The sequence below is a fragment of the Papilio xuthus genome, unplaced genomic scaffold, assembly GCF_000836235.2.
Source record: "Papilio xuthus unplaced genomic scaffold, Pxut_1.1 DF827542.1, whole genome shotgun sequence".
NCBI lineage: Eukaryota > Metazoa > Arthropoda > Insecta > Lepidoptera > Papilionidae > Papilio > Papilio xuthus.
In genome coordinates, this window is record NW_013531107.1 from 523,021 (window position 1) to 595,109 (window position 72,089).

General features: G+C 31.8%; 2 protein-coding genes across 5 annotated transcripts; both read right to left on the bottom strand.

The window, feature by feature from the left end:
* Positions 1-6,491: 6,491 nt before the first annotated feature.
* Positions 6,492-17,952, bottom strand: ema (C-type lectin domain containing ema). 4 transcript variants are annotated; one of them, XM_013314011.1, is made up of 16 exons: positions 17,530-17,952; positions 17,043-17,182; positions 16,656-16,804; positions 15,325-15,467; positions 14,720-14,806; positions 13,575-14,641; positions 12,871-13,074; positions 11,479-11,665; positions 10,959-11,085; positions 10,431-10,569; positions 10,078-10,238; positions 9,434-9,589; positions 8,706-8,847; positions 8,029-8,128; positions 7,438-7,564; positions 6,492-6,819 (listed from the first exon to the last, which is right to left on the bottom strand). In XM_013314011.1, exons 1-16 carry the CDS (start codon positions 17,730-17,732, stop codon positions 6,700-6,702), a joined length of 3,252 nt encoding a protein of 1,083 aa, XP_013169465.1. In that variant the 5' UTR covers positions 17,733-17,952; the 3' UTR covers positions 6,492-6,699. The 4 variants fall into 4 exon arrangements, with proteins under 4 accessions (XP_013169465.1, XP_013169464.1, XP_013169463.1 ...); XM_013314010.1 differs by having other exon boundaries at positions 7,438-7,579; XM_013314009.1 differs by having other exon boundaries at positions 13,575-14,659.
* Positions 17,953-19,846: 1,894 nt separating this feature from the next.
* On the bottom strand, positions 19,847-32,607 carry LOC106118875 (uncharacterized). The gene is made up of 2 exons (XM_013313637.1): positions 32,550-32,607; positions 19,847-21,056 (listed from the first exon to the last, which is right to left on the bottom strand). Exon 2 carries the CDS (start codon positions 21,044-21,046, stop codon positions 20,159-20,161), a length of 888 nt encoding a protein of 295 aa, XP_013169091.1. The 5' UTR covers positions 21,047-21,056; positions 32,550-32,607; the 3' UTR covers positions 19,847-20,158.
* Between the last annotated feature and the right edge of the window lie 39,482 nt (positions 32,608-72,089).

Below are 72,089 nucleotides of genomic sequence, written 5' to 3' on the forward strand. Positions count from 1 at the left end.
TGTGTAGTTCAATCGTCGTGTTTGTAGACTGAACTTATTTAATCTTCTTAATTAATTAATTATTTTTAAATGTTTAGTTCTTATTAGTGTCATGTCAATCAACCCGTACTAATGCAGCTTGGTTGTTTATGGCCTAGTTATCCCTAACTTAACGAAGGATACTCTCAGTGGAGATGTATCCCATTAACAAAACTTTTTGATTTTGTAGCATTGGAAACTCTCTTTTCAAATATTTTTTTGAACTGCTTCCTGTTTCCTTTTTAATCTGTAATTTTCATTTTATATTGACCGAGGCTTCTTTATTACATTAGTAAATATAATTAATAGGCAATATTTTATTTGTTATTTATTTAAAAAGTGACAAACACGACGTGTGAACTACGAAACAAATGTACACCAAAATTGTACTATATGAAGTTAGCTGATAAAATTAATATTGATGTATAGTGAATGATACTGTTTAACAGTAATGTTTTTATGTGTAAGAAATTATGGTAAATAACATTAAATACATATGTGTTATGCGTGCATTGTATATTGCACATTAGAGTACATTTTATGATATATATATATTTTAGAAATATTTGCACCTTTCGTAGTGAAATCATATTATGTAATATACGCAGAATTTAGCTACGATGTATTTATGAGTGGACTCACTTGAAAGCGAAGTGAAATAAGTTTTAAAATTTCTATGTAACGTGACCGGAATATATGTAAATTATAAAAGTTTTTGATTAGTTTTTTGTCAATTATCTCTATCTTTGTAATCAGATTGTAAAAGAGTAGTTGTTTTTGAATTATTTAAATGTAAGGATGGTCAATTAATTAATTATTTTTTATTATAAGATTTGTATTATTTTGGCTTTGTTTGAACGATGTAAGCTAAGCGTTGCATGCTTTTACAGAACGCTTAATATTTTAAATTGAGCCACAGTTTCATGTATTTATTTGATTATATAAACAACGTCCCATGTTTATGAAACCCGATACATTACTGAATTATTTCACTTTGTGATATAACTAAAAACAAATGACTAAAGCAAATTTAATTTTAACTTATGGCTTTATTTTGGGTAAAAATAAACAATTGAATCCTAAACCCGTATTAACTGCATCCGTAAGTTTCTCTATTAAAAATACCTATTGGAAATATTCATATTTCGCGAATGCCGTATTCTTGTACAGGTGTATCGTCAGTGAAAACTCTACATATACGAGTTTTTTTTAATTTCGCACGATATGAACCCACATAAATAGATGTTAAGGAAAAATGAGCTTCATTTAGATTAACTGGTTGCTTGAGTAAAGTGTTGTGTATGTACGACATATTTTTTTTTACTTTCAATCACAAGGAGACCGAAAAGCTGGCAGCAACCTCAGACAAAGAATTAGTATAGCTATTCAAAGAGAGAACGCTGCCAGTATCTTCGGAATCTTGCCTAAAGGGACTCCTTTTTAATCATATATTTTAGTTAACTATTCGTTTATAATCTTTTATTTAATATAGATTGTATAATCTTAAATAGACACAATATAAACTTTGTCAAACAAAAAAAGACCATGAGAATAGAGAATATTATATTCAAGAAGATAATATTCAATTTTGAAAGGTTCAGGTAATTTCTGATTTTGTTACTTTCAATTTTGACAATACGATATTTTTTAATCTGTGTAATCCCATCGATTTTTTTTTTAGATTTTATAAGCTTAAACAAAATGTAATTTTTTATATGAAATTTTAAATAGAGTGTCATCTGCCATTGATAACCCACTTTCAAACGCACATAATTGGTGACAGGGTTCATATTTTATATTTGTCTAAAAATCAGATTTTATTCATTTACCATTTTACAAACTTCCCAACGTAAATACAATTTCCCCGACAAAATATTTTTTACAAAAGAAAATCTACTCTCGCTAAAATAAATCATTTGTAGAAAGATATTTATCTATAACGTTTTAAATCCTCACATTAAGATTTTAACTGAAAAACTTAGTCACAAAAGGCAATCTTAAAAAATATAATTTTATAATAAAATATTACATATGTATTTCTATCAACTAATGCTTCCTAAATATTTATTTCGTACCATAAAAAAGAACTTTAAAGCACAGTCCCGGCTCGCCCGGTGAAATACCACGACCACACAGAAGACAGGCGTCGAGTGGAAGCAATTCCGCGTACAGTCTGATGAGTGTGCGTCCCGGAGACCTAATTTAGTCCTCTTTCCCTTCCCACCCTTTTCCTTATAAGGAAAGGATGAGAAGTGGAAGTGGACTTTCCGGATGAGAGGATGCATGGGAAGGGAAAATATTTTCTTTCTGTGCATCCTCGTCTCCGACGATTAAAGGTAGGCAAGGCATATGCAATTGTGTATGTCTATGGGCAACGGTCACTTCACTATTTCAGCGATTTCAGGTGGCCGCTCGGTCGTTTGCCACCTTATGATATAAAAAAAAACTTTTAATAATGTATAAAAGTTGATTTTATAAAGTCACAAAAATATGGCAGCTTCATTATTACTGATTAAATTTTAATTTATATTCTAATTTATTTTAAATACACGTATAATAAGCTAATAAATATAAAGAATAAATATTTTAATTTACTCGTATGTGCTTTGCATGTGGTTATATAGATTTTTGTTGGTCTGTACGTACGTCTTATATGTGTGCTTCCAAACTATGCTTGTTAGTTTACGAACTATGCAGTGGGTCCTAGGAATCGTTGCTAATAATATAGCTAATGTAATAAATTTCTAAGCTATTTTACGGCCTAAGTTATAGCTACGTTTTGATGCCTCACTAAAAAATATTCTAGTTTTTTCGTATGTAGACCTTTATTACTATGTTACCGTAAAAATACATCGAAAAACCTTAATCAATACTTTGACTATTGTCTTATTTTTGGACTGTTTTATGTTAGAAGTATATAGTTATTATTGTTTTGTAAAGAATCAAAAAAAAATGAGATTTAAAGGGCTTAAAGCTTAAACGAGTTTCGAAGTATGTATTATGTCGAAGTATTTTCAATTTATTTTATTTTTACTTAGAAAAGTATGAGGTTTCACACCGTAGCTATCCAATTATATTTAATTCGTCAATATTTCTAAACGTATATGTTTTGTATATAATAAAAATACTTGTAACTGCAATAGAAATAGGATTTAAATGGCATAATGTTAATCAAGCGATAGTTTACAATTTTGATATAAAGAAAACTAATTTAAAAGCTTTCTACGAACTGTCTTTTATTATTAAGTTGCGCTGACCAATATGTGAAAATCGTTCAAATAATTATAAGTTAATTAAGATATAGTTTGATCTGTAAAAATCGTTCCTTTACATTAATCACTAATTTAGACTTGGAAAAGACTAATTATTTATACATCTATCATATTTCTTTTTTTATTCATTTGCTCGTTTATAACAAATAATTGAAAATGCACGAATTCAAAGACTGTATTCGCAAGTTTTTTATACTTTAACTGCCACACCAGATTCGTTAAATGGCTAATGAGGGCTTGTTTAGTATTTATACTAAATCTACCCTAATGCTTAAGCGATTCTGAGTATGGAAATCTGCCTTTTAGTTACTTTGAATTAAGTCATAATTATTTCATAATATATTTAGTATGTCACCAGGAAAGACATAAACAAAACGATTGTAAATGTAAACTGTTTTTGTGGGATAAAAGCATTAATTATTCTACGTTCAAAAACTTTTAAGTGTTGAATTTGATTGATATTAAGATCCATAACGAAAAGAGTTATATGTCTTAAGTCACTTAAGACATACAACTATTTTCCTCAGATGGGTCTATATTATATTTTGAATCATAATTCAAGTTATAAGCAATGTAAGTGTAAGTTTAAGACATTGTTTCGTGTTATGTAAATAGTTGTTTTTTTTTAATTGTATTCGAGTCATGAACATTGTTTGTATAATTTAAAAACATTGGTGCATATCATGTGTATAGAACAGATGATTAATCAAATAAATTAGAATGGAAATATAGTTGACTAAGAATGTTTTATTTTCTTCCATTTATGCAACAATTGAATTGTTATAACTCTCGCGGCTATGGCAGTAAAGAAACAAGAAATACATAAGTATTGTTAGGAAGAAAAACCGACAATGCCAGTGTACTGGCACAACACTAGCCTTACTAAAATGTCGACGTTTATGTCCCCACACTAATTCTGACACTTGACTTTGTAATGAATGTGCGCCATTCGCGCCAAAAGATACTAATTAATGTCTAAAAGTAGATATTTTTAAATTATTATATTTTTTATTAGTAAACAAATAATCTTAATATAGACATACAAAGATATTTGACCCGGTGTGCTTGTCAAATTAAATTATGATAGCTCACTAGCGCCCCTGTCGGTTAAACATTAACGGCAAACATAAGACAAGGAGGAAAGATATAAATTTCAAGGTAAGAATAAAACAACTGTATAATATAACATGTTAAATATATATTTCATTTCAACGCTACAACATTTTATTTGTAAACATAAATGTACAACAATTATTGTAAAGTTTAAATAAAATCACAACATAAACCAATGGTGTTCATAAACCATGCTATATATTGAATATCTATAATGATTGTCAGCGTGGATACCTTTCATACATACTTTCCGGATGAGAGGATGCATGGAAAGGGAAAATATTTTATTTCTGTGCATCCTCTCCTCCGTCGATGAAAGGTAGGCAACGCATATGCAATTGCGTATGTCTATGGGCAACGGTCACTTCACTATTTCAGCGATTTCATGTGGCCCCTCGCTCGTTTGCCATCTTATGATATAAAAAAAATGTTATTTTTTATTTTGTTCAATAACTATTTTCGTCAAAAGGAATATAATTTGACAGTTTCCAAATCATACTGTTTTACCGACATCTGTCAGTTTCCTGAATGATTCTTGTCGTTGCTTATTCTTTGACAAAAACTGTAATTGGACCAAAAATAAATTGCACTGACGTCATATATAAATAAATATTCATTTCTAGTTAAAACTAGTTTTTTTTTAAACTATTTGACACACCTTTTTACATATTATTGTAGATGGAAGTTCGGAATGATACTTTTAAAAGTTTTTTTTTATTAATATTTAGAATGTATGAAAAAAAATGTGATTAAAAAATTTACAATGCAAACATTAATCTAAGATAGCAAATGTTCTTATTTTAATCGGATCAATCCGATATCTAAAAACTTAAGGACGGTGATAAGAAAATGGACAAAAACCTTGATTATTAAAAAAAAGATAGGAAAATGTGTTATATTGGCCTATTATTTTCATAAATTAAAGATTTTTACAAAAAAATATAAAAATAACTATTAAAAAGAATTTTACTAAAAAATATCACATTAGGAACTTAACAAAAAAAATTGGTGTTTGATAAAAAATTTCATAAAATGTTTCCATTGTCAAAAAAACAAGTATACGATTTTTACGTCAATATTATGCAGACAAGAAAAAAAAAGTAGAGCTATGTTTTCATACGGTAATAAAAAAGTTATGGACGTAACCACAGCTTTTTTGATGAATTTAATTTTTTTATGTGATTGATTTTTAACGATATGTTTAAATGGACCAATTAAATTTGAACTTTAAGTTTCATACTATACGTTTTTTTTTAATTATTTACCATTTCAATGATTGAGTTATACTTTTGAAACTTTTTAATAACCCAAAAATGACTATTAAAGTAGGACAAATTTCTTCAATGTCCGATTTCAAGAGCACAACACAAAAAAAAATAAAAAAAGTATAAAAACAAAATTATTTAAACATTTTACATACTAATAATGATCTAGAGTAACCTAAAAAATGTGTATAGTGCGTCAAACTTATTTGTCCTGGCGCCATGATAACAAGGCCACTCACCGGGTCAAAAACGTTTGTAGGACTATTAGAACTATTTTATTAAATTGTTGATATCATATTAGCTTTTGAATGGTCTGAAAATAACATAAAATACATAGAGTTGCATAGAATTTGATGCATTTTAGATATGTCAATGTGACGTCATCAGGCCAATGTCATGTTATGGTCGAGTTTTTATTTTTTATTTTTAACACAATTTGAAAATAAATTGAATTGTACAGTAGAAACACGATCAACGGAACTAATTGTCGTAAGGCATTCGAATAATCGAATATATGAAGAAAAGTTTTTTTTTGCGTACTGTAATAAAGTTTATTAAGAATTTTGCGACATTTTTTTTTAAATACGATATATATTATTTGTGTACATATGTAAATTTTTTGTTACATTACGTTGTACAAATTCTGCAAACTAAATCATAGAATAACTAATATTTAGCTTGTGTAATAAATAATTTGTTAACTATTTATTTATTTATTACTAACTCTGAATGCTATTATAAAAAAAAATATATTTAGTAATCATGAAATATAAATAGGTCGCTCTTGACAGTTCATATATCGAGGTTCTACTGTTTTTTTTTTGAAAAAAAATAATCTTCGTTTTTTAAGTATCCTGTAATCCAACACATAAAACCTCAAGACATAACTTTGATAACCAAACACCTTAACCAGTTCCATACTTCGAGACATTCTACAATCTATTACATAGATTTTTTTACAATATGAAGAATCAAGTGCTGTCTAAAACATTTGAATTCATACCTTATTGTCTTGATAATAAAGGCTAATATCATATAGTTTCAACGATTCCTTTTCTCTTGTATCGAGGAACTTCTCCAGATATGAAGGAAGTTTCCTCAGACGACGTTGTGACTACTTTCAAAGCTTCTCTCGATGTACTTGGTTGGCTCTGAAATATAAAAAAAAATATAATTAGAAATTAATGTGAGGTTTTTAAGAATAATTGGATCAAATGTATAGTTGTTTCTTAATTTTTTTTATTTTAATACTAAAATCAAATTTAATTTTAGCGTGAATTTTCATCGTGGAAACTGAACAATTTATTTTTTTGCTTAATAACTGTGTAAGTAACAAATAATACATTTAACGCGATCTTTATTACGCGAAATATATAGCAAAAAATCCTTCCTAGCAAAAAAAAAACTGGCAATAGAGTTCGAGATGCACACATTTGAATGCCGTGTAAATATAAGATTTTGGAGTTATATAAGTTTACATCGGGGCCGTCAATATCTGTTCTTCAAACATAACACGTTAACGGTTACTTATTCCTTAAAACCAATTTACAATTTTTAGACATTATTATAATAGTTAGAATCATTTGTCGCGAATGACGCGATTTCGTTACAAAGTCTAGTGTCAGAATGACTAGTGAGGGGAAATAAACGTCGATATTTAAATAAGGCTAGTGTTGCGCCAGTACACCGGCACTGCCGGATTTTCTTCCTAACACAATCAAAAATCTTTTCTGTTTCTAAATGTGTTCATTCTAGAAGATTAGACAAACCTGTGTTGTGACAGGCGTGACTGCGGCGGCCATGTTTCTTCTTATATCTTCTAAAGGTATGTCTTCTGAGCGAGGACGAGGAGAACCTTCTCGTGATCCCTGCGTACTGCTGCTTCTCGATATACTACTGCAGTACATAAAACTATTTTATATCAGTTATGTATTAACAGAAAAAAAAATCTAATTTGGAATATATATAAAATCTTAAATGTGTAATCATTATTTAACTATTATATAGATACTAAACTAGCTCTCGCCCGCGACTCCGTCCGCAAGGAATAAAAACTTAGTCAGTAGCCTATGCGTTCTTTCCGACTGTGTACATCTATGTCAAATTTCAGATTTATGCAGCCGTTCTGGAGATACCTTCAAACAAACAATCATCCATCTATCCAAACATTCTTATTTATGATATATTTATTAATTGGAAATTGAAAAAATAATCAACGGCTACTGAAACTGTTATTTTTGTGTCACAATAATATTTATTGCAATTGACCAATATTTTTAAGGATAATTTATCGATTTTTTTTATATAGTTGGTTATTTAAGAATGAAAACAGCATAACGAGGCTTAAGCTATAAAGTTACCTCTCTCTGCTGGTCCTCTCGCGGTAGACAACGATGCCGTCCTTAAGCACGTGTCCGCTCGGTCTGCGCAGGCGACGCTCACACTCCTCACCGTCACCACCTTCAACGTAATAAACTTAAGGATACTGCAATTTCTCACTAGATGGAGCTTTTCTAAATAATTAATTCCACTAGTTGTCCTGCTCTATTCAAGATCTTACTAATATTATAAATGCAAATGTTTGGATGGATGGATTTATTTGAACGCATCTCCAGAACGGCAGAACAGATCTTGATGAAATTTGGCATACATATAGAACATAGTCTAGAACACATATGTATTTTTTTAAATTCCGCGCGAAGAGTCGCGGGTGACAGCTAGTATTAGAATAAAGTCAAATACATATTATGCATTGTTATTTGTGGTCGATAAATTATTTTCAAGTCAATCGAAACTAAAAATAGTGTGTAAAAGAGATAGCGCTCTACGAAGCCGAAATTAATGCTGGTCTAGCGAGGACTGTATAGACTAACTGGCGCTAGTGAGTGTTTATGTCATGCCAGCGCTGATTTTAAGCGCTACTGTCCTACTGTACTGGCATAATGTAAACCAGACATTATGTTTTTTTACAACAAATATCTCATTCTCTTTAAGAGAGAAAAAAAGCTATATTAGTGGAATTTCTTGGTGTTTTTACCTGAAGATCTTCTGACGGCAGAAAGACCGGGCCTTGTGAAGAGCGGGCGATGTCTTGTGGCGAAGGCGGGCGCGGAGATGCCCGACACCTCCAGCAGCCGCCCGATCTGCTGCATCTTCTTCTGACGGGCTTTCGTACGACCCTATACAAAAATAACACAAATTATTGTTTATGGCAAAGGCTCTTTATATATTATATTTTTTTGTATAAAATGCTATTCGGTAGCATTGAATGTGTTAACAGCTGTGTTGAGTTTTTACCCGGTTTTTTCTGCTTGGTTCTCTAATAGTAGCGATTCTAAATATTAAATCTTATTTAGTACTAGCGATCGCACGCGACTTTGTCAGAGCGTTTTTTTTAAGTTGCCTAAAATAAGTCCGCGTGTATCATCATCCTCCGATTGAAATGAAGATTGCACGGAACGAAACAATACAATATTTATTGGTAATTAAATTACAGGTCAAAGAGCGATTTACGAAAAAAGAAAAATTCACTGAAAAAATTCTTCATTCTAATACAGAGCTATCTCGACAAGCACTGATTTGTCAATGACGCGGCCTTGTAGACAGAAAACATAAATGCCCATAGTCAGACAAACAGAATTGAACTTTATAAGCAACGCAAAATACACCATGCTCAAGAATGAATTCTTTTTTCGATATAACAGACGGACACTCCAATTTTATTAATTGTGTATATGAGAAATAAAAACTAAGAGGGGTAGTGACCTTGGTAAGGCGTTGTTTGGCGGCCATGCTACGGATGTGGTCGTCAAACTTGAACTTAGCCCGCAGCAGCACGGTGCGGGGAGGCGCGCCCGCACCCACACGCGGCTTATGCACCGTCAGCTGCAGGCAACGAGGGTCCTCCTTGTCTCCTTGGATCTGTCGCATACGAATAACTACTATAGCATTCAAATATCTTAGCGGATGTTAACATAGCGCGAATCTGCGCAGAACATAAGACGTGTAGGGGGGAGGGCATTGACCTTGAGCCTTTAAGATGTATGAAATGTATGTTACTTGCATCCTTTCTGGAGGTACCTTCATACATCCATCCATTCATCTATATAAGTATTCGTATTTATAATATTAGTAAAAAGATTAAAGTTTATTTTGTTGTAGAATTTATAAGGGTACTAGCTGTCGCCTGCGGATCCGTCCGCATGTTTTTAAAAAAAAACTTAGTAAGTAGCCTATGTATTCTTCTAGACCATGTTCTACATCTATGCCAAATTTCAGAGAGATTCGTTGAGCCGTTCTGGAGATACCTTCAAACAAACATCCATCCATCCATACATGTAAACATTCGCATTTATAATATTAATAATAAGAAGATAAGATTAATAAATTTAAAAATCTTGTATTCTTACTTCTAGATCCTGCAAACTACCGACAAGCTTGGCCACGCCCCAGCCCATTTTCTGCTTGTCGGGCTCCACCAGGATGATCTGAAAGTGGTCCACCGCCAGGAACCTGTGGTGCCAAGTGCCGTCCTTCTGTATTATATCACACGAGATCAGATCTGAATCGTCTGGAAAGGAAAAAGTGCACGAATTAAAAACAATACGGTGAAGTTAATGACCCATTTCAAAATATTGCTTATCGTAGGTTTCTGAGACAAAAATCTCTGTATATATCGTCGAGATTGCAATATGTATTTTTACAATTTTGGTCTCAGAAACCAACAATAACTGAGGTAATGTATGCAGATGTGTATACTGACTGAGGTCAAGGACGTCGCCGACCTGCACGAAGTGTCCGGGGTTGGCGAGCGGCAGCTGAGTGTCGGCGCGCTCAGTCAACTTCAGATGCAAATCTCGGATGAGGAAGAACGTTCGTATCGCGCGACGAGCTCGCTCCATCTACGTATATCAAAATTTATATCACTCTTTTGAACTGAAACTTCATTATAAACTTAAGGGGGATTACATCTTAGAAATTTTTAATTTACAAAAACGCGTATAGACCGCGTGGAAAGGTTTTTTGGTTCTTATTCGTAATTTGGCTCCTGATTCGACGATTTTGATGTTTTTTTTTCATTCGACAAGCACTAGTGATAAGGACATGTTTTTTTTTAAGTTACAAACTAACAAGTATTTTTAATTATAGTAGGAGGCAAACACGTCTTATATCCTTAAAATTGAAGTCACCTTTGAAAAATTTTTTTGGTCTTTAAATTTCTTAACTTCCTCTCTCCGAATAGTCTATATACGACAAAAGAATTTAAAAATTGAATTGCATTAGGACTGACCTCTCCGCTGGGAAGTCGTTTCGCGAACGCAATCCCGGACATGGGCGTGCGTGTGGGCGGTAACAAGATGGCGGCGTCCATACACAGCCATTCTACGTTTAATGGACGTTTGCTCATTTCACAATATCTGCATAAATATAAACAACTGATTGTAGACGTACTTTACTTATTAAAAAAAATTAAAACTATTATTATAATTATTGCTCTATTAAATATTTTTGTTAATTTAATAGAGCAACAACTAAGCTCTATGCTTGTGCTAGGACATGGTTTACGACAATAGTAGACTGCTGGGATTCGAATCCCCGACCCCGTGATCGGAAATCCGTACCGTTAACCATTAGGCTATTGACACTTCAAATGGGCAAATCTTTAAATGGTTGAATCAAGTGTCTTAAATTTAATAAGTTTAATTTGAAAGTTGCACAAATATCTGTCATTTTAAAATTAATGTATCCATTATAAAAGAAATTAGCTATTGTTTAGAAACGCTAGTTTAAGTATATAAATAAATACTAACTCATCTTCGAACATATCTAGAAAGATATCATCACATTTGTAGAAATTCCTAGCTAACGCTGCGGCGCGGGCACGTAACGACTCCGCTGCGGCGATGTGCTGCGGGCTGGGCACCCCGCGCGTGCCTTGCAGCGCCACGCGCAACAAACACACACTCAGCTCACAAGTCACCAATCTCACTTTCGATGCTATAGGAAAAATATTATTTATTAGCTAACCAAACAAAAAAAACCGATAAAAAAGGCCACTTATAACCAACTATTGTTTACCGTTGGTTTTTGAGACCAAAATCTTTTCTATATAATAACGAGAGCATCGGTGGCTCATGGCGGATCCCATGTACCAAATATGTTTTTCGATTTACAAACTACATATGTACATTTATCCGACGTTCTTACGTTGAAGGAAAACATCGTGATGCAACCTGCACATATCTGAGAAGAAATTCAAAGATATGTGTGAAGTCAACCCGCACTTGGCCAGCGTGGTTGACTATGGCCTAATTACCGTGATCTTAGGATAGGCTCCGAGCCCTTCGATGGGGACGTATAGTGAGCTGATGATGAAAGCAACGTCGTTTTATTATCTTTGACAAAACAGAGATACCAATAAGTTTTACACACAGATTTTGGTCTCGGAAGCCCACGGTTAGTCGTTTAGTATACAGTTGGTCACAACGAAATTTACATGCAAATCTGAATCGAACTAGGATCAATGAGACATTGTCCAATTTGTCGCTAGAAAAAAGCGAGAAACTCGGTTCAGTGAGAAACCGCTGTAGCGAGAAAGATATCGCTGTCCTATAGACTCTGGCTTATCCAGGTTCGATTTTATTTATGTAAAACACAACACAATACCCCCTTGAGGCAGTTGGATAACCAACAATTATTTTACTAAAGCAATTCCGCGTTTCATGTGATGAGTGTGCGTCCCGGAGGCCTAATTTAGTCCTCTTTCCCTTCCCACCTTTTTTCTTATAAGGAAAGGATGGGAAGTGGAAGTGGACTCTCCGGATGAGAGGATGCATGGAAAGGGAAAATATTTTAAATATTTTCTTTTTGTGCATCCTCTCCTCCGTAGACAACGCGTATACAATTGCGTATGTCTATGGGCAACGGTCACTTCGCTATTTCAGCGATTTCAGGTGGCCGCTCGCTCGTTTGCCACCTTATGTGTCAAACGCTATGTCAATTAAGTTTACATTATTATATCAATAGATGGCGGAACATATTACTAGATCACGATATAGATTTATTTGGTATGTTTATCGACTTGCCGATCGCATTTAAATAAAGTTGACTCGCACCAAGATATAACCAGTGTTTCATTGTGACTACTCGATACTTCTCCAGTGAGAGGGAGACCTTTTTGAGACTGCTCTGAAAAATCTTACCTGGTTTACAACTAAGGTTAGCGATAGCCATTAGCTTATTAATTAGAAACGCATTGAAACTCTGTAGAGGTCGCTTCGATCGCACTGGAGTATCTCTTTGCCCACTAGCGACATCTGTTCCTTCCTGAATACTTGTGGTTGAATTCCTTGATGTGGTATCTTCTTCAGGACATAGCAAAGTATCCAATAACTCAGTATTCACTCCTAGAAATGTTATAGTTTTTAATATTGAAGAAAATATTAATATATTTCAATAACGGATGAAATTCTTACCGACTAATACCAAAGGAAAGCGAAAAAAAAGAAATCGATTAGTTTACATCATAAAACAGAACATCTTACTAATATTATAAATTCGAATGTTTAGATGGATGTTTGTTTGAAGGTATCTCCAGAACAGCTGAATGGATCATGATGAAATTTGGCATACATATAAAGCATAGTCTAGAAGAACACTTAGGCTACTAGTTATTTTTTTAATTCCGTGCGTACTGAGTCGCAGGCGACAGCTAGTAATGTTATAAATTCGAATGTTTAGATGGATGGATGTTTGTTTAAATGTATTTCCAGACCCGCTTAATGGATCTTGATGAAAGTTTAAATACAAAATGAACATAGTCAGGAAGAACACATAGGCTACTATTTTTTTTTAAATCTGCGCAGACGGAGCCACGGGCGAGAGATAGTTCTTGTATAATTCTTACCTTTATTATTTATCAAAGCAAATAATAGACATAAAGCGAATAACGCTTTATAATCATTTTCACTGCAATCCAAAGATTCTAGAACTGTCTTTAAGAATGGTCTCTTATCAATTTCCTTTGATTCTTTATCTAAAATATTTTCTATACTCATATTCTTTTCAGCTGACGTACTGGGTAATACAGCTAGTAATTTCTGTTTCTCTTCATCGGTGATATTATTTAAATCTGACAATGTTTTAGACGAGCTAGAATCAATACCGGAATCCGGTAATGGTGAATCTGGCATATTTTGTGCTGCAACTATCGATTTTATACTATGTATTTGCGTTACTAAATCTTCAGTGGAATCATTAGCTATACTGGATGTTTCACTTATATGTGACGTAGATGGTAGGGAAGTGGACACAAGTTCTGGATCAAGGTCACAACTAGAATGATCTGTGTCATAACCAAAAGCTTTAGCACCACTGTACTCCGGTGTTGTGTAATCTCTTTCTTGTCCGGATGTTTCTAGAGCTTTCTCTAAACTTAATTGTGGTTTTGAGAATTCCAATTTGACATTAGTTTTTGCTTTACTTAAATACATTTCTAATATTTTAGTTGCACCTTCTTCGAATACTGATAAATCTGATTGCAATATAATCCAGGCTAAAGCATGAACTATTGGACCGTGAGTTATTATTAAGAAAACTTGTGATAATAAGAATAATGCCACAACACAAGATACTGAAGGTTTAGTTTCCTCTTCTGATTCTATTCTTTGTATTGGATAGTTCATTCTCGTTGGTGTTTCAGTGTTTTTGCCTTTTAAAATAGCCTCCAAGTTTCTCGTAATAACTTCTATACTCTGAATATGATCTCTATTATATGGGGAGGAAGTGACAGGTCTTTTTGTCGGTTCAGAAGTCAAAGAATATATGTATAGAGGGATGAGCAGTTTGTGTAACAAATGTTCTGTAAGAACATCATTCAGATCGGGAATGTTCAGACATAAAATATCATTTATATAATGTAAATGGTCCAAATGTTCCGCAACCAAGTCGTCCAATTTTTGTTGAGATTGATGGCTAAAAAGATATAATTTGCTAATTTAAAATATAAATAATAATGAAATTATAAATATAATTATAAAATATAATACATACTCAGCATCATTCCTGACGCATGCATCTAGTTCCAATATATGTTTTCCGATAAACCAAACTAAGTTACTAAAATAAGGCGCTGCAGTCCTGCAAATAATTAACCTTATGATATCTTACTTATATTATTATAAATGCGAATGTTTAAATGGATGGATGTTGACATAGTCTGGAAGAACACAGAGGCCACTTATTAAGTTTGTTTTTAATTTAGCGGGGACGGAGTCGCGGGCGTCAGCTAGTATACATATAAATATGTATATAATAGAAAATAGTAATAGTAATTGATTAAAAATAGATGTTGGCCGATTCTCAGACCTACTCAACATGCTCACAAAATTTCATGAGAATCGGTCAAGCCGTTTCGGAGGAGTATGGGAACGAAATTTGTCACACGAGAATTTTATATATAAGATTAATCTTACTAATAATATAATTGCGAGCTATGGATTCTTGAATGGATGAGCAAATTTTAGTTAGAAGGTATCACCAGAATGGCTGCATGGATGATGAACATAGTCTACAGAAACACATAGGCTACTAATTTAATTTTAAATTGTGCGCACACAGAATCGCTGGGGACAGATGGTAATTGAATAAAATCTTACCGATCTCTTATAAATCGAAGCATACTGGCATCTTGCACCCTGTATACATTCAAGGTAAGAGTGCGCACCGCAATCCGAACCATTGATTCAGGATGATTGAAAAACTTTATTGCCTCGGTGTACAGCGGGAAATCTTTTGTATGCTGAAACACAGTCAACAAAAGATATAAACATTCTTCATTTTTTATCATAATATATGTCGTCGTTTAAAGCGTCAATGTCTTGGGGTTAAGCACTTGACTTGTAATATACCGATACAAGGTATCCTGCCATGCAACAATGTTTTTAAATTTTTTGATATACTACATTTATCCCATGTGCATATGGTGAAGGAAAACATTGTGATGCAATCTGCACATCTCAGATATGTAGTCAACCGACAGGAACTGGGCCAGCATGGTTGACTATGGCTTAGCTCCCTAACTTAGGGAGGACTCCAAGCCCTTCAGTGGGGTTCAGTACTTTTAAGGAGTATATTACAATAAAATGTAAGTAGAAGAGTCAGTATAGTTGTGAATAAAAAAATTCAATACTTTGGATATATTAAGGATAAGTATATTTTTCCTTTATTTTATTAAATATCTATCAAATTCTGGACACCATATTACATAAAACAGTAAAGTGTTTATTAAAAAAACAAAATTAATTACATAGATATATCATAATATTAATTAAATTGTTATCATTTAGTTTTACATGCAGAGGAATTCAAGAAACATTTTTTTTAATTAAGATAATATCTTATCACAAAAGTCGTATGAGTATTCAACATCAAGTTTTTAATTAATTCTTATGTATGTAATAAAAATAATTTGATAAAGTCTTGCAAATACTTTTTAAAGGAAAAAAAAAACATATTCTTAGCAAGTTATATTACATGTTATGGTGCAAAGAATATTGTTAGAACTTGAATTGGTTGTTGTTCACAACACATTCAAACAATTGCAAACAATTTCAAACAAATGCCAAAATATTCAAACAATTTATTATCACTCTTTACTACTTTTCTACAATTACTATTTTCTTTCTTATTAATTTTATCTAAGGGTCTATGTTTATATATAATTCCACATGGATTAAAAGTCATGGGCAACTGGTGTTTTTTGTGAATGGAGATGTATTATATGCAGGTGGGCGAGACAAAGTGCATCCGCTTCCAAGTGATTCTATAATGAATTTTAAAAAAGTATGAAATTGGCGTGCAACAGTCAAATGACTTATCAAAAGTTATTATCTGTTTTATGCATTTTTGAAGTTTGCTATAATCGCCTCGAAGCTAATGCATTTTGTCTAACCCTTCTGTTGTGTTAGTAGTTATTTTAATTTCTTACCTCATTATAAAAGAAGTGTATGGTGTGATTATTTAATTTCAGACTTAGAGTCTTCAAGAATGAAATATAATATGCCATTACCTCTTCATCAGATATATCAAACTTGTGAACTATTATTGAGTTAACATGGTTGTTACTTAGTAAATAATCTGAAAACAAAGAAATTATAAAACTGTGAAGGTACTGTTCACTCCCCAAGTAAGATTATAATGTACTTTGTAAGTGAAAATAGTTTAATAAACATTTGTTGAGAAAATTATTAATTTCTTACTTTCCCTATTCTTTACCAAACAAAGAACTTTTTAATATTTTAAATTCTGTTAATTATTAGGCATCCACTTCTTTATAAAATGTGAAATGTTACTTTACAAGTTTAGATGTACTTACATAAAGATGTTTCATTCCTAATATTCTCAAATAATATGTTTAATGTCTGCAATAACTGAACACATACATAAGACGATCCTCCACATTTTTGTCTCATTATCTTAAGGAAATAAGAGAGCATGTTCTTCTCTAGAAAGAAACTGGAAAGAGCAGAGAACTTTTAATCTTTTATAACACCCTGTAAATATGCATATCATAAATGTAGAATTCCAATGTGTAGTAAAACTTTAGTAATTTAAATGACTTTGGCAATTAAATAAAGATGAAGGTGTTTTATGAGTCACTAATAAATCAGCATGCTAATAAATTAAGCTAAAAACTAATGGAAAATTTTATCAATATATGTGTAGTTATTTCATAATTACACATAAATTACACAAAAGGGAACATAATACATGAAACTGCATATATACAACATAAAGTGCAACAATTTATTACAATGACTCAGTATTGATATAAATTTCCATTTGTAAATAAGGTCACTTACTCAAACACAGAGCTGTCATTCTGGTCACCCCATATCAGGATTTCTGCAATACACCTTAAAGATTCCACGAGGGTACCACGGTTACTCTCTGATACAGTTGTGTTTTTAGACAGAATGTTATGTAGATATTTTAACCTCTCCAAAGAATGGGGATTTTTAGGCCTTCCCCAAGATGCACCAAACCAACTTCGACTCCGAAACATTGTGTACAATTATATTAAATAACAAAATAAAATACACTGGTCATTCTACTCTTTTTGTTATTTAATAAACGTCACTTCAATTAACACACATGTTCGCGAATTATTATTTAAAGTTATGTCAATAAGGAAATAGATATGCTACATAAATTGTCGCTAGTTTTACTATTTTTATTGTTTTAGTTTTGTTTATATTTTAATTGAGTTTCGTGTTATTTTAACATTTCCTGCTCTTACGTGCTAAAATAATTTTGACAGTTTGATACGTTCGAAAACTATCAAGGAGTGATTTGACAAATGCATATTTTTATTTTATTAAAAATTTGTTTTTAAATATTTAATGAGATGTTATTAGATAGTTTAAAAAGAAAAAATAAGTGAAATACAAAAAAAAATTATTTATGATGTGTAACACGACTTTCCCTTTACCGAACTGGCAACATATTTTAAAATCTTTGACGGGCAACACTAAAACCCAATTCTCGTTACAGACGTTCCTCCACAGCGGGAAAATTCAATATTATTATTCGCTCGTGTAGTCTTTTTACGTATTAGGCAATGAAAACTGCTTTTATTTTATTGACAAGACTTCAAGTTGATAAAACGGCTATACTTTATGTTTTTAACAGGTAGGTTGTGAATTTGCCAAAATGCCACAGCTATTGTTGCTTGCTTTGCAACTTTTTGCTAGACAGTAGGAATTTGCTAGACATTTATCAAAACAATTTTTGCTTGTTATCTTTTCTTAATTTTCATCGGATTTGGCGTAAGGTAGAAAAATAAAATGAACAGACTAGTTAAAATTGTATTTATTTCTCACTCGTTTTAGGTTATAACATACTTTGTGTATTTGTTACATAAAAAATATTCAAATTTTCTAAATATGTATAGACGACATAATTATAAGACATTTATGGAGTTACTGACAAAAAATATACTTATTCAAAAACACCCTATTTATATCTACGTTAAGTTTATTATTATTGCAAATTGTCAGCTGTCTCTGATATTAAAAACAATTGCCACATTTTACACGTGTAGTTTTTTGTATCATAATTAATTTCTTTTTAGCCAAAAAAAAACAACTAAATAAGATCTTGGTTATTTTGTTTTACAATTTCAGTATTATTACAGCAAATATTTATAGCTATGTATTTTATAGCAATATAATACTTATTTTAAGTGATGATATCACAATGATCATTTGTGAGAATATTAACATACCACGCTATGATATTATTTTATTTTTTTCAAAAAATTATTGCATTGAAATTCTACCAAATTTTTCATTTTTTTTAAATTCTTCTTCTTGAGGTGCCTCTCCGACTAGCGAAGGTTGGCGATCAGTTTTCCTTTGTTTCTTGCGAGGCGAAAAAAGGCCTAAAGGCGAGTTTTTTTTTAATTACCACCTTTCATTTATTTCGCATGCGCAATATGTTTCTTATGTCATCTTTACATTTAAATTATCCTTCAAAATATTGTAAAACATGAATAAAACTACATTCAGGACGTAAACAATTTGATCCAACCGTATTTTCTCTGTAATTTACGGTGATTATGATAATTAGGGGAAATCGGAACACAATGTATTATTAAATTTTTATTACAGGTTTTTGAGAAATCGGATCAAAACTCTGCACTCATGTTTCAAACATACCCTGTTCAACTTTGAGTAAGTACCATATTATATTAGTCGTACTCGAAAGCAGTTTTCTATCAAAACATAATTTTTTCGAACGAATTGTTGGTTTTCGTAATCTCTCTACGTATCTCGCTTAAATACAATTCACGAGAGACTAGGAGGTGGCTTACATCTTAAATCTATATAACCTATGAAATTATTAAGTTTTACTTATTTACTAAAGGAATAACTAAGTTGATATAAAAAATAAGCACTGAGTTATACAATGCAAGTATTATAAAAGTATTATGTAATTAAAAATATTAATTATTTTTAAACAATACAAAACTAATTACAATTAATTATGTAATGTATGTATTACTAATGGATGGATTAATACATTGCAGTTTTTGTACTTACTTATCTAAAATAATTTATAATATTAAATAATCTCTACGTTTTTAAAAGAATAAATTAAATTAGAAACTTCTATCTTTATAGTTAAGGAAAAATTACTAATTAATTACTTAAATTAATTATATTAATCAATCAATCATCTCACGGCCTTAGTGGAGGAAACAAGTTTAAAGTTTGTTGTGATATTTTAACAAATCTCGTTGAATTCTTTTCCTTGAAGAAATATTCGGTCCGTTAAATTCAAAAATAAGATACAGTCCATATGTTAAAAAATTAAAAATATAAGGTCAATAAATTGATTGCACCATTGAAAATAATCAAAATTGTTTTTCTAAAAAACATAGGCTCGATACGAGCCATCAAATTATAACCTATTATCTCCAATTACATTTTAAGGATAGAAATTTTGAAGAGCATCTGAGTATATAGAATTGTAAGTGTCCCTTAGTACATAGACGTTATCGGCTGGCTTTCCATTGAATACATATGGGCCTTTAAGATTGGTGACCTTAGAATTGCTTGGCGTCGGTTTCGGTTTGGGATATGCTGGAGGGTTGTAGGTCGGTCTCGGTGCGGGTATGATAGGTTGCGGTGCACCATAGCCAAAGGGATCCACGGATCCCATTTGAGGAACCTGGGGATAGCCAGCGCCGCTCCACTGGTACACGCCAGTTGGTTTCCCATTTGATACGAAGTCTAGAGGCAGATTGATAAACGGATCAGCTACTTGAGGAACACCTTGAGGCATAAGTGGGGACATAGGGGGACCAAGAGAAGGTGGTTGCGATACATAACCCAAACCAGGAACAAACATGTAAGGTGTAGGGGGTAATCTAATATAGAAAATGGGTGAATTATCGTATTGTAGAGAGTTCAAATTATCATTTTGGTAGAGGTTTCCATTGCCATTTTTCTTCTTGTTTTGCTGTCTTCGTGTAGACGGTATGGTTCTAGATAAATCTTCACCGCTAAAGTTATCATCGTTTACTGCGAAGGTGACGTCATCATCATCATCGTCCGCGTAATCAAGGCCAGAAGACATGTAAGGAGGGAAGTAGCCAAATAAGTTTAGTGCTTTATTCCTTCTATGCGTTGATTCTGGGGCGCTAGTTGTGATTTCTTCTTTGTATTTCTCTTCAAGCTTGCTCTGACGGATGGGTGCTTCAGTTGTCTCTTCCGTAGGGAGGGCAGCAGCACGAGATCTTCTTCTCGGAGCGGTTTGGCCAGGGCATACCACCGCCAGGACTACTAGACCAAATAGGAAACTGGACTTCACCATTTTGTTGGATCTGAAAAGAGAAAACGATATCATATTACAATGCTATCTATTCAATAGTAAAATTTAATCATGCTTAAGTAAATACATCGAATAACGACTGATACAAAAATAGTAGACGGATAATAGTAAAAGATTATGGAACCTTTTTTATTTAAAAAAATTGTTTTATTTGTTTCTTAATCTTTGCCTAATGATTTTAAAAAAAGGATACAGTCTCTTAAAACATAATGATTATTTTCATAGACTTCCGACACTAATAAACCGGTCACTCATCTATAACAGATCCAGCGTTCATTTACTTCATAACAAACGAAGCGTTCTTAATTATAAAGATAAAAAATTAAAGAGGTAATGTTATAAAATACTTCATGGAGATGCTCGAATTAATTAACATAGAGAACAATTAATTATCATAGCGCCAATCTCCTGGTATATAATTATTTATGTTATTATAATTAAAATTGTTTTGCTACCGTTTTAGAGACATTGATATTATTTAACAATGGTATTTTGGGTATTGTAATGTATTTTATTATCATATTGGTTTCGACTTTACTGACTCTATTATTGAATCATATTGTTATCTCTCTCATTGTCTTAAAAAAATCGGAGACAACAATATGTGATAATGCAGTCGAAACCTACAGTTATGTGAACGAAGCATTGGTTTTACAAACTCAATACTTTTTCTTTTGTTTCTTTATTCTAATTTAGTGTTTACTAATTGTCGTCTGCGTGGAATAAGAAAAAACTTTATTAGTAGCCAGTATTTTTCAGACTACATTCTACATCTATGCCAAAATCCAGCCAGATCCATGCAACCGGTCTGGAGATACCTTCTAACAAACATCTATCTATCCATCCATCCAAACATTCGCATTTATAATATAGGTAAGAAGTAAGATTTGTCTCACAGTGTCGTTAAAAATACAAAAAAAATGCGATGGGGTCATTGCAATGGTAACCGTCACGTAAACATTTATTACGGCAGTAACTAGTAAAGATAATGTACTATTATTATCTCATAGAAGTATCGAATTATTCGATCATAACACATTAAGATAATAAGAAATTAAAGATCACGATCCATTGCATCGATTGGGGCCTTATTAATTATGATCTGTTTTAAAAAGCAATAAAATCAAAGCTCGTTTATTAACTGGTCGTGTTAAGTAACGTTATACGAGTTACCGCATATCATTATCTTTAGGCTGGCTACACACGGTCATGGGAATTAGAGTTGAGTCATAAAAATTGTTTCTAATAAAAATGTGTTCACAATAATATTAAATACTTTTGCAGTATAATTTATAGTGTAATTCGATGTTTTATTTTTATATTTACGTGATTTATTATTTTTTTACGTATATTTTAAAGGTTAAAAAATATAAGTATTTGTTTTTTTAACGAAATTTAAATGATAGATGTGTATTCTACCTATTAGAATATTTTTTTTAAAAAACTTCGAAAAAGGTTTATGCTGTCCACTTTTGTGTTCCTGCCTTACAATGGCCAGTTATTTATTTCCTTGATTTTATAATATTGTTCATAAACAAAAAAAAAAAGCACTTCCAATCATTACTGTTCATAATTTGATCATGATAGTAGTTACGTTGACCGCAATTTGTAATATTCATATCGTGTAATTTTCGAATTATTTAAATTTAAATGTGGCTTGCATTAGACAGTTAAGAAGGTAATTGTAACCTTAAACGGTAACTTTACTGACTTAAAAAAAACATAATCATCTTTTAAACTACACAGAGCCAGTAAACTGTTTTATTAGAGGCAGCAAACGTTTTTAACACTTATGTCTAAAATTATGAATAAAATACAATTTATTGATTTATAATGATAATAGGGAGCGTCGGTGGCTCAGGGGTCAAGCACTTGACTTGCAATTTGCAGGTCTTGGGTTCGAATCCCACTATGTACCAATGTGTTTTTCGATTTCCGATTGTCACATGTACATTTATCCGACGTTCTTACGGTGAAAGAAAACATCGTGATGTAACCTGCACATGTCTGAGAAGAAATTCAAAGATATGTGTGACGTCAACCAACCCGCACTTGGTCAGCGTGGTTGACTATGACCTAATCACCCTTAACTTAGGATAGGCTCCGAGCCCCTCGGTGGGGACGTATAGTGAGCTGATGATGATGATGATGACGATTATTGATATAAACCCAGTGAGTATATTCTTAAGAGAAATGCCACAAAAAGTATTTAAAGTAATAGTATGAAAAAGCTTTATTATTTTTTATTTTTAGTGAACTAAACCAGCTTCTGTAATAAATTTATGCATAATTGATTGACTTACCATCCCTGTCTGACATATTTATCAATACGCAAAGTTTACTGGCTGATGACAAAAAGTTGTATGAATAAAAAAAGGTAAACGAAGAGTTAATGTCCTCTTGAAATAAAACGCCAAGCAAAGTGAGCCGTATTTCCGACCTCAATTATGCTTTTTGTGAAATCTTTCGCATTGCATTAATGATCTCAACAGATTCATATGTCATTTTTTGTAACCATTATTGAAATATTTATCGTAGATTATGTACGAAAATTGACCGAGTCAGAAATATCTTTGTACGTTTTTTTATCTGTGCAAATTAAAGTTTTATATTTATTCTGTACGATCTTTTGTAAATATTTGGGTCGAGTTATCTTAAGTTTGGTAAAATTAATACGAGATATTTGTTCCGTTTTTTAAGTAAATTAAGTTCATTTAATATAATTATTTTAGCTTATGACACTGTAATTAAAAAAATATTATAGCGAAAATATAGTTTATTCCTTAATATAAGTCTTATATCTGATCCTTATAATTGATATAAAGATTATTATAATATGTTTGTCGGGTATACAATAACGGTTTGATTACCCTATTACCGATTTTAGTTTTGGCTATTATTCTGTTTGGAATGCTTAAGCTAAAATACGTGACTTATAAACGGCATCAAAAAAGTGTATTATAATTCTGAGTAATAGTTTATCAATGGTTTAACATCATAAATCTTTTTGCCAACAGCTGTAGCTAACCGTTTGCTATAGAAGGCGACAACGCATTACGGTGCATTGCCAGCAATTTGTCCACACGGAGAAAGTCTCGGCCACACACGTTCATAAAACTATACATTTGTATTTATTATTTATGCATGTTTCGTTTCACGTAATCTGTAAATTGAAGTATTTCTCTCTATTCATATTTTCCAGTTTCACTGTACGTAACCATAAGATAAATGGATATATATAATATTACTGTATGGGTACCAAATTAAGGTCTAAACTTACCTACTTACACGAAAAAATACTAAAAACATATAATAATTTTTCGTTGTGGTTATTACGATAGAATTTTGTTTTAATATTAAAAAGAAATCATCTTATATATATTAATTGATTAGAAGGCATTAATAAGCACAATTCAACTTCCAGGCGCATAAATCATTAATTTTTGAGCTGTCAAAAGTCAAGTGCATTGTTGTATAAAAAATAATAAATAAAAAACATTATCGCATCACTATTTTTATATATATATCAATGTCATCAAAATGTATTTTTTTGACGACCGTAAGTCTGATGTCTTGATAAATACACTTAAGAACACATTTAAGGGTCAGAAAAAGACAGTTATTACTCATAGTATTTATAGGTAAATAACGAGGATAATCTTACTATCTTACTTTGGATGGATGGATGTATGTTTGTTTGAAGGTATCTCCGGAACGGCTGAATGGATTTTCGTAAAATTTGGCACAGATGTAGAACATAGTCTGAAAGGACATAGGTTACTAAGACTTTTTTTTAGATCCGCGCGGACGGTGTCACGGGCGACAGCTAGTGTGAAATCATTTATAGGCAAAGACAGTGTTTCTATCGAGTAATATTTTTCTCTTATTATGCTGTTAATTTTTACGATATTAGCTGCAATAAAGTAAATGATTACTTATCTTCCCTTAGTTAAGAATCGTCAGAATTTTGTTAGTGACCAATTAACAATGTAGATTAGAAATATATATTCTCAATAGATAACATACGTATCATAAACATCCATAATATTTTTTGGAACTTAGTGTACCACTAAATTTGTCTTCAAGTGTAACTATTGACTGGTTTGATTGACACTGGTTCTTGTTGTAAATAGTGGTGGTCGTTTAATGAACTTGCCATAATCGGATCGGATCTACTTAGTAAATGCGAATAAAAACATGTTTGACAACACATGTAGAGCAACTTTTAGACCGATATGGAAGCATACTTCAATTCAAGAATATGATATAAATTATATAAGAAACGTGTTAATTTATGTATTACATGTAATAATTAATGTCCATTTATTGGATTATTAAATATATATATTGAAAGAATGAATTAGTATTAATAATATAAACTCAAATGTTAGAAGGATGTTTGTCAGAAGGTATCTCTAGAACTGCTCAACGGAATGTATTTTGAAAACAGGCTACTTATTAAGTTTTTTTTTAATTCCGTGCATACGAAGTAAGTGGCAAAAGCTAGTTTAACAATAATCCTTGGTCACAAATATCATTGAAATAATATTTGTGACCATGAATTTACCGCAAATTAAGGAAATCACTAACAGCAGTTGTAACGACGGAATGAATTTAAAGTTAATCGACCATAGAACATTTTTGAAACTCGTTTTTTGTTCAGTTTTTTTAACTTAATTAATTAACTTTAGAAGAACTTTTTGGCCATAAAAACTTATTAACAATTTAGCTTAAACATAATCAAGCCTTTTATCACACCCTGTTATTAGACGTTACCAGAAATCATAATTAATTAAATATTATGCTTAGGTTTCCGAAAAGCAATCTTGAAAAATAAATACCAAAGTACTTTTAGACATTTTTAAATGAACCTTTTGGCGCGAATTGCGCGCTTTCATTACCAAGTCAAGTGTCACAATCGAATAATGAGGGGGCATAAACGTCGACATTATAGTAAAGCTAGTGTTGCGCCAGTATACCGGAATAGTATCGAATTTTCTTCCTAACAGTACTTATATCGGAAGAAGTTTTGGTGTTACATATTTAAGAAAAAACATATTCTTTTATAACCATTGATATAATAATCAATGGCGGTCAAAGGGTTAAAACACGTGTTTAACTAAACAGTGTCTAACTGTACTTTTTGAGTCAGTTGCTAAGTAATTAGTATTGAAATGTTCTGGTATTTCGCTTACAAATAGAGATCTGCGCGCTTGCATTTCTTGAGGCAATTCTATGTCGTCGACCTGAGTGCAGTTAAAACGCGTTAAATTTTCACTGCACTGCTAAAAAGCCTAACCGATTTCCCAACTACGTGAGAAACTCTCTTTTACATGTTACATTCAAGTTAAAATGTACCAAAAGTAAATAAAACAAATTTAATAAGTTATATGTTTTTCAATTAATAAAAAAACTCATAGATTTATATTTTTTGAATGGATAAGACACTATTAAGAATTAATGGAGCTTAGAAACTTGTCTATGGATTGTAATCGCTTGAGCAATTGCAAAAACAAATCCAAGAAACTCATTTTATTAATATTTTAACTCCAATCCAGTGAAAGATAACAAAATGTAAAGCGATCGTCCATAATACTGCGTCCTGTTAATAGGAATTCAAAGGATTTAAATCTAAGCTCTTGACATTAGTTAATACTTTTATTTTAATCAATGCATATAACTCTATACAGGATGTTCCATTGAGTCTTTAAGTTAAAGAGTTAATATGAGAGATGAGATAACATTTCCTTTTACAGATAACGTAATGTTTGTAAGGAATGTGAATGACATTTTTTAATCTACTTTCACTACGGTTCGTGGACATGAAAGGAAAAGATCCTACGTAATGACGTCATCAAGACACCGACAATCGAACCGCAGTCGGACCTCGTTAAGTTTCTTATAAGATACAAGCATCGCAAGTGAATTATATCACTAATGATTGTTATTTATGTTTTATGACAAAATCGACGATTACTTGAAATGATCATTGAAGTATTCTCTTTGAGACGAGAAATGGATTGCATTCCAATATTCATAAATGTGAAATGTATGTACAATGATGAAAAAAAAAACGTCGTGGCAATTTAAAACATGCTGTATAGTTAGATTAATAATAACACAGAGAACTGAGTAGATATATTTTTAATGTCATCGAAAATTGTGCTATTACACCAATTTATATTAGCAAGATTAAAAGCACTGTTACAATGTTGCTTCTATAAACGTCAATATACACGAAAAGTTCAAGCGTAGCTTTGCTCTTTCTTTATTTAATTGAGCCATTTGATGAACACTTTGCTATTTAAATACTAAGGCGATATTTTGCACACAAGCACCTAATAATCTTTTAATAAAATGTTAGCAGATTTTTTTGTAAATTTACTAATATTTCTCTAACCTTTCCAATTAAGCTCTAGGCTTGTGCTAGGATATGGTTTACGACAATAGTCGAATGGCGGGATTGGAACCCCCGACCTCGTGGTCTATTTAGGCTATTGACGCTTCAAACTTGTTTCTTAATAGAAAATAATATGTATCACCGTTTTACTAAGCATTGCATGATAAAGACACTTTCTCTCATAATTCAGGCAATGCCTGACAGATACTGGGTTTAGCATTCAAAGGAAATAGCATTTTCCAAGCGTCTATTTTCCAATCAATAGTTATGACCTAGAAATAATCACATTGTATCTAACATGCCAGAATTGATGAATAGTGAGCGTGAAATCTTACTAATAAATACGAATGTTTAGATGGATGAATGGATATTTGGACCTCGCTGAAATTTGGCATAGATGGAGTACTAGCTGGAGTTTTATTTTTTTTAATTTCGCGTGGACGGAGTCGCGGGAGATAGCTGTTTATTTATTTTTAAAAAAATGAGAAAATGAATTTTTATGGTTATAATAATGTTTTGCGAGTCGAATCTTGAAGTATAAAAAACTAAATATAGAAAGTTTAAAAATGAACCTAAATCTATGACCTGTACGGCATTCTCTGTGGTTGGCGTTCCATAAACAAGTAGGCATCATATTTCTCGACCGCAAATTATTATCCATTTATATAGTCAAAGGCTCTCCCTCTGACTGACCATTGACCACCAAACTATTAGTATGTGGTTCGGTCAAATTTCGCCAAAGACAATAACACTTTAGACTTTTTAGTTACACTTGGAAATTATAAAGTGTACAGTTGGTTCCGTTTGCAGTAACTCAGTTTTAGAAAAAAAATCATAAAAAAATACAAGGGTGTATAAAAAAAAATTAGGATACAAACGATGTTTTCATAAAAAAACCACTGACATTTTCTTGTACTGTACTCTTATTATTGTTTAACATTTCAAGGTATAAGAGACGAACCAACGATTATTGCTTTATGGAATACCGCCATTGAACGCGACTGTACTTTTACAGTGTTTGTGTCCTCTATTATAATAATGCATAAGACATCCTGTGGGAACTTTGCCTTGTTAAACAAGTCTAACAAGCGGCGCTTTCCGATAGATTTTCTACAAAAAATAAAAGTTGAATATCATGATTTAGAATCTGTAGCAATACACATTCAAGATTGTTAACTTAACTCGTAAAGTTGATAAAGAGCTTATTATTTAATCCTTTTCTATAATACAATAAATAGTACTTCAACGTTAAGTTTTATTCTTATAATATTAACAGATTAAAAACTAAATAAAAAAGCTAACACTATCGTATACTTTCGCACTCTTCGAGGGCCCTTATTCATAGTGAGTCGGACAATTAGTTGATTTAGCATAATTTACTAAATTTAACCATCTCAACTAAGCTTGTGTTTCCTTTTGAATTTGAACCTATGACCTTGTGATTGGTAATCCGTGTCATCAACCATTTGGGTATTGCAGCTTTATATTTCAATCATCAATATTTGCGTCTTAACTTTACCGTTAATAGATTGATAAAATTCAATATGGATAATTATTGGTAATTTGTTTCTGGCCTAGTTTTCAGTCAATTGGTTTGTTTATAATCCATTGCGACATTAACACATGAATTGAAAAGCAGACCGCATACCATACGGTCATTGGATTATGTGCTAATTTGTTTATTTGGTGTCAAAATATCTTGTTACATCAATAACTTTATTCAATACTAGCTGTCGCCCGCGACTCTGTTCGCGTGAAATTAAAAAAACTTAATTAATCCCGGCAATTATTCGAATATTTCTCGCCGTAAAAACCCATCTTTGAACTTTAACGAACATTTTAAAAAAAGAATTGGCCAAATTGGTCCAGTCGTTGTTGAGTTATGCGCTTACCAACACATTTTGCGATTCATTTTTATATTATAGATCAACGTACCTAATTATTTCATTAATTGTAATATAAGACTCCTTTGCAATATGCAGTAGTGTAAATAGCTTCATTACTGCTAAGATTCTATTTTAATTTGTAAAGTTACAGCGTAACGATCTGATTGTCTACTAGTACTCGTTCAATGTATAGTTGGAAGGTCCTTCATAAATTACGTGATTAATAACATTAAAATATGAATTCTACTATAGATAGAACTACTATATACGGAGCGTCGTGGCGCAGTTGTTAGTCGCTTGACCGGATAGGACAAAAATCTGTATGTCCAGCCCGATACCTGTATTAATGTTGGCTTCATTTTACGAAGTTCTAATGTACGTTAATCAGAAGGTTCTAACCGTCAAAAAAAATATTGTGATGCAACCTGAACAGAATGCTGTCACCGTAACTTTCCTTGAGCTTACAACGAATATCGATATAAAATAGACATTTTTTATATTATAACAAAAGAGAAATGATAACTTTGCAAGCAATGCTACAACTTCCTTAAGGGCCGGTAACGCATCTGCGGTTCCTCTGGCGTTGAGGATGTCCATGGGCGTCGGATCAAATAATTTTAGGCCATTTGTTGCTCATTTGTCCCCTTCTCCTATAAAAAAATGCTTTGCAATATTACAGTATTGTTATTATATAGCGTATTATTGAAAACTAGTCATAATAATGTACGTAAAAGTTTTATGTAACATATTTCCATTGTATTCAATGTAACAAACACCTGAACATAAGGAAGTCAACGAACTGAACATTAAACCTATCTCCTTTGTTTTAAAACGATAGACGTAATTTAGTGCCAACTAATAGCTTGCAATTAGCATTAGTACTGATAGGTTAGGGCTGTGCAAAAGCATAACAAAGATAATAATGATTAATATTGTGAGGCAACCCTAATTGTATATTTAATGATACATTCGAACAGTGCGTTTGTTACAATAATTGAAATTAATTGTAGTGCAAATTACACGTCTTTATTAATTGCAACTTGTATTTATCATAAGTAATTTTTACGTAACATAATGTAATTATAGCGTGTTAATAAAAACTAATAAAACATATTATTAGCATTTAGATGAATGCATTCTTGCGTCATTTAATGTCATTGTATTGTATAATTTTATTACTATATCAATGTTACAATAAAGCAACATTAGCCGTAATTTAATGAAGATAACCTTATATAAACTAACAAAGAATTTAATGAATAGTCTTAAATCTATGATATAAAATAAAATATTAAAAAACGAATAATTTACTAAAATATATTATTAAAAGGAATCCCTTTAGGCAAGGTCCCGAAGATATTGGCAGTTTTCCCCCTTTGGACAGCTAAACTAATTCTTTGTCCGAGGTAGCTGCCAGCTCTTCGGTCCCCTGTGATGTCGATTAATTTTTTGGATATGTCCTTCAAAAGTCTTAAAGCGCTAGGACCCCACCACGGACCAAGGGTCTACTATTACTTTTATACCACATATTAAGATGAAAGAAATACAAAAGTGATTGATATTTGTTATTCCTAATTTCCATATGAAGAAAAAACAAACAAACGACTTATTTTACATTAATGTTCAAGTAGAGATGGACTATAAAGGTTCGCGTCCATTGGCCCGCGTCGTACGCAAAGCACGCACGGCCCGCGACGGATTTTCGTTAACTTGTATGTTTTTACATAACAAAGTAAATCCGTTTAATTGGTGCGTACAGCGCGTCCTAATGGACGCATACCTTAAAAATAGTGCAACTGTATCTTTTTTCAAGACAAAAGAAAGAAATAATCGAACGAAGAGAAATAAATATCCTGAACTAACTAAACCATAAAAAGACAAGCTGAACATATCAATGCTCTAACCCAGTCTTTCCCAAAGTGGGCAATAACGCCTCCTTGTGTGCGCTGTAGGTTTCAAGTTGCGGGTTATAGTAAAAGTTTCGTTTAGAATTTTTCATTAATATACATATATAGGTCACAATAATTAATTTAATTTGAAGTTATAGTGGTTTTTAAATATGTGAAAATATGGGGGCGCTAAAAAAATATTTATTCTCAAATTGGACAGTAGACAAAATAAGTTTGGGAACCACTGCTCTAACCTAAATCACACGCTTCAGTGGTTACGTAACCACCACTCTGTTAAGGAATCCTAACTAATTATGTTGTATTGCAAATTAATAGATTCCGTATTAGACGTATATTATCATTGCACGTAGTACGCAGTGGAAATGCGAGCTAGATTGCTATTGACCCGGGACTTACAATTATCAATAAATACTGTTGTAGAAAACGTTCAATTGATATTCAAGCGCTAAAGAACAAGCGAAAGGCTGGATTTATATTATTGGTACATTGAATTAGATTTTATATTAAATCTAGTTTATGTATAGTATGGTAAAAGTCGTCCACTGAAAAATATTCTTAGACTAGCTATCGCCCGCGACTTCACTTCACTAAAAAATAGTATCCTACAATATATTCCGCATGCATCGGCTCAGCTATCTTCACGTCAAAATCACGTAATAATCAATCCTGCCGTTCTAGAGATTACCCGGGTCAAATAGACAGACAAAAATTTATAAATTAGTTTTTCCAGAATCAGCAACACAAACAAATATATTATGAATGATTTCTTTTTTTTTGGGTATTACATACAGACACTTCAAATGTAATTTGTATAGATTTAGTTTGATGAAATATTGTTTAACTCAGCAGATGTTGTTAACTAAATAATCCCATGTCATGAAATACGATAGAAATAATATAAATATGTAAATTTTAGTACTATAATATATCGAATAGCTAAAAAAATATAAACCCACACGAGATATTACCGTAATAAATTTAAATAAAGGATCATAAAGTCAATAGATTAAACATCGTTTGAGGATTTACTAATAAAATAATATTTGAATATTAAACATGCTTTATCGAATTTGTGTTGAACAATATTATACTTTTTTTGGGTTCCGCAAACACATTTTAAAACTATTCATAGCAACAATAACTATTAAACCTTACTTTTAGAGAATCGCATAACGACATTTATACATGAGTTAGATTTAGATATTCCTAGTAAAAGTTGTTTATACCAAGTTCTATAATACATACCCTATTATAGAAAAGAAAAAAAAGATAATATATTTTCTACTTACGTCTTAATTTAATAGATATATCAACAACTCGGGACTATGGATTTGTTCTGCAATGTACCTGTAAAAAACAAAGCCGTTAGTGTTTAGTTCGCACAGGAAATACCAGACGTGGCTTTGATAGTCCGCATAGTGTTTAGAAAACGCAACCAGTGGTACAATACTAATTGTTTTAGCTGTACAAGGGAAACCTAAGCTTTTCATTGACACAATATCACAATAATAAGTCCAAATCGAAGTAGGTAATGTAAAAAAAAGATTATAGTTACACAATGAATTAATAAAATAAAAGCACACTTTTAATATGTTCTTGTTAATTAATAGAACTAAGACTAAGACTAACTCAATGAAAAAAGTCTCAAATTCTTTAAAAATATGTATAGCTTATTATGACATAAAATAATCACATGTTCTTGTGTCATCTAAGATTAAGCTACCTTACTTAACTGATGCTTAGTGAGTAATGGCCGAGGTGAATGACCGAGTCTTTTAGCGTTTAACCAAAATAATAATCGCAAACAGTTATTCAGTGTTTATTCGCGGGTTATTGATTAGTTACATTTATTAGTCGACGCAGCGCAAAAAGAGAATTCAAATGTCTCGACTATGATGAATAAGAGTGATTATTCAAACACTATCTGAAATTTAAATTAATATGATATATGTATTTCTAAACGCTTTATTTATTTTACGACTTGTTGACAGTATTCCGTATTATGAAGTTCATGAACCGTGTAACATGTAAATGTGATAGTTTATGACAATTTAACAAATACTTGTTACTTTTAAGATGTTGCAAAGATTTCTATTTCATTATAGAGCTTTTCATCACAGTTTTCTGTGAGATCCAGTAAAGACAGCTCATTTCAGTTATAATTTTTTTTTGTAAAAGGTTTTTTTTTTGTAGTAACAAAGGAGCAAGCGGCCATCAAAATTTGCCAAAATAGCGATTGACTGTTGCTCACAGATATCTTTATTTGCATATGTGCTGCAAAGTAATTAACAAAGAAGGGGACGCATAGAAAGAAGAAATTTTCCCTAATCATGCGTCCTCACCCCCGCCAAATGCGCAGTAATTTTTATTTGGTCGAATACTTCGTAGTTTAGTTTTCTAAAGCAAGCGATCTTTTCATTTTTATTAAGCATTTGCGTTTATCATTAAATTACTAATTATTTTGCAAGAATCCTATACATTTATAAGCATTAATTATTTTAATAATAATAACGAGAGTGTCTCGTAAATTGCGTACAAAAAATATTGTCCAGTTAGAAATTCCGCGAGAATAAATTTAAATTCCACAGTGGCAAATAAATTAGCGCTATTAGTATGAATAATTGGTATTGTCTGCGCACGCGTCGGTATTTTTGGGTGCGTATCGAGACACCGTAAGTTTCGTATTTGCATAACAATAATACACCTATAATAAATTTGATTCGCTTTTACTGTAAACAAACATTATAAAATTAGCCACACGACATTCACTTATTTTAATTGACGATAGATTGTACATTTTTCAATATCATGAAAGCCATATGCATTTAAAAATTTTCATTTTTTTAAAAATCAGAGTTTTTCCTGGCGTTTCGGCATAAGAAGAAGTTATTTTCGTTACACAAAATAGAACATACTATATCTATACAACTCTAAACTTTCGAAGTTATTACTAACACGTTTAGAACTTTGTTGATATGTTGAGAGCTCAATCTGGTTAATCGTGATATTAATCCCGTATCTTACGAATATTATTGATGATTGTTATTCTGTTTAGTTTCTTATTAACCTACTTCGAATAAAATACCAGTGTAATTTCGGCGAAGCTTTTTTCCATCGTTAATTTATTCGGTAACTATACGCTGTAACAAATTAAATGAAAGAACTCATTATGCTACTTCTGTCGAGTTCCGCGATCTTTTACAAAAGTAACCACTTAATTAACAGCTGCTCGTTACTGATCATTGATAAAGAATAATTGCCCCTCCATGGTGTTAATGACAGTTAAAGCTTAGCCTCGTTGTCAGATTAAAATCAATTAGAACTGACGTAGGTTTTTGCTCCGCGTGCTTGACGGAATTCTAATTTAAAACACCCTGTAATTAATTATTTTTTCCAGCAAAATTATTGAAATGATAATCAGTTTATATAACTAATTCTTACTAATATTATGAATGCGAATGTTTGGATGGATGGATGTTTATTTGGATGTATCTATAGAACGGCTGTATCTCGCTGAAATTTGACATAGATGTAAAACATAGACTGAAAAAACACATAGGCTACTAATTAAGTTTCTTAAATACTGCAAGGACGGAGTTACGGGCGACAGCTAGTCATTAAATGAATATTTAAAGAACGAATAATCCAATAGTTTAATAGTTAACTTTTTTATGTAAAGTTATCTTAAAGCTTAACTTTTTCTATCTTAGAATTGTTAATCGGAAATAATACAGTTTAAATAAGTAATAGATAAAAAAATCTAAATTGGTATCCTTGTCGTTTAAACTCCGAGTTGTTTGAAGTATTTATAGTCAGGTTATATAAGGTAGGTTTCAAGATAAGCTATAACTGAAGGTCTGAAGGCAATCTATGAGGATATAATAGAAATAAATCTCACACAATCGGAAACCGAATCCCATTAGTGGTTGCTACGAGGTACAATGGTGGGTTGATCTGCCATTAAACAGAAACCGCATAATATTTAACTGTGCTCCTCCACAAATCAACTGTAACAATGGTGGATCAATTGGAAGCAGTCTTTTATTAAAGCAGTACATTAGTGTTGTAAATGCATTCCATCATTATGAAACGCTGTTTAGAATTTACAGATGCAAGCATATTTAGGCATCATAATAGCAAAATAGAGATAAAATATAGGTAATTTACTCCTTGTTTCTATTTTTTTGCGAGCGTCGGTGTCTCAGGGGTTTAAGCACTTGACTTGTAATCTGCAGGACCTGGGTTCGAATCCCGCTATTTACCAATGTGTTTTTCGATTTTCGATATACATATGTACATTTATCCGACATTTTTACGGTGAAGGAAAACATCGTAATGCAACCTGCACATATCTGAGAAGAAATTCGAAGGTATGTGTCAAGTCCACCAACCCGCACTTGGCCAGCATGGTTGACTATGGCCTAGTCACCCGTAACACAGGATAGGCTCCGAGCCCCTCGGTGGGGACGTATAACAAGCTGATAATGTTATATTTTTTAAAGGTAAAAATTAAATACGTTGATTTAAAAATCTTGTTAAGTTAATCTTCTATTTTTTCTCACGGGTTTAAGGATATAAGGGTTGTTTTAAAGTATATTATGTATATTTAAAGTATATATTAATGTAGCTCTCTCTTATCTTTATATGTTAATTTGTATCCGATAACTGTAGTTAATAAACATAATTATAAACGTTACTCTCGTGACGAGGATGTTGAAAGCGGGTCTTTCTTCCTGCGTACGAACACTAAAAATTTACTTGTAATGATAGGTTATTAATAATCTATATATCAAATACAACATAAAAAATCGATCTGAATAAAAGTTGAATATCCACTAATCCATAATAATAATCTAGGAATGAAAAACAACTGAACAATGTTCTTAAAAAAAAATAATTTGAATTTTCTGTATTTTTACGGTCACATTTTATCTCGAAAATGACTGTTTCTGTCTTTGTAGTTAATATTGTCTGTTAAAATTATAGCTTAGTCTTATAGATTTGATTTAATTTGATCTTTATTTTATTTTCTTTACTTAGATAAAAAAATCTTCGTTTTTAAAATTAGCTGTCGCCCACGACTCCATTCGCGCGGGATTAAAATTAAAATTCCTAAAGGGTTTTCCCGCAAAATGTTCGAATTTTTATCACCTTTTAAACCTTCCCTAGACCTTTAAGAACATTTCAAGACCAAGATAAGATAAATCTGTTAAACCGTTTTTAGCGAGACTAACGAACAGCAATTGTTTTTTTTTATATATAGATATATTCGGTCTAACATAACATATCCTTTCAGATAAGTTAACGGTAGCACTTAATCTTTGTCGAAATAGGTGATTTTATTAACATTTGTATTGAGTACAGTTCTATTGTGAGTCTGAGTCGATAGTAACAGGACTGAGCACGCGACGTGGGATTTAATGCGGTTGATACTTTGACGTGACGATCTACGAACACGACAACTGAACATGCAATGAGATGTAACACTGTAATGCTGTTTATTTGACGAAATATTTCACTTTATCGTGACTTTGAGACGCTAGATGTGTCTATTTACTATTGGAAAGCAAATGCAAAATTACATTATTATCAATACTACTTCTAAAAAGGGTCTTGAAAGACAGACGAACGGGCAACAAAGTGATCCGATCCTATAAGGGTTCCGTTTTTTCCGTTCGAGGTACTGAACCCTTAAAACTGGAACTACCAATGTTAGCGGAACAATTTGTCTCATTATCAGCTCACTAGATATCCACTGAGGTACTCGGAGCAGACCCTAAGTTAGGGGTGACTAGGCCATAGTCAACCACACTGGAACACTGCGGGTTGGTTGACTTCACACATATCTTCGTAGATACGCGCAGGTTGCATCACAATGTTTTGCCTAATTAAAGATAATTAATTACCTTACTACTAAGATACAATACGTAAATGGCAATTCCATGAAATACTACCCGCCAACGATCCTGTCATTCCTAAGACTAGGAGTTGAGAGTTGGATTAATATCTATTCGACTCATAATAATACATAATTCAAACACTTGTAGGGTAATTTGATTCTAGATTATAGTTCGTTTTATTAGACAGTGCGATAGTGTCCGCAACTCATTACTTCTATCGCGATACTTATGTTAGAACTAGTTTCCATTGCTCATTGAACTGCTATTCACTCTTAAAGATTATAAATAGTTTAATGTTAGATTATAGTAGTTTAATGTTAACCAGAACTTGTATGTTACTTTTTCTTATTTTACTAATTAAATGCGATAGCTTAGATTGGTGGATAAATGTTTATTAGAAAGCCATGTTGGATGACCAGAACGGCTCAAAGCATCACGATGATGTTTGACACAGATTTAAAACACAGTTTGAAATAATACATAGGCTTTTTTTTTGTCATTCCGTGAACAGAGTCGCGGGCAAAAGCTAGTAAAAAAACAACCTAAAAAAATTGAGTGCTTTTGTTCAATTCGCTATTTGCTTTGAATGGTATGTGAAAAATGACTTTCTGTGAATCTTAGGTTTAATGCCACTGTCGAAATATTTGTATATAAACATACAGTTGTCGTTATATTTTGTTAAGAGAAAGAATGGGATAGTGCGTGTTTTCAGTGAAAACGTTCCCAAAATCAGATAATAAAACAAAAATAGTTACAATATCTATGATGTTACGAACAAAGCGTAACATTACGCAATTTTCTTCGGCTTCCTTAATTCAAACGTGACTGAGAGCGATTCGAAGATCTTGTACCGGATGAAGAACTCAGAGTTATAATGCATTTTACTTACACAAAATACTTACTTGTTATTGTTTCGATTTGTGGAACATGATGTATAATTTTTTAGATTACATTCGAATTTGGATAAGCGAGAGTCCATAGACCGCGATATATTTCTTGCATAAAGAGGTTTCTCTCTTATCCGAGTTTGTGGCTTATGGAGGTCTTCTGTCGAAACCTTACAATGACCCTCGCTTATATAGGTTTCAGTTTGCGGTTATCCATGGTTGACTGTATCTATTTTTACAACATATTTAATATAGGATTCTTCTCTTCTGAATCTATTGGGAAAGATAGGAGAGATTGGGATGAAGAATCGACAGAGATGTATAGAAAATGGAAACGTTAATCGTTTGTCCACTCATTTATCTTATAAAGGTAGATTCTGACCCTTTTTTTTTGTTACAGATAGGCTTTAGGTTTAGGCAAGCTCATTAGTTACCTAAAAAAAACTAATTAACATGCCTTTAAGTGTATAGTCAAATGATTAAATACTTTATATTTAAATAGGTAAATATGTTAACTACATAATAAGTATTTACAAACGAGTATTTTAATATTAATATAATATTAAAATATTAATATTAACATGTACTCAAATTTCCTAATCGGACATTAATACTATCATCTTCGTCCAACTTGAAGTTGTTTTATATCCTTTTTAATACTCATCGATTGAGCCTTTTTATATCTAATTATCATGATTTTATAATAAATATAACCGCATTTTCTCCAAAGTATAGATATAACATGTGTTAGTGTCGCATTTTATAGCTATACAAGTATTTTATAGGTTATAAAGGCTATTTTAGTTGTGCTATTAGTGTAACTAAACGGTTTAGTACAAAACATTATCATATTATTAGTTTGCAAGGCGCCTAAGCTTGGAAAATTATAAGGTTACATCTAGATATCATCGCTTTTGACTTGGTATACTTTTTATAAAAATACAAGAATAGAAAGGCTACTTATGAGTAGAATCGTTTATCATGTAAAATACTGATGCATGAATACTTCGAATATTATAAATGCGAATGTTTGAATAGATGGATGGATGTTAGAAGGTATCTCCAGAACGGCTGCATGGATCTTGCTGTAATTCGGCACAGATGTAAAACATAGTCTGGAAGAACACATACTATTTTTTTTTATTCCGCGCGGACGGATTCGCGGGCAACAGCTATTTATTATACTTCAAATTACATTAGCTTTTAAAGTATTACATAAAACACGAACATACAGACATACAAACACATCAACAAAAGATTAAGCGTCAAGCAATAACTTCTATTTCCCGTTGATATCGAAGCGAATATTTCCACCGACACCGGCTACGATTTACATATGACTACAACAAACTTTATTAGCTTGTTTTAGTATAACATTTAAACGAACACTTACAAGCTAATATATCCTTAATGTCCATATTAGTAAAGTATATTTTCGTGTGAAAATGTCTACCATGTCATTGGATGCAGTAAACAATTGGTGTCGATTGTACTACCATTTCAGTGAATTGAAATATTTATCGCATATATCCGGGAACCCATAATTCTGTCTTTACATTCACGGTAGCAATCTTTTATTTATTATACTTTTAAGTACATTACGTATCTTGTTTCATGGAAGGAAGTGCTTATGTAAATATACACACATCATTGTTTGAAAGCCAACTATCCACAAAAAATCGGACAGTCGCTTAAACTTATATTTGTTCTTGGCTTAAGTATAAAAAGTGCAATTTAGCAAAAAAAAATCACACGCGATATATAAGTTTACCATTCTAACCTGACTATGCCTTAAGTGGCTTCATAAATATTCCAGTGTTCGTGTTCCCTTCACGATTAATTTTCTTGTCGACGGGAGATACTTTTTTCCCTTGTTAAAATATCGTTATAGATTGAGACTAACATCAAGTTGACAAACCAGCTTCACCGATTATAAAACTTCGATCGACTCAATGCTGGGAAAGTGTTTACGTGTATGGATGTCACCTATATTGAGTTAAGTCGGTAAACGATCATTCTTGGGCAAATAATTTTTATAGTAGTTATTATTGTATTATAACGTTTGATAAATATTGCATCCAACAAATTCGACAAATATTAGATCCTTGACCAGGAACTTGACAGGAATCTGTATAAAACTATGTAAACGCTAGTTTATAAATGCGAGTAATTTAAAATAAATTGCAGTATCATTATTCAATCGGTGTCAAATATTTAAAACAATTTAACTTGTGTTATTAAATTACAATAAATCAAAATATTTGCTTTCAACGTTCTTTTTTTAAAAAGAAAAAGAAAATAAACATTAGTTCATGTGGCCAGTGTTAAATTAAAGATAGCATTTAAATATTTTTGAATTTATTCTCTTGCTGTGTAGTGATGACAATATCTAGACAGATTATAAAAACTGGGAGGGGTAATGAAACGGCTCGGTGCGTCTTGTAATTAATCTGATATAGTAACCGCGGCTAGACTCTATGAAAACCATTTTTATCGGTCTGATTAAGACAATGTTGTTTTTCTAATATAAAAAGCAGAGAGCATGTCTGCTGCTAACAATTACTAATTCGCAATTTGTATTGTTTTCTTTTGCGTTTATAATTTCTATATCAAATAGCTTCAGTATTAAAAAAAAATCCCACGACTATAATATATTTATAATTACAATAGCACCTATTTGTTTAACTAACAATTATAGTGAAGAATTAAATTATATTACTTCTTACTAAAATTGAATTTATCATAGAATCGAAGTTAAAAGTTTAAGAACAGTTTGTTACACGAAAGAGAAGAAAAATATAAGATGGTGACATGAGAGAAAGAGATGTACTATACCTTTATGAATATTTTGGAAATATTCTCCGTATGTCTTAGCGTTGGTTTCTGTGACCAAAATATGTGTATCAAAACATATCGTCATCCCTGTCAGGACCGTTGTCAAAACAGAGATAACAATATTTTAAACGGAGATTTTGGTCTCAGAAATCCACGATAACACTCAAACATTTGTAACTCTACACTTAGGAGACTAAAATATTGCGTTAGTAAAAATGAAATCATGTTCACTAAACAGCTATTGTATCAAATCTCGACATCTCACAAGGTTAGTAAACTATATAATAATTTTGTAGCATATCGAATTGTAATGGATTTCGAAAGCGCCCTAAACGTGTACAATTGATAATCATTACCTGAAATTATTTCACTTCAACGGATACCTTTACAGAGGTACAGTCGTATAGAACAAGTTTCAAGTAAAAATTTAAATTTAATATTATTTTTTACAATGTTTATATTATTTTTAATATTAAAATTAAGTTAGAAAGAAAATAATCTATATGATTTTATATAGATTTATTACTTTTAAATGTTCTTGAATCGAAGAAACTTTTGTACTTTCTATACTAATATATAATAAAAAATTTCATAAAAGAAGCAAAATGTAACTTGTCTATGCGCATTTCTTTATTTAATTTGTAATTTAAAGGACATTAAAATATAATAGTTCATTTAAAGATCTGGTATTAATTTTAAATTATCTCATATTTTAATAAAGTTCGAATGTTATATTGTTTGCGAGTGTACTCATCGACTTATGCACGCCTCAAAGATCTCAATCCTTTTCAAGAAAATCACGATCCTCTTTCCATCATAATCACTTTAAGATCTACGACTTTATTGTTTCAAATAAGTATGAAACGACTAACAATTCAACTTAGTACCAAGTTATGTTTATACTAGTAATATAGAGTTGACTAGATTCAAACACTTTCTAATCTATACATATTAATGATATTGGAGTTTGTATGTAATATCGAAAAAAAAAACATTTCGTACTCATAATGTTCTTGCGTTGCTTATCTGTGTTTATTTCCCTATAATATTTGAAATGGCTGTCTCCATTTTGAAAGGTCTTTAACTAGATTTTTGCCTCTCACGTGAACAATGTCACGGCAACACGACTGTATGAAGTATGAAATATTACATTACACGTTCATTTGTAAAAGATACATCATGATAGAATAAATAACAGAGGTCAACGGTCCAAAGATTTGCATATCAACAAACATTTGATACATTGACCCCAGTCAGACAATCTTTTATTTGCCAAATATGACAAATTAGTAAACGGCTACGAGTCATTATGTGACATTAATCATATTATATACACATAGGATAGAATAGGATGTAATTCATTTATATTTTGCATTATCATTTCTTGGTCAGACTTAATTAATTTCGTCGTGGTAACTTCTGTTTTATACCGATTTATCTGTTAAGATGTTACACTAACCACTTCACTTTTAAAATATAATTTCTTCGTTAAAAACGTATTTACGCTATACCGCGTGGAATTAATAACTTAATTAGTAGCCTATGTGTCCTTCCAGACTATGTTCTATATTCATCGCAAATTTTATCGAGATCTGATCAGCTGTTTAGGAGTTATCTTCAAACATCCATCCATCCATCTATCTAAACATTCGCATTTATAATAGTAAGATTTGTAAGATTGATCGAATTATTCTTCGATTGTTTGGTCTCATATAGTGGGATAAAAACGACCTCTATTTTCTTGACAACTGATGCTAATTGTTGAGCATTTATGTAGTTCTGGTAATAATTTAATAATGGTTTAAAAATACATTGCAGTAAAAACACGTAATTATGATAAATTCGCAACTACATTTTATATTCACTTAACATTTACGTAAACGGATTAATTGTCTACAATTACGCCTTTGTTTGATTTTAAAATATTTACGTCTTTAAAATTGCAGTATAGATTGACGTCTAAGTTATAAACGTTATCATTACGATGCGTTTACTAACAAAATAATTGAATAAGAGACATTTTAATTATACGAAAAACCTATATGTAATTTTACTTATTAACATGCCATTCAAGAAAATTTTATTTTTATACTAGCTATCGCCCGCGACTCCGTCTGCGCGGATTTAAAAGAAAACATATTATGTGTTCTCCTAGACTATGTTTTTTACACATCTGCCAAATTTCAGCGAGATCTGTGCAGCCGTTCTGAAAATACCTTCACACAAACATACATCCATCCATTCAAACATTCGAATATATAATATTAGTAAGAAGTAAGATTACAAATATAAATAAGGGAGTAACAAACTTACAATATATTTTTATACATGTGTTTTCACAATGTAAACACACAGTTATAATTTAACGTACTGCCATATTGATTAAGAATATCTCTTCATATGATTGTCTTTTGTTTCTACGGTCTATTGATACGATCGCATAGTGCAACATAAATTCCGTCTTATCTCTAATCGGTTAATGAAGCAGACAAACAAATCACAAATCGGGTGATGATATCTTTAATATAATGCAGGTCACATACGCTAGGTTTTACGTAACGATTTTGACCGTGATAAAACTCTAAAGTTATATGTACTATGAAACTCTACAGAAACCGTCATCTTAAACCTAACTTGTGTGGCCTATATTATATTCGAATAAATTAATCGATATTACATCAATTTGACGGCGACAACTGGTAGCCATCAAGTCAATAAGACGAAGTGAAGGTGCACAGCACGAATGGTAGAAGCATCATTCAATCAATGGCATAGATTAAACATATTTAGAGGCGGCAGTAAATTATAAATATATATTTGTATCATACTCTAGCTCTATATTTCTTTGATTTGAGAATCATATCATACTATGTAAGCTAAAAAAAAACGACATCTGAAGTGTATTCTATTTAATAAAATTAATAAGTTTTGTCTTCTGTAATTTACGAGTAGAACGTTGAAAATTATCACTTATTTCAAAACCATAAGAAATTTCGCTAGTTAAATGTGGAATACTTTCGTTATTAATTTTTGTTTGTATTTCTTAATTGATTTAAGCGAGAACTTTAAAGATGAAATTAACAGGTACGCCTTCGTCTCTGTCAATATCTGGTCTGTGCGTGATCGGACGAGTTGCCGACACAATATAAATAGCGCGGTCAGCGACCGGCCTCTGCACGGCCTTCACTTGCTGCCACTGTCACTGATTAGGGCTGCCCTTTGCCATAAATCATTTTTATTTTGTACAACTCAACGACTTACCTTCACTCAAAATTATAAAGAAAAGATGAACAAGTCAAATTATAAAACTAATCTAAAATTTAAGTCATGGATTAATAAGAGTGTAGACTAAATGTGGGGACAGCCCTGGCCACAAGTACAGATAACATTTTGCTAGCGATTTGAAGTAAAAAAACTCACAATCTTCACGCTAATGTTTCCAAGAGAAGTTATAAACACAACAGAGTCTCAATCCCATATCTATGTTAAGAAATATTGGGTTCTTAAACTTTGTTTAAGTGTGGTAAAAAATATTAGTTAAAAATTTATTTCAGTGTAGGTAAGTTTCCTAAACGCAGGATTCCTAATTAAGTTGAATAGTTCCCTAGGAATCGTATCCATGTCTCTATTACTTATAAACGGAAGAAATTCATAGCTGTAATTATTTCCATTCGTGATGTGTCAAAATAGAAATGACGGAAGAAAATCAAGTGAGCCCTCTATTATTAATTAGGTAAAACCTGTTACTGGCATCGTAAGTATGCCGCCTTTAGCCACAAGGATACGTTATTATGTTAATTGGCAGGTCTAAGCGACTCATCAAATCGACAGGATCGTCTTGTAAGAGGAACGTAAGGCATTTGAAAAGAAAATAATCCTCAACAGTCGCGATGCAATCATGCCACGCTGGATTGGTAATAAGTAGACATACAATAAATTAGATGTTTTTATATTTTTCCAACTTAAAGAAGTGAACAACTGCCACCGTCCGATTTCACGTATGTATATGTTATGTACTGTTTTATTGTAATAGCAAATCTCAATAATAAACTTGATTTTAACAGGTTAAGCCGTTGTCTTTAAAACAGCTATTTGAATTGACTAACCGTGGGTTTCTAAATCCAAAGGCTATATATAAAACATATCGTCATCCCTATCTTATCTTTGACAACACATAGATGATAATACGTTTTAAAAGAAGATATTGGACTCAGAAACCCACGGTAAATATAATTTTAGTGCTGCGTGTATTAAAGTTCCTTTTACACATAAAATACGAATGTCTGAAATACAAATTAATTACAAAATTATATCATAACGACCTAAAGACATGCATGAAAATTGCAAGCATTTATCAACAGAAAAACAAGTTCAAACAACGTTTAAGAATCATTTGTACCATCTTTATAATGCTACCGACACATGGAGAGATAATAAGGGAAGAGGTTCGATGTTGTACACAGTGTGAGTTAATGAGAGAAATCTTTCAAACCCGCTCTGGGCTGCAGCCGACTATTATGTATGCAAAGCCTGGAGCAATCCTTAACGTAACATGGTAACCCTATCTATAGAACGATAGTAGGTATATTGTGTTATTTTTCACGTCTATGATATTTAAAAGCGAAAGGTGTATTGCTGAATATATTAATCACCTTCGAAAATCATTTAAAAAAACTTAAAAGCCCAGTTAACCAAGACGGTACTTAACTTTTTAAACATAAAAAAAACACTAATCAAATGACGTACTCCATTACAGTACAAAGATAATTAACCATTACTTAACACAGTCTGTAAATACTTCTATCCGTCCTATTGAAGTACAAATTTGCACGCTCTTACGCTAGCATTTAAAACTGAAGGTATTTTAATTGACATACGATTCCTACAATTGGATACCGCAATCTAAGGAATCGCAACTTTGTAGGAAGCGCCTTATTTCTACAACAAAGTAACTCAATCGTGACCACAGCCTACATTCATACCACCCAATTGACAGCCAATGTTTATTCATTACATACACAACCGAGCACACAATGCCCTATGGATTGTTGTTTGGGGGTCTTGACCCCCCAAAGAGTAAATTAATAAAATAGACACTGGAAACCTACTAAATATTGTTTAAATTAGAACTAGGTAACAAAATTGATCATTTTTTTGGGACTGTCAATTTCGTGGGTGAGTCAAGCAACATATACCGAACCCCTGATGCAAATGCTACAATAACAATCCATTTATCACCGCACTCCCTTTGTTCTACGAAATATATTTCGTAATAAAGTAAGTTAAACGAATGTCATTTTTAAAGACGCTTGTATAAATGCAAATCAAATTGCTACCAAAGCAAACATAATTTGCATTGCATGAGATAAAAAATATTTCAATATAAATAAATTGAAACATGTTGACACAATGATTTATAGTCAGACAGCAATTTATCCAGTTATAATTATTGAACAAATTTGCAACTGGAATAATAGAAAAAGGAGACATAAAAACAGATAATTGAGAGATGAACGTATGACAAATAATTACATTACACAATGAGTTAAAAAATACTTTAAAGAGGATTTTATTTTAAAAAATTGGATCAAGTTGTCAGTCTTTGCCCAGCAAGATGAGAATGAAGTATCCTGATCACAGCTTCAGACGGTAAGAAGTCTGCAGAAAGGTTATAATAACCAGTGCTCAATTGTTTCCCCGTGCAAGAGATAGAGTCAAATATAGGACAGTGATCTCCAACCTCGCTAGTCGGACAAGCACCGCAAGAAGATTCAAACTTATAGCCTAACCGTAGTAATACGTAGAGACTTAAATTAGTACATCTCATAGTCTTTTTTTGTCTTAAAGAATGAAAGGGATTATATGTATTGATACATGCATCATAGCAATGGGGTTTCTACGATCAACATACTGCATCTTGCGTAAGAACACGATTGCTGCAAAAATCGAGGCAATTTGCAACAGGACTGGTCATGAATACTTCGTCCTGTAATGTGATTGTTAAAAGGCTAATTATTATGGTTGCTATGGAGATCTAAACCATAACAACTCATTGCAGTGGGAACGTGTTGTGACAAGTTTTTGTACAGCATAAAAAAATATTTTGCTCATGTGACTTATAACTTAAACCGTAGCGAAGTAATTGCTATAGATTATTTATAGATTTACCCAACGCACGGCAAGTTATTAGATTTTTAATAGCGCAACATAACAGCTTAGTTGATGATTTTTATTTATCGACATTATTTGTATTTATTTACGAATATTTATGGTAATTCTCGGAGTAATAACACAAGAAAGTACAAAAAAACAAGCTGATTACATCTTGGTATATAATAAAGCCATATAATCACGAAAAAAAACTTGACAATGATCAAAAATGGGCGGTAAAATCATATGTCAATATGTCAATTATGTCATTGAAAAAAAAAACAACTGACGTAACGGGTACCTTTTAAATCTTTAGCATTGTATTCGAATTCAACTGTATTTTTTTAATATATTCATTTTATAGTAAAAAAAATAACTTGATTGATTGTTGATAAATAATTCATCAGATTAAATTAACTTGCAGTTATTTGACATTTTTACAAATTGTTTAAATATGGAAAAGAATGCGGAAAAATTAATAATATTTTACTAAGTAAAGACCAACTTAAGATATAACACAAAAAGGTATATTCAAGGGTAAAATAGAAAGTATGTGACACAACACCAATTGGAAACGACTTGTAGAAAACACTGTCTAAAAATACTCGAATTTATAGACACAAGTCTTGTCAAAATAAAATCAGACTTACACCGACACTTCCTGACAATTTTTCATACTACTTTGTTGCCTTATTTTTTAACCGATTTCAATAAGAAGGAGATTCGTTCGTATTTTTTTTTTATTTTTGTTCCTCCGTAAGCGCTCCTAGCTGTCCGATTTTCATAATTTTTTATGTTGAACGTCGGTCGACCCGACTCCGAGGTAATGTAAAATTTAGGCATATTACAAGAAAGAAGAAAACTTTCTTATTTTCGATTGTATTTATGACATTATTTTGTTACTTTTTATTATGTTTGAAAATGTATTTTTTTATTGAAGTCAGTTTTTCTTGTGACATATTCTCTAAATATTATAAATATTATAAATGCGATTGTTTATATGGATGGATGGATGTTTGTTTTGAGGTATCTCCGGAAAAGCTTAACTGATCTTGATGAAATTTGGCATAGATGTAGAACATAGTCTGGAAGAACACATAGGCTACTCCATTATTTTTATTTTTATTCACGGGCGACAACTAGTGATGTATAAATCCATTGAAATGAACAAAATATTCCATTAAAACAGGTCGTCCAGTGAGAGCTATTTACAAATAGGTAAATGAACGTAAATGGATTCTTGCTAATGAAAGTAATGACGTTTTTCATATTCGCCTACTGAGAAGCGGACGGAATTACAAAAAACAACATCTTAAATGCATACAATGGACACGAAGATGAAACATTTAAGAAAAAAAGCGCATCGTATTTCAAAAGATTCATCTGTACAAGAAAGTTAAATATTACACTTAATGAAATATAGTTTGCTTTATTTAAATTGATTATTGGTTAATATTATTATGTTATTAAAAAAATATTTGAGTAGTGATAATTTAATAATAGAACAACTGTCAATTTAGAAATAATAAAACTAATTGACGCATTCGAATACTATATTTATACATAATATAAAATTGGACGATGTATGTAGTATGAAAAAGAAATCGTACACAATACACTGATGCCGATAAAATTTAAACAATTTTGTTCGTATGTCCGCAAAGTTGCATTTGTTCCGGGAAATCTCAGTTACACCTAGACCTATTTTGACAGGAGTTAACATAATGGTAGCTAATATTCGCGGGAATATTATAGACGAAGTCACTGGAAGCCGCTAGTATCCATATAAGTTCAATACCCTACGAAAAAATATATAACTCTTACTGGGCACATTACTTTTCGTTCGTATTGCATAAGAGTGCATTCGCCGCGTGAATGAAATTACAGAGATGACTCAGCTAATTTAAGTAATGAGCCCTAACACCATTGCAGCATAATTTTAATCTTAACCTATAATTTAATAGAGATTTCCTAATGTTATAATAAGATTATGACATCTTTCTATTGTTACTTGACGCGTGTTTGATAACAAGTTTTTTATCGACCCAATCTTATTTATTGTGATTCAATCTTGGCCAATAGATCGGAATTCATTTTGTTTATAGTACATAAACAAGATTGCTTCTTGAATTTTTGATTTTAATCACAATTAAATCTTATTTATTATTAATATTATAAATGCTAATGTTTAGATAGATGGATGTTTGTTTGAAGGTATCTTCAGAACGGCTTAACAGATCTCGCTGAAATTTGGAATAGATGTTGAACATAATCTGGAAGAACACGTATGTGGCTTATTAAGTTTTTTTTTTATTCCGCGCGCACGGATTCGTGGGCTACAGCTAGTATTAGATATTTATCCCAACGTTTAGAAATAGCAAAAAGCTTGTCAAAAAGGAATTTTAGAAGACAGTTTCTTAATTAAAAAAAAATAAAGTGTTAAAATTTACATTGTAAAATTATATAAAGCTTTCTAATTCAATTAAATAGTGCATTTACTAAAATTCACTTTATTTTATAGTGAATTAGATTTTTAATAGTATTTGTTGTAACACATTCTAGTGAAAGCGAAAAGCGAATGATAAAAATAATAAAAAAAGCGCATAACTAATTTGACAAAAAGTGACAAAGGTGTCGATCTGTGTTGAGCCATCGGGCTTTATTGACCGTTCAGGGTTGCCAGTTAACAATTAAATTAAATTAATATTCAATTTGTGACAATTTCAAGAAACGTATCTTAAGAACTCATGATCATGGATCCCTCATTAATATTTGGATGTTTTTGTATGTTTTCGCAATTTTCTTATTCATTATATGACGAAAGGGATTTGATTCATTGCATTGAATAGACTCCGAAACTATTAAGCGGATTTGAAACATTCTTTCATAGTGAAGAAGTTACAATATCAGCGTGTTACATCTTGCTTTATACCATTCTACTAATATTATAAATGCGATAGTTTAGATGGATGGATGTTTGATAGAAGTCTTCTCTGAAACGACTCTAATGGCCCTGATGAAATTTGGCACAGGTATAGAATATAGACTAGAAGAACACATAAGCTACTAATTAAGTTTTTGTTAAATACCATTTTAATACCGTGTGGACAGAGTGGTGGTCAACTGCTAGTATAAAATATAATTCGAAAGTCGATGTAAAAATTAAATAAAACTTCAAAGTTGCCACAACCGCAGTTCAAGTGAAGGCGACAACCGTGACAATTAAGTTAGGTTTTTTCGACCGCTTTTTACCTTCAACAATATATCGTACTGGTTTTTGTTGAAATGAAAGTGGTTGAAAAACGATCATTATGTTGTCGAGCTTTTGTATAGTTTATTATTAGATCTATTCGTACTTTGTAAGTCCCCTCGTACTAATATAGAAGATTTAATAAACATCAATGAATGTAATTACATTTCACAATTACACTACACAAGATGCTTCATATATCAGTTAAATGGCTAATTAAGAGTACATGTTGTGAAACGGCTACAAGGTTAGTAGGGAAATTAAATGTTTCTTTTTTTCTTAGTTGCTAACTCATGCTTATCGAAGAGAAAGTATTTTTTACATGTATATAATTGTACGATAAAATAATTGTAAACCGACAACTTGAATGTCACATGCTGTAATGCGAACAGTAGTCATGACAGATGACAGCAAATAATTTGCATCAGTTGGGAAAAAAATCATGGATGCACGGTATTATACGACTCAAACTTTATAGTAGGCGGGACACGTCAAATTGAACAGGCTTAGATGGGCCGGCCACGTGGAGCGGATGGATGAAGCCAGAGTCCCTAAGAGTGTTATGGCGAGTAATCCCGAAGGTCGTCGAAGTCGAGGGAGACCAAAGCTCCGATGGATAGAGGGCGTTAATAAGGACGCAAAAAAAGTGGGCATAGCAAATTGGAAGTCCGTGGCCAGAGATAGACCGAGGTGGAAAAAGTTGCTGGACCAAGCCAAGGCCCACAAAGGGCTGTAGAGCTAGAAGAAGAAGAAGAAACTTTATAGTAACTCGTGGTTAACAGCAAGCAAATGTGAGCATAGGGATGTGCCCCTGAACTCTTTATATGGTGTGCGTATGGTTCTATTTTACACTATATTTTACACCATTTCATGTGTAAACTAAGTCATAGATTACACATTACACAATACCAAAGCTTCCGCCATCGATATTCAGTTCGTGCACTACACCGCCCTAACATTGCGGTGGGGTAAATATGCATGACATTCGCACCTTACCTATTGTGACGTCACATTCTGATTTATACTACTAACATTCGATGTGTATACAACAACACACACAACAGTATCTTGTATCAAATCGACTTAAAGGTCAAACTTGTAAATATTATCTGTGTATATCCAGCCAGTATTTCGTACGTGTAAGTGTTCTATAGATTTAAATAAATAACATGGAACTAAGTCAAAGACTGAGTCGAAATGTTGGGGGATCGAGAAAGAAAGATATTTACTGACAGAGGTCAAGGCTCACTATGGTGCATCACTTTAGTTAGTTTAAGATTTTGGAAGGATGGTAGATGAAAAAATTGTCTTTATGTATTGAACATTTAAACTATTTTAAAGGAAATGAATTTGAGTGACTTTAAGGGAAGTATAAAACGTCTTAATCTAAAACCTAGCGCTGGAATGCTATATAATTGTTATTATTAATCGAATTTCCTGTTGTTAAAGACAAATTTTATGTGCATTTTACAAAACGACGCTTGTGCTTTCAGTTAGGTCGTTAACTGGCGATTTATTTTATTACAAGTTTAACTGTTACACCAGTATATTTACTATTATATAATAAAGCACTGTGGTCCAGCGAAGTGGTATAACGGGACTCATGTGTTTTATAACTTGTTGAGAATAATATAATCGAAAATATCTTTCAAAAGAACACGTCTGTAACATAGATGCTGATTTATCCAGTCGTAAGAAGTTTATAGCTTAGCTTAGCAACCTTTGTAGTCTAAATATAAAGATAGTGTAGTCGGCTTTTAAGTTTCACAGTAAAAGGTTTTAATTTCTGAACGGATTCTCATTCTATAATAATGTTAAATTAGTTCTCTTTTATGATTTCTTACCAACGGCAGTGGTTATATAAAAACGTGTTTCTATGGGTGAAAATAGTGGAAATTCAATCTTTTCTTTTAGGTGAGCAGATGTTTAGATTTTTATCCATTTCGTCACAAAAGACAAAGGTAAGATGTAACCTATAGGTACCAATAAGTCTGCAAACGCCTTAATATAATGTAACGCAATTAATAAAAAACTGTATTTCATTTAATTAGACATTTGACTTATAAAATGTTTTCTTTCCGTTTTATCCCTTAATCTTACTAATATTTTAAATGCGAATGTTTGTTTGAAGGTATATCCAGAATAGCTGCATCGATCTAGATGAAATTTGGCATAGATGTAGAACATAGCCTGGAAGAACACATAGGCTACTTTAAGGTTTTTTTAGATTCCGCGCGTACGGAGTCGCGAGCGAAAGCTAGTGTAATCATAAGGAGGAGCTTTAACGTGATATACTTAAATTTACGTTAAACGTAAATTATAAATATTCAATTTCACAGTAATAAAGTCACAGTTAAGAAACTTTACTATAGTAGTGCTATTGATAAAGATCTAGCTAAGTCTTTAAGATGTGCCACTATAAGTTAATGGCACAGATGTCAGAGTAACAAAGATATGAGCTGCGCTGTAAATAGCCGTTGACGCTTCCAGTTTGCGTATCGTAATTATCGCATCAGCAATTACAACGGTCAGGCTTTCGCGACACAAAGATATAAAAGATTACTAGATGTGTACTATAATTGGTGGATTAATTATTATTTTATTGCTTAATGATTTAGCAGATAAAAAGTAGATCCTTTATAAAAAAATCACAATGTAGTTACTCGGTTCTCCAACCTTAGTGTCGTTTCTCTGAATTTAAACTCTTAATTATCTTACTTCTTACTAATATTTAAATGCGATAGTTTAGATGGATTGATGTATGTTTGTTTGAATGTATGTCCAGAACGGCTGAACGGGACTCGATGAAATTTGGTATACATATAGAACATACCGTAGAAGAATACATAGGCTACTTATTAAGTTTTTTTTTAATTCTGCGCAGACGGAGTCGAGGGCGACAGCTAAGCAAGGATAAACTAATTAAAATAGTTACTTTTATTGTTCACTTATTATTATGACTATGCTAACATTACCGTATATAAACATATTTACATACAAACGAATAACTACATATATAATAGTGTATGTTAAGGCAAAACCGCAGGCGAAAGGTAGTTATTTATAGAATTCAACCGAAATTCCTGACGACGAAGTGGAGCGTGCAAGTGCAAAATGCATGCGTTTATATTTACTTAAGCCGTTACTTTGCCCACAATAAATACCTCGAAATGAACACTATAGTCTAAGTATGAAGCCTTGGTACTTCTGACCGAGTTAAAGGCAACTTATGTTTTTTTTTAATTATTTTTTTTACTATGATATCTGTCGTATTAAGATGTAGCATTGCTCATTTTTATCTAACACTAGCAGTCGCCTGCGACTGCGTCCGAACAGCTTTAAAAATAAGCTTAATTAGTAGCCTATGTGTACTTCCAGGCGTTCTACTACTGTGCCTTACGTCGAGATCCATACAGCCTTACTCGAGATACATTTAAACAAACATCCATTATATTAGTAACATAATGAGTTGGTTGAAATAATGTGGAAATTATAAATTCATCTTCCATAGTAATCTGTAATTTTCGCAGAAAAAACTATAATATATTAAATAGCTTAAATAGTCAATATCTTTAAAATTCCTTTTTGAATCAATTGAATTGACATTAAGTTTAAATGTATGAAGACATATTTAATATTACAATTTTAGGTCACAGTTGTCCGTAGGCGTTCAATAGACCAACTGGAATAGGTCATAACCATTTACTAAAGACATAATCCCAGTTTAAGTTGGGTTTAAAGTTCTATACTTGAAGCACTTGTAGTGGCATTTTACGAAGGGCACGTCCGTACCGTTGCTAACCGGACAATACAAGTCAGATAAGCTACAGGTTTAATGTTTTATGTTATCTACGATGTGTTACCAGATATAGATATTTGTTAAACAAAATATTTATGTATTTAATAGTTAAATTTTCAAGTAACAATTCTCGATAACCAATGTAAAATATTACTAGATTTTTCACTGTTAAAATTTATGACAAAACTAACTTTTGACCGAAATTTAAAAAAAAAACTTTCTATATTTATACCAAATCCCATCGAGATCCTGTTTTGGAGATACCTCATAATATACATCCATCTAAACTGTTGCATTTATATAATAATATTAATAAAATTGATAGATAAACGCTTACATACATTTTTTTTTAATCGTAGCATACATAACCTATTAACCAAAAAGGTTCTACATCATATTAAGACGTAAACAATGTCACTGGCAACTTGTTCTAATCCATTACGGTACAAACGAAGATTCAAATTCAAATGTAGCTGTACCTTGTCTTCGTGGTGGGTACATAACAAATATGGAAGTTGATTTATTATTATCCCATTACGATGAAGTCAGGTAAATCTGATCAGGATCTGGGACGGCAGCAGTCTCAAGTGGCAGGATTGTACGAACAATGTAAATATTTCCTGCCACAATCAAGAGTTGCATTTGATTAGTAGGAATAGTACTTTTATACTCGATTCCAATGCTATCTTTACATTAGTTAATGTGGTAAAGAGCAGGAAAAATATCAAATGTAGGTCTGTTTTAGTTCATATATTTATATGCATATCTTTTTTTTTCAATCTTTTTCGCTACTTACTTTAAATCTTGTTTATTTATAGTTGCTTAAATCATAATATAGTGTTCATTAATCATATAAAAATAGTCATAATTATCTTGCTATGGTCTAGTTGGCGCTATCTTATCAGCTTCCGCATTGGTCGGAGAAATTAAAACGAACCTTGTCCACAATTTACTTTTGATTTATTGTTAATTTATTCATCATCTGTTAGTTCATATAACTAAACGAGTAACAATTAATGATGCTGTATGAAAATAAACGTTGTTTGTTTTTGACATTTAAGAGACAGGACTTGTAAAGGTCGCTAATTCCTCTGTCTAGAATAAGTTCTAAACTTGCTTGCTAGTGTGCTCGTTTTTCGTTTTGCGTCAGTAGGCGTTCCTAAAGATGGCAGTGTCAGTATGATATACATACACGTGTCATAGTGGTTGTGTCTAGTCCATTTATAAATGGTTAAAGAGTTAAACTATCGAGCGCCTGTCATCATGTCTTAAAATAAATTGTTCCATTTCCTTACGCACTCAAACAAGGAGTTCACGATTCGTTTAATGTTTATTTTAATGTCGTCAACGAATTATTATACATAAACGTTTAATGTTTTTGTGATCAGATTGGTTGTGAACAAATGTACTAAGAAATAATTTCAAGATGTGTTTAATTTCGTTCCGTTTTAATGTTATTTAGTAAACAAAATTAATTAGTGAAAAATAGTACACGTATAAAATATAATAAAACCCGCGGATATTGTTTATTACCTCTGCCTACGCTGCGACGCCACTTTTAACCATTTGTTACGTAGTAGCTATCGCCCACGATTCCGTCCGTGGGGAATTAAAAAAACGTAATATGTAATATATGTGTTCTTCCAGACTATATTCTACATGTGTGCCTAATTTTATCAAAATCCGTTGAGCCGTTCCGGAGATACCTTCAAATAAACATCCATCTAAACATTCGCATGTATAATATTAGTAAGATACTCCGGTAACTGATATTGAATATGAAATTTGCAAAATGAAAATGACACTTCGTGACAAAGTGTCATTTTCAGATTGTAATTCCCTCAAACGATACAATGTTAAATGACAAGACTATTCAAATCGTGATGAGTAATCCTTTTAGCATATAACTGTACAGAATTTAGATTCAATATCAAAACAATGATTCCTATTTCAAAATGCAAAACATCTGATTGACTTTACTGGGCCGAGAAACATCTTATAAATGTAAATTTCACCTACAACGGTGTCCAATGCTCGTCTGGTTAACAAATTTGATTTAATAGGAATTTGTTATACGTTGACCGCATCTTGAGAGACTGATGAAAGATTGAACGAACTTTCCAGGAAGGATAGGTCGTAAGCAAAATAAGCGAATATGGCACTTACTTATTAAGATTCTAAGTTTATTGTAGCTTTTTTTATATCAAAAGGTGGCAAACGAGCGAGCGGCCACCTGATCGCTGATATAGCGAAGTGACCGTTGCCCATAGACATACGCAATTGCATATGCGTTGCCTACCTTAAATCGACGGAGGAGAGGATGCACAGAAAGAAAACATATTCCCTTTCCGTGCATCCTCTCACCCGGAAAGTCCACTTCTACTTCCCATCCTTTCCTTATAAGAAAAAAGGTGGGAAGGGAAAGAGGACTAAATTAGACCTCCGGGACGCACACTTATCAGACGAAACGCGGAATTGCTTCCACTTCACGCCTATCTTCTGAGCTCATTGTTAGCTACGAACACATGATTGCATATAGGTACCAGATTATTCAGAGGCAAGAGTAAAGTTAACTTCTCTCTCTATGTCTTGCAAAATTTCGAGCTGCCATAAATTTTGAATTTAACTATTCATAAATTATTAAAATGATATAACAATTAATTGTTTAATCATTCGAAAGATTTATTACATCGAAATAACATGACTGTCTTTTATTAAAATTATATCAAGACAAGGCACGGATAAACTTTTAAAGAACATATGAAATCAAAAATTAGAAATTATTTATTTGAATAACTACTAATTGAAAATTATGAAGACAACAAACTAGATAAAATTAACTCTAAAGAATACGCTTAATGTACTTGTTAAGTTAAGATAGATTTAGTATCTTTTGATATGTAAATTTAAATTCTTGTTGCGCATTCGTTGGCAACGGAAAGGTTCATCCGGGAAGTCATTACAATTTTCACACAATAGTAACTTGCCCGCGAAGCCTTTAACTTGTATCACAATACTAACTTAGCTGGATAATGGTTTCTTGTAAAGATTGTCTTCGACATGTTTAAGCATGTTAAGTGTTATGTTAAGTTTTAATAACTTTAAGAAATTAAAGCAAAGTAAAATTATAACTCAACAGTTAACAGGAATATGATTGGTTAACTAAGGTATTAAAATTAAAAAAGGTTCTATTTAACCTATTTTTTTTTCCATCTAATAAATACAAATGCTAACATTTTCTTAGAGAAAATATAATTAGTATTAATAAAAATTAACAATATTATTTCTATAAAATTCACATCTTTTTTGTTTACACTTTTAATTAAAAAAGAAATAAATAAATTACTAAAGTTACTACTACTTACTAAATTTACACCCTGCTATAGGTTTCCATAATAGCTGTTACAAAAAATAATGCATTAATTTTCTTAATAAAAATAAATGTCGCCAAAATATCCAAAATGGTGGCCAAGGGCAAATGTAATCAATTTTCAAGTCAACTAATAGTAACAAGATGCACATGCGAGCTTGTTACGGAACATTATGAAGCACTACCAACTTAAAAATAATATTTAAATGATATTTTAAGAACATCTATCAAAATTATGAGCACGTAAAACGGAACGTAGCCTTTAGGTTATTTACCGTTATGATCATGACGATTAGCCTTAAAAATAACAAGCCATCGGTCTTATTCAGTTCGTTAAATACAAATTATCACTTAACACACATAATTATCATTATTCATTTATATTTTGTAAGTACGATAAAGTAATTAAAACTGTACGCAATATTTTATTCTTGTCAGCGTTGTAATATATCAAAAGCGTTTAATTTATTCTTTTAAACTAGAATATAGAAATAGAAAATTATTCTCTAACAAATTCTTAGTATATCTCTATAGATCTTCCTTTTAAACAACATATTAATTGCTAAACTTAAGCATACCAATATTTGGACTAGCCGTCGCCCGTGACTCCGTCCGATATAAAAAAAAATTATCAATAGCCTTGGGTCTTCTAGACTATGTTCTACATCCATACCAAAAATCGAGATCTGTGGAGCCATTCTGGAGATATCTTCTATCAAACATTCACCCATCCATTCATCCATCCATACAAACATTCGCATTTATAATATTAGTAACAAAACAAAACTTGTTATAGTTTTTATTTCGTTACTCATAATTAAAATTGTAGCAACTTTTAAAATGTTCGAATATTTTTTTGTTGCGTTGAGAAAACTATAAAAAAAACAGTAACGTATCAATAAATCGTTGAATTATTAAGTTTTAAAATTCCAATTAACCATTGATATCATTAAAGAAATCCTGTTACCGGTTAAAACTAAATAAATCTTTTAGTATTAACAAAAACAAATTATATTGATGATTCATTTAAATTAGTTCCTTGAGAACTAAATAAATGAAACCAATATTTTTTATTTCATATCTTTCTTATTATAATATAAATGCGAATGTTTGAATGGATGTTTGTTTGAAGGTATCTCCATGGTTGAACGGATCTCGATGAAATTTGCCTTATATATAGAACATAGTCTGGAAGAACACATAAGCTACTTATGAAGTACTTTTTTTTTATTTTTCGCGGACGGAGTCGCGCGCGACAGCTAGTAATTCAATACTTTTAACAGTTACCAATGTAAAAAATAACTAATCATTTAATTACTATTGCAAGACATTTTTATATTAATAGATGAAACTTTGTACGCCTTTTTAAGGAAATAACGCGAACGGAAAAGCGTGTAAGACAAAGTTAAAAGAAATGTGAAAAAGAAGAATAAAGTTATTCGTAGTAAAAAAAAACAATCATTGTTTATGAAATATGGTCGCATTTGGACTAATGGGCGTTCACTTTGCGTATTTCGTGTGTCTGTTTTCGATGATATTGCTCAACAAACTGTTGATTTAACTAACATAATGAAATAAAATATTTCACCAATTAATAGTCATTTCGTTATATCGTACAGACAGACAGATATCGTTGTTATGTATATTAATAAGTTCTCGTAAAAAGCCATTTCCTCTATTGCGAGACACGACTCTGATTGATGCGATGGTACTATTACACGGTTTATGCTCAGTGAATGCTTTTTAACTACGTATAATTTAGTTTCTATTTACATTTTAAATAAATACAAAAAATTAAAATAAATGAACATTTAAGAAATTATGTTTTTACTGCAAATAAGAATGTTTCTTATTACGTAAACAAGTTGTCATACTATTATAATATTAAGATGGATGGATGGATGTTTGTTTGAAGGTATCTTCGGAACGGCTCACCAGAACCTTATGAAATTTGGCAGAGATGTAGAACATAGACAACTCATTTAGTTTTTTTAATTCAGCATGGACGAGGTCGCGGCCGACAGCTAGTAGAACATTAATTTGAAAAAATGACGGTTGCAAAGCTACACTATGTTAGGTACAAGGTGTTATAGGCTATATATAAATATATTAATTTCGTTAAGTTTTTTTTGATTCCGTGCAACTACTAGTGGTAAAATAAACGTATAATTTTTTTATAACCATAGTTCTATTGTTCATCATTCATTTCATCATCAGCTCACTATACGTCCCCGCTGAGGGGCTCGGAGTCTACCCTAAGTTAGGGGTGACTAGCCCATAGTCAGCCACGCTTTCCAAGTGCGGGTTGGTTGACTTCACACATATCTTTGAATTTCTTCTCAGATATGTACAGGTTGCATCACTATGTTTTCCTTCCCTGTAAGAACGTCGGATAAATGTACATAAGTAAATCGTAAATCGAAAAACACATTGGTACTTGGCATGATTCGAACCCATGACTGCAGATTTCAAGTCAAGCTTGACCCCTGAGTCACGGACGCTCTAGTTCTATCGTAAATGAAAATATTTTAGTAATAACTTTGTTTTCTTTTTTTAAATTATAATAAATATGTATCCATATCAACATCTACAATATTCCTTTATCCATCTCGCCGATGTCTCATATAATTTCCTACTTTCCGGTTGAATATTAAGCGGTGAGCGTTCATTAAGATTCACCCAACACTAGCGGATAAAATCGCATATGGTAATTCCGTATAAACATGCAAAACAAATCCTAATACAAATCTCGTAGTCCCAACTGGACAGAGCACTGCCGACGTATTTAAATAAAATGTATCTTGATTCAACTGATAATAGTTGTAATATGGAAATATCCCGGTTATGCATAATTAAATTCTTCAAACGTAACACTACTAAGAACTTTCTAGAAATTACTAACTAAAGTATATCTTACTAATATTATAAACGTGAATGTTTAGATGGATTAAGGTATCTCCAAAACAGTACAATGGATTAAGAACATAGTCGGGATGAAGACATAAGTTTATTAAGTTAATTTTTTAGTTCCGCGTGAACGGAATCGTGGGCGACAGCTAGTAATGCATATGTACGTATATAAAATTACATAGAAATAATCTTAAATTATTTATTAAGTTATTTTTTTTTTATTTACACTGTGAAGATATCACGAAATTCTTTTAAAGTTACACACTTAAGCTATACAATTATAATCAATGTCATACTTTCTGTAAACGTGTGTTTGTTTTTATTTACTCAATATTAAATTAAATAAAAATCGATAATGTCAAATAACTCGATGATTCTAGTTTCTGTCTGCAACAGTACATGAAAATGTCAAAATATTTCTTTTATTTAAATTATACTCATACATAAACAGGAAACACTAGGGCGTCAACAAAAAGATCACAAAGTACAGCATCCGATATAAATCAATAACAAGTGACATTTAAAAATCAATTCATTGGAACTAATTTCCCGGATTTCAACGCGTTAAGTGCCCAACGTTCTAGTACTTAGTACTCATGGTCAAGGAATTGTTTAATAAAGCATCCGTTAAATTAACTTTGAATTAAAGGTTACAAAAACAAACAAATGTTCATACTAATTGTTAAGGTTACGTTCACGTAAATAAATTTAACAGACAAAGAATTATATAAAATCGTACAGGAAACTATCACCAATGAAACTATAATCTTGTACTTATAGATGTGTTTTATAGCATTGTGAGCTTTAAACGTTTTACTGCTATGGGTAGGAAATAAACGTTCCTGTCTGTTCTTCACACAGAGTACGCTAATTAGAAGTATACTCACGCGTAAGCTTGTCTTTCTTCACGCTTATCTCTGGATCTGTAACAGATAAGAGAAAATTAACAATAGCCTATTAAATAGAAACCGAATAATTCGGTGTAATATGACGGAAACAAGATATAAACTAAGCTATTATTTACTAAGCTATTAGTTTAACACGTGTAAGCGAGGTGGATATGAGAAAGGCGTGCGTTTATACCATTATTTAGTGCGCGTAATTCATATAATACAACATCCTGTACTGCCCACACTAACAAGTATATGAAATAACCAAGACAATAATTATACCTACACAAAATTCTATTTTCAACCATTTATTTGTTTTGTTAATCATCATCAAAGCAAAGCATCTTTTAAATGAGTGTAGGTAGCTCAGGTGTTAAGCACTTGACTTGTAATCTACAGACCATGGGTTCGATTTTCACCATGTACCAATGTGTTTTTTGATAAATATGGACATTAAACGTTGAAAAAAACTTCGTCATACGATGCAAAAAATGGTGAAAAAATTCAAAGATAAGTGTGAAATCAAGCAACCCGCACAGGACCAGCATAGTTTACTGACCCAGTCATCCCTAGCTCAGCGTAGGCTCCGAAACTTCATTATGAGAGTTATTAAAAAATGATGGTGGAATTATTTCAATTGTCATCTCTTAATATAAATCTAAGAATCAAAACTATTGCAACTCAGTGTCATAAAATGTAAGTATACTTTAAGAGTTCTTATAAAAATATACACTCTGTGTGTGTTTGAGTGTTCCCTCTATGACTTAATTGTGCAGTTAGACATAGATGTTACAAATTGATTAAGTTTATTTACTTAACTTGCGACTTAAAATCTACTAGAAGTATAAAGATCTCACGATCGTCAAAATAAACATACACAAGTATCAAAAAAAGTCAGGGCCAATGCTTTCAACAGTGTTATTAAGCAATTTAAAGTTTTTAAGTAAACAAATTTATTATAAAACTAGCTGTCGCCCGCGACTCTGTCCGCGCGGAATTAAAAAAAAACATTTTGATTAGCCTAAGTGTTATCTTCAAACAAACATCCATTGAACCATCTAAACATTCGCATTTATAATAGTAATAAGATTAGTAAGTTATAACTAATCGAAACTTAACATTCGCACTGTGGATTTTATAAACAAACATTATTAATTGCGTTGTAAAGGTATAATTGCCGTCATATAATTGGACGTCAAGCAGTCAAGCCAAGTGTCCATAAATGTACTAGTTATCCGATAATTACGATGATTTCAAAATACCAGGCAAAGCTATCCGGGTACATTTTTGTTAGAGCAATAATACTCCCGTTATTCCTGAAATTTTCAATGTAAATTAAGAGATAGAATAGCGCTATCATCCTCGTTTGAGTAATTACTAATACAATAACTAAAAACAACGTTCATATCGGAAGAAAATCTGTTATAATAAACCTATATTGTCCAAATATTTCAGCGTTAAAAATAAACTAAACGTAATTAATTGTGAATAAAAGTTATCGTAATTCCGCCCGCCTAATTTTAGTCCCCTTTCCCTTCCCTCCCTTTTCTTGTGTATAAGGATAGAAAGGACAAGGGGAAATCTTCTGATGTGTCTCATCCTCTGTCTAATTGTAAGCAAAACATTCGCAATTATAAACATCTATGGGCAGCGGTCGCTTCGCTATATTGGCTTTAGGTGGCCGCTTGCTTGTTTGCCACCTTAAAATATAAAAAAAAACAACAGCAAAACAATCATGTTTATAATTTGATGCGTGAAGGCCACGCAGTCAAACCACTGAACTATATATGCGGTCTTTTTTTCATTAAGAGTGAAAGTAACTCTCTCAGTAATGCACAATTTACTGTTCGACATGATGTTAATATACTTATTGCATTACAGCAAATTAACTGGCAATTGATATAGTTAAGAGGGGAAAATGAGTTGAGTGTGAAAACGTATCTAATTAGTTCTATTAAGCTTTCATATTATCTTACTAATATTATAAGTGCGAATGTTTAAACGGTTGAATGGATGTTTGTTTGAAGGTATCTCTGGAACGACTCAACGGATCTTGATGAAATTTGCCACAGATGTAGAACATAGTCTGGCAGAACACAGTCTACTTACCAAGTTTCGAAGAGTCGCGAGCGACAGCTAATGTTGATTAAAGAAATGATAGCTGTTACAGTAGTATAATTACTAGAAGGACGTAAGTTTATGTTACTCAAAGCGTAGTTTGGAATACAAAAATACATCTAGATTTTATCTTCTATAGGTCGCTGTATGGTGTTGTATTGAACATTTTGAGTAACTTTTTTTTGTATTATTGATTGGACAATGAGCAAGCGGCCATCTAGATTCATCATCCGAAATTGTAGATGCATTGCCTACCTTTAGTCGTCGGAGGAGGGAACGCTGAGAAAGAGAATATTTCCTCTTAATAAAAATATTTATCTACTTTCAATATCGTGCAAATGTAATTGAATATTATAAGAAGTATAATAACAAGTAACAGAACTTGTTCTAGATACTATTTAATTAATGTAAAAATTCATAAGTCCGTTCTGATCTATATTAGATTGCCTATATCTAGACCATAGACGTCTAGACCGCAGACGAAACTAATTCATAGTTTTCAGAAAAAAACCTATTCGGAAAGTGAATGGTTAGTCTGCTGTCAGAAAGAAAGTCGGTAATTCTGTGCTTTATTAGTTGAGGCACGAAGCGAGGCATGATTATCCTAATGTTACAAAAAAAAAATCCTATAAAATCGGTCTACTTTCGAAACCACGCTATTTAGTTAGTAAAAATTATTACAAAAGAAAAAATTATATTTAGTAACTTTCGATTCATAGATTTGAGACTTTTTTAGACGAGGAAAATAAAAACACGAAAAAGAACTTCAGAAAGGCTAAAGGAATATGGGTTTATTTTGGATTCAAATAGATAACAGTCTAGAATAGCCCAAAGGCCAATTCGCTTTTTTATTACACGAGGACAAAGTCGAGGGTGACACCTAGTAATTTATATTTTAAGATACGGGCGCTATCTAAAGAATCTATATTAGTCTTGCCCCCGGCCGTAATTCTCTTCCCACTATTAAAGGCTCCGATGGCCGCTGCGCCTGTCATCTTCGTTGCAATATGGTGATTAGTCTGCATTTGAATAATATAATTTCTCGTCAAACAATATGGACATGTAAACACACATATCATGTAATTTTATATTATAAAATAAATACAATGTGACAATTTAATTGAGATATTTAATATGCTTTCTTTTAACTTGTACGCGTATAACTTAATAAATTATATTACTATAGATATGATAGAACCCTTTTTTATCCAACAAACCAAAATTATTAAAATAAAGTTAAATCAGTTCTTCATTCTCTAATATCATGAAATATTTTGTCACCCCTAACTTAGGGTAGGCCCCGAGCCCCTCAGTGGGGACATATGTCCTCACTATATAGTGAGCTGATGATAATGATGATTTGTACAGTGATGTTATCACAAAGTGATAAAATTACTGATAATAAATTCCGATGCACTATATCTACTCGATGTCACCTCGACAATTTCAATTATCGCATTATAGATTTCTAACTTCGATAGTTTTTATCTCAACATCTCTTTTTACAGTCGCGTGCAATCCTTACCTCGTTTCACGTGAGGTTCAAACATAACTGTGCAACTGATATGTATTATGATGAACATGAAGATGATAGATATTCGCACACGAATTTAATATCCTAAATTATTCAAACTTTCGTGTGACGTTATACTAAACTGATATAAAACGGCTAAACACTCACGTATATTCGTCCGGTGGCGGCACCATCAAGTTTCGAGCCCATCGGGGGCTCTTTATCAGGATGAGTGGTACTGGTATTATTTCGCGGACGCAGCCTATCACTCACACCCGATGGGCTCGAAACTAGTCGGAGCCGCCACCAGACACATGACTACATGAGTGTTTAGCCGTTTTTATATCAGTTTAATATCAGTCCTATTTACGATTCTCTCAAAACCACCATCTCTCGACCGTGAGAAACAATATTTCAGTTTATAACGAGACGGTATATTTTAAACTTTCTATTCAATACTTGATACAGTTTCAAACGCCTTGTTATAGATATCCTAGAAGTCAATCTTTAAGTATCCATTCCAAACGGGTATGTTTACCCGTTACCCATTCTAAGTCAAGTAAATATTTATAATTTGCGGTCAAGTTGTACCCACTTATCATTTGTCACTATAGCTGTTTTTAAAGTGCCCATTGTCCAATTAGGTCTCGGTGCTCAGTAATTTGCGTTGCAAAAAAATCATCTTGAAACAACGCGAAGTGGCAGACAAACGTATTGTAGAGTTGTTCGCATGTTTGCAAACAATTAGACTCGATGAAATAATGAAGAGAACATTAGTTGAGTGCGTTAAATCGTTTTAAAGACGCACTCGACATAATGTGGACGAGCGCAACCGTTAATGCGCTATGAGTTTATAAAAAAACAACGACGATGCGAAATTAATGACCATTTAAAAGTCACGATGGTACATTTTTTGTGCGTTTTCTTTTAAATTAATATAGACATAGCACGCGGTTTGTAACTCTACATAAAATACAGAATAATGTTAATCGAATTTATTACTTGGAAATAGTATTGTAACTTCCTACATGTTATTTCCATTTGTTTGTTGTGGTTTTTCCGAATTATTAACATAATTAGGAAATGATAAACTGAACAAATAAAGAAGAAAATCTTTTACAATACTAGCTATCAAATCAATTTTTTTTAAATATCGTGGTCACTAAAATGCGTCTTGAGTATAATCACGAAGAAAAGTGTTTTCGTTCATCAATTAAAAAAGTGTTTCTTGTATGAAAAAATTAATTAAGTGCCTTTAACGAACTTGGTAGGTTGAAGAAACGATGTCATTTAAAGGAGATACTTGAATACTCGCACTTCGAGGATCAGATTACGCAGTTAACGGAACGACCAAATATAGTGACCGAGGAAAGTTGACAGAGTGCTGACGGGATTTATTACTTTGTCGCTTTGTATTTATCGAGATGTCTTAAATCAGTTCTTGGAGTTTAGCAAATAAATTAACAAGCTTTACTCATAAAGAGTTTTAAAATAATTTAAAAGCAACTGTAAAGAAAAGAAAATAATAATTATTTATAATATTTCATGTACGCATATTAAGAAACACACTAAAAAAACTGATTCATAACATTATATACAGCTGCTTGCAAGAAGGAATGGAATTATGACTTAAATACCATACCATCTATGACAACACGACTTATGATCTCATCTTATGATTATAAAATTAAAAAAGATAAGTAACCATAAATTGTCAAAATACACCATAAAAGAAATATTTATATGACCATCTTCTTCGAAGAATTGATTTGATTGGGTAAATTTTATCACATGCGTATCGTATTTTTACATCATACTATATTAGAAAACTTCTTGTGAATATGTATACTCGTATATAAAACTCGGAACATAATCATAAAACTACATGAAGTATCGCGTTATCAGCCGGTGCATTACAGCGGATTGTCATATTTATTACTTGCATGTCTGCATATGTCTGCATACATGCGCTACGTAAAAAATACCATTTATCCAAAGCAAGACTTATTTTATACTAGCTATGCCCGCGAATTTCTTCACATGAAATACTGTTCAAGCCGCGCGCTGTACTGGACAGTACTTGAATATTGCAACATTACCTTATTTTCCTAAAATATTAGTTTATTTTTTCTAAAATAAACGTAGCCTTAGTTACTGCTTATTACATTAGCTACCTGCTAATAAAATCCCGTCAAAATCGGTGGGGCCAATTCAAAGATTAGCGGGAACAAACAAACAGACAAAAATTATAAACGATTTTTTTGGTTTATATACCGTATTTCGATATTACAGACGCTCAAATTTAATTTATACGTATAGATAGCTTAGTCATTATATGATTCTTTAGTACACTTTACCTACCTACTCTGTCCTTATAGTGAAAACTAATATTTACGTACAGAGTGTTTCACAAATCCGTCTCGCACGTTTCAAGGTATGATAACCATCAAAACTCGTCAGTACAGCATCCGTATAGTACCGCTCTGATTACTCTATGACTTGTGTAAATAAATCATCAGAATGTTATTCAGACATCTCAATTGTCCCTTGCAATAACATTTATACAGCACGATCGTACTTATTAAAATAACTTCTATATAGTCAGGGTATTTATGGTTAGTCGATAAAGATTTAATATTAGAATATTATTCTGTACTGCATAAATAAATACGGTGAGGTTGAAGTTAGTAAATGATTTTGTATAAATACAGTGTGCTGAGATGACAGATTTGTTAAATATATTTTTTTTATCTATTGTCCGTCCGCGCGGAATTAAAACTTAATAAGTAGTCTATGTGTTCTTCCAGACTTGTTCTATATGTTTGCCAAATTTCATCAAGATCCGTTCAGCCGTTTTATAATATTAGCAAGATTAAAGTTGACTATAGCCAAAGAAAGCAACTTGTGCAAAAGGGAATGGGATTGTGAGTTAAATAAATTCATAGTAAGACAACACATCAGCGGGTCTCTATTCAATAACGAATTACAAAAATGTATGAAACTGACGCGCGACAATCACGTGACTTATCGAAGTTATTGTAATTTTTTTTAATTTTCGAAGTTCGTTAAGGAATGCATTTTATCTAGAGCCGTTGATGATTTTACCCGATGAATATAAAATTAATAAAAACAAATACCAATAAACTGTTTAAGTCAATAACTTAACACCAAACCTGTCGCCATTTAATAAACAAAACTTGCAACATTTTATTTGCACGAGTAAAATACTCGAACCTATAATACACACCTGGCTCTAATAATTGATAAATCGCATAAACTTCTTCCTTTATTTGTTATAAGCATTGCGATCCTAGCCGTGTACACGAATAGAAATAATTTCTTGATCAGATAAAAATTACGTCTCTTTAAATAGCTAAAAACTCGCTTTAAAACATCTTTTCAAGATAATTTGATTGAACTTAAATTCTTTATTTAAAAACGATAAGTGTCGAACAAGTCGACTTGTATGTAACCAGTTGATAATATTTTCTTAGTGTTGACATATTTTTTAAGGTAACATTGATCTAGATATGGCAAGTACCATTTATTGTTGGTTTCTGAGACCAAAATCTTCGTATAAAACATCGTATTCACTCATTGACATAACAGAGATAATAAGATGTTTTATACATGTCTTTTGGTATCAGAAACCAACGATAAGTCAGCCTTAAAAAGGCTTCACAAGACACTTATTAATTGCGTTATGGACGTCCAATTAGTGATTAATAAACGGTCATCATTAAAAGTAATTATCGTTTATGAGATTTAATTAACACGACATTATAACATGTTAACTAGATAATTTGTAAATCTGTCAAAGCGTTTTACTTAAATGTTAAAGATAAATAACATGATAAAGAAAGATATATACGCTTATATATCATCATCAGCTCACTATACGTCACCACTGAGAGGCTCGGAGCCTACCCTAAGGTAGGGGTGACTAGGCCATAGTAAACCACGCTGACCAAGTGCGGGTTGGTTGACTTCATATATATCTTTGAATTTCTTCTCTGATATGTGCAGGTTGCATCACGATGTATTACTTCACCGTAAGAACGTCGGATAAATGTAAATATGAAACTCGAAAAATACATTGGTACATAGTGGGATTCGAACCCAGGACCTGCAGATTGCAAGTCAAGTGACCACTGAGCCACCGACGCTCCCGCTTATATGTAATTATATAAAAACATGTTTTGTACACACGTAACAAAACAATATTAAAAATTAAACCATTATGTTTGCTTTATAATAAATTCAAAATGTCTTCTACAAGTTTAATGTCTTCTTCATAAAAGTCGCTACCGTTTTCATATAAAAACTAAGTTAACTTAGGTAACTAAGTTAAAGTTAAGTCAGTAAAGCTACTAAATGCTATCAAGTCATCAAGGTCTTAATTATGTAGTTTTCATTACATTTCCAGTTTATTACTGAAATTGTATCAGTCCGTTGCACGACTCAACTTCGTGACAGCGTTCATCGCAATCGTTAAGTCTAGTTTAAATTAAACTTGCATCAATAATGTAAAATTTATCCCTCACTTCCTTTATGTTAGCGCCAATTAGAAGTACTAGTCACGAAATCCTTTAGGTTTGTGTTGTTATATTTATTGATTAGGAGGAGTTTATTTTATTATTCCTGTTAGGTTTTCACAAATCGACTTATACAGTTTTATTAACACTATACAATCTTATTTTTCCAAATTTTATACAAGTCTTTAAATAAATATTTTTTTTTTAATAAAACAAATAAATCTTTAATCGAAAATTTAATCTCAATATTTCCTATTCATTTATTTTTTAATTTATTTTACCGTCTTTCAAGTCCTTTTCATTTTTAATTTTTCGACAATAATTCATAAATTATCTTATAGTTACATAACCGTTTACATGGCCAGTCAATAGCCATTTATTCACGCAGTGTACAGATAATTAAAATTGAAGAAGCAATATTTTTATCCCAACGAAAGAGGTTCGACAAACTTTTTGTTTAAACACGCTCATTATACTGTGACGGCTCCGTCTCTTACGCCTCGGTTAACAGTAACCATTGTTTTTAACTGTACTTTTCTTAAAATCCTTGTATCAACTTTTGTACGTAAGTGTACACGTGTACAGTCGCTTCATATGTACATCATCATGGTCTAATACTTTTGTGTGTGATTGTACGTCTGTTTAAATAAACTTAACGTAAGGGTAAAAACCAGCGCAGCCTGCTGTAAAAGATGGAGGCTGATTCTCTTCTATTAGCTAAGAACTGTGTTTTTTTTTATTTCCTCGTTTTTATATCCATTGTAAATTCTTGTTTTTGGTTAATAGGCAGCATATTTATTTATTTATTTTTAAATATTGTTGCGGGCTCTACCAATGTAAAAAATATTAAAATGTATGTCTTCCGATTTGACGTAACGTAGTCTAAGCAGTTTGACCAATTTTAAATTGGAAGGTATTATCGTATTTATATCAATATTTGTATTCATCCAAAAGTCACGGTCAATGGACTTCATTTAATTTTAAAATTAAATTAATTATTGTTTATTTAACAGTTAAATTACTTTACTTTCGAGAAGCTTTCGAGGTCATCGTGACGTCATGAATGTAAAATAATTAAAATAAACGCTATAAAGTTCATATAAATTGTTTTATTTGGTATAATATTCGCATTAATGTAAAAAAAATATATATGTTTGTTTAACGCACAAAGAGCATTAGTCTACAATAACTGCTTTTGTTTTGCTAACCTCAATTTAAACGGTCGTGTCATATGTACGATTTTGTGCGTTTATAAATTTCACGCTGCGTGATATTCTTCAAATTTGAAGTTTAATATGACGTAGAACAATAAAATAGGTAATATTTTAAATGTTAAAAGTAACATTTTAAGGATATAACACAAATAAAGATGTGTTGTAGGACCTATAGGTTTTATAATGAAAACTAGAGCCTAATTAAAAAATTATAATTAGTAGCCTATGTGTTCTTCCAGACTATGTCTGACTATGCCATTCATCGTAATCCATCAAGCCATTCTAGAAATACCTATCATCTATGACTTTTGATAACAGAATGGTAGGTGAGAGGATAAAATTATAAGAGTCATCATCAACCTGCCCTTATCCCTACGGAGGGTCGGCACAGTATGTACTCCTCTCAATTTTGAATCCACCCTCTTCTTACGAATATCCTCTTTCATACAATCCATACAAACTTTAAACATTCAAACTTATTACTTTAACTTATACAAGTTAAAGGATTTAAATAATCGGTATTTCTCTTTAGGTCAGTAATTTCAAAATGTAACACCACATTTATACATTGCACGAAATTGACCTTGCAAATTTTTAACAACGGACACATCGGAATTGTATCGAATTATCTAGAATTAAATCCGTTTTTGCGGATCTCAGTTTGCAAATGAGCTTGTAATTTTCGTCTGCATTCTCCACAGTTGTCCGTTCCCACGGCGTAACTGAACCGATAGCGTTGAATATTTATTACGTATACGTTCCCGAAATTAGAATCTGAACGGCGATACACAAAACAGTTAGATAAATAAAATAAATAAAGGAAAATACAGATAAATTAAAAGAAAAACAGTTAAATAATCATTACTCTCATCAGGGATTCTTTCGTAAGATATGTTCGAATGGCGCTTCTCTTTGAATTATACTATATATCTTTTACCCGCGAATCCGTCTGCGCGAATTATAAAAAACTTAGATGCTCGGGAAAGACCTTTTAACAAACATCCATCTTAACTTTCGCATTTATAATATTAGTAAGATACAGATGAATAGGTCATGTGAAATATTTTACTTCTTATACAAAGAATATTTGTAGGTTAGAGGTACCTTTTATATCGTATAAGTATGTTCGTTATCATATTTTATCTTTCTTTCATTAATTGTCCATTTTATATTTACGCTTTTAAAAGAAAGAGGTTTCTCAGATATAAAGGGTGTTATCGGAATGCAGTTTTAATGTTGAAAGTATGTTTTAAAATGTATTTAATTGGGTTAACATTTGCACAGCGTTTAATCGAAACAAACATAAGCAAGGAAATAATTTACATCGTAATCTCCGTAATTAAAATGTAGAACGTACATGCGACAAGGTTGTGTGGTTTTCCAAAATACAGTTTGACATTAAACAATATTTGGACATTTTTTTTTACAATAAATAAATTAACAAAGGTTATATATAAG

What these genes read in the sequence shown, in the direction of transcription:
- ema (XM_013314008.1), bottom strand. Translation starts at nt 17,732, where the DNA reads ATGTTTCGGAGTCGAAGTTGGTTTGGTGCATCTTGGGGAAGGCCTAAA. An exon ending in TAGGAATGAAACATCTTTAT is followed by an intron (nt 16,805 to 17,042) that starts GTAAGTACATCT and finishes CTTTGTTTTCAG; the next exon opens with ATTATTTACTAAGTAACAAC. An exon ending in TACACTTCTTTTATAATGAG is followed by an intron (nt 15,468 to 16,655) that starts GTAAGAAATTAA and finishes ACTGTGTTTCAG; the next exon opens with CATACAAAAGATTTCCCGCT.
- LOC106118875 (XM_013313637.1), bottom strand. Translation starts at nt 21,046, where the DNA reads ATGGTGAAGTCCAGTTTCCTATTTGGTCTAGTAGTCCTGGCGGTGGTA.